Source organism: Eriocheir sinensis, unplaced genomic scaffold (assembly GCF_024679095.1).
Source record: "Eriocheir sinensis breed Jianghai 21 unplaced genomic scaffold, ASM2467909v1 Scaffold1541, whole genome shotgun sequence".
NCBI lineage: Eukaryota > Metazoa > Arthropoda > Malacostraca > Decapoda > Varunidae > Eriocheir > Eriocheir sinensis.
The window spans coordinates 1-59,463 of NW_026110897.1; the positions used below are offsets into that span (position 1 = coordinate 1).

General features: G+C 44.1%; 1 protein-coding gene and 1 long non-coding RNA gene across 2 annotated transcripts; both read right to left on the bottom strand.

Annotated features, from left to right (window-relative positions):
* Positions 1-28,749: 28,749 nt before the first annotated feature.
* On the bottom strand, positions 28,750-29,516 carry LOC126990314 (uncharacterized). The gene has a single exon (XM_050848885.1). It carries the CDS (start codon positions 29,452-29,454, stop codon positions 29,005-29,007), a length of 450 nt encoding a protein of 149 aa, XP_050704842.1. The 5' UTR covers positions 29,455-29,516; the 3' UTR covers positions 28,750-29,004.
* A 12-nt stretch (positions 29,517-29,528) lies between these two features.
* Positions 29,529-56,229, bottom strand: LOC126990315 (uncharacterized). Its single transcript, XR_007744202.1, has 3 exons — positions 55,977-56,229; positions 47,736-47,837; positions 29,529-29,884 (listed from the first exon to the last, which is right to left on the bottom strand). It is a non-coding gene; the product is annotated as an uncharacterized LOC126990315 (long non-coding RNA).
* Positions 56,230-59,463: the final 3,234 nt, after the last annotated feature.

The following is a 59,463-nucleotide window of genomic DNA, read 5'->3' on the forward strand; positions in this document are numbered from 1 at the left end:
CACTTGAGAAAAGGATAGGGTGGGAAGAGTTACAGGCTGTGTGTGTGTGTGTGTGTGTGTGTGTGTGTGTGTGTGTGTGTGTGTGTGTGTGTGTGTGTTCAGGATACTCTTTCCACACTCTAATATTCAGGTTAGCATGTGGATGTAGCAAATAACCTTACCTAACCTTACTTGAACTCACCTAACCTAATCTAACCTAACCTAATCTAGTATAACATAACCTGCCTTAACCTAATCTAACGTAACCTCACCTAACCTCACCTAACCTAGCCTAACCTAAACTAACCTATCCCAACAATAAAACAACTATAAAGAAAATTTGGGGGTGGGTCCACAAACTCAATCATCCCAGGTGTTATTACATTTCGCACCTATTTACAACTATCAACTCTGACAACGGAAAAAAAGACTGTCTAAAACAAAAACAAAAATAGTGCTCTACGAACTACGCACTTAACGACGGCCACCCCAAGGACAAACATCGCACTACGTAGAACATCGCACATCAACTCATTACCGTATCTCCCTATTCATTACCGTACGCACCTATTCACTATCGTACCCGTCACCTAAAAACAAAAAAAACAGCTGGCAAAAAAAGTCACACCTACCACAAAACTCCCACAAACGTCACCAGCTATCCGTATAACTCCTCTCGGGGCGCCCTCTGGTGGCCCTAACGTACATAAAACCGACCATAGGACACACGTTCGAATCCCCTTGAGCGAGAACCCAACCACTTTGTTCCCCTTCGATGATAACACGTCGATCAGTCCCGCTAACAACACACCATAAACTTTATAACCCTGTATCTTTTTTTTTGTCCTCTCCCTCCCTCTCCCTTCTCTACCTCCCCCCCCCTTTCACCTGGCCACTCTATACCTGCACCTCCCCACTTACCTGCCTACCTGCCTGCCCTTCTACCCCGGCATTAACGTCTTATCTATATCATTAACCTTTTAACCCGATCGTTTATGCGCAATTTTATTCTAACCATAATATTTCTCGACGCCTTTACGGTAATGAGGTTCTGCATCAATAAAAACAATTAGATACACAGCCAATAGTTTTTACCTGTGATTTTTGCCAATTATATTTATCGGCAGCTGTCTTATGCGTCTATCATGTGTATTTTCATTAGGTTAAAATCATCTTAATATATGATATGCTTAGTCTTGTGTTAAATAACGATGCACTATTTAGGGATGCTGATGAAAAGGAAGATGCTGGAGTATATGACCCGAGAATAAGAAAAAAGAAGATAGAGAAAGGAAGAAATGAAGATGGATCAAGGAAATCGTAGCAGTAGGAAGGAAAGAAGTATTTTAAGAAGCCAAGTAAAAAACAGCGGCACCAAATCACAATCGAGAAATAAAAAATATAGAAAATAAAAAGAAATTAATAATATACCAATTCTGAAGAAAATAATAATTCGAGAGGAAACGAACAAAAATCTATGTAGGAAAACAAATTCAATATCGCTACTTTAGGACGGCCAATTAAAAACAACTTCACGGAACCCTAACGTAAAAAAAGTAAATTAAAAAGAAAATCACAAATGAAAACATAATCAATTCTGCAAAAACATATTACGAAAACCGTAAATTTAGCGAACAACAACAATTATGGTCCGGAGATGAGTTTGTCTGTTCGTTCGTGCGTTCTGCCTCACCTGTGACGACTTGATTAGCCCACGCTCACCTTTGCAATGCTCCCCCACCTGTTGATTAGCTTAGCCCGCCTGGCATTTACGAGAGGCGGCTAGTAGGTAATTAATCAAGAAACCAACACCTGTAGACTGCCCAGGAGAAGCAGGTGTGTGTGTGTGTGTGTGTGTGTGTGTGTGTGTGTGTGTGTGTGTGTGTGTGTGTGTGTGTGTGTGTGTGTGTGTGTGTGTGTGTTATTATACCTCACAATTTATCTATTATTTCTATCTTGCAACTTTCCTCTTAACTTCATCTTCTGTTACTTCTTTTCCCATACTCTTCACAACCTTCTCACATTCCTTCTTTATGTCCCTTTTCTTCTTTCCTTCCATTATTCCTTCATCCCTTCTTTCCTTTTTCATATCCATTTTCTCCTTTCCTTCCTTCATATCCCTTCCTTCATTCCTTCATTCTTTCTTGACATCCCTTTTCTCCTTTCCTTCCTTCCTTCCTTCCTTCTTCATATCCTTTTCTCCTTTCCTTCCTTCATATCCCTTCCTTCATTCCTTCATTCCTTCTTCACATCCCTTTTCTCCTTTCCTCCCTTCCTTCCTTCTTCTTCATATCCCTTTTCTCCTTCCTTCCTTCATATCCCTTCCTTCATTCCTTCTTCATATCCCTTTCTCCTTCCTTCCTTCATATCCCTTCCTTCTTTCCTTCTTCATATCCCTTTTCTCCCTTCCTTCCTTCATATCCCTTCCTTCATTCCTTCTTCATATCCCTTTTCTCCTTTCCTTCCTTCATATCCCTTCCTTCATCCCTTCTTTCCTTCTTCATATCCCTTTTCTCCTTTCCTTCCTTCATATCCCTTCCTTCATCCCTTCTTTCCTTCTTCATATCCCTTTTCTCCTTTCGTTCCTTCATTCCTTCATTCCTTCTTCATATCGCTTTTCTCCTTTCCTTCCTTACCCACATTCTCTCATTCCCTCTTCATCACATCCCGCATTCCATCTCCAGGTCCATAACTCCTCAGTACGACCCATCTCCTTCTTATGATTAGCGCTCCCCTCTCCCCCCCACTAACCCCTTTCCCCCCTAGCACTCGTACCCTCTTCTTCTCCATGCCTTCATTCTACCCTCCTCTTCTTCCTCCTCCTCTCCTGCCACCCACTTTGGCTTATCTTTCTCCTTCAACTCTCCTTCCTCCTCTTCTTTTCTTCCTTTGTATGCCTTTCTTGTCCTCGCCATATGCTCTATTTTGTCTCTCCTTCCCTACATTACCCATTATCCTCTTTCCTCCATCTCTTGCCTTCTTTCACTACACCATCAGTCTATCTTATTCTCAAGTATTTTCGATTTCCTTAACATTTTTCCTACACCGGTTTCTTCTTTTCTGCACTAACTTACTCAATGAAGAATACCTTAGATGACAACCTCCTCCCTTGCTCGTGTACACCGGCATTTTTTTGCGGTAAGGAAGGCAGGGCAAGGGAAAAAACAAAACCAGGTACACAAAGACCATCCAGACGCTGCTCCAACTAGAGAAAACAGAACGAGAAGGCAGAAGAGAGGTCAGTTTCGTGTGGGGTTAAGCAAATGTGTGGTACAGAGAAAGTAAGTAAAAAATAGTATTCGTATGACTGGGTGGAAGCGTAAGTGAATGATTTGTTACACCTGAGACGTGGATTAATTAGTGTAAATGCTCTTTCTCCTCCAGTGTGATTCAGGTAAAGGTAATTTAAGAAAGCACAGAGAGAGAGAGAGAGAGAGAGAGAGAGAGAGAGAGAGAGAGAGAGAGAGAGAGAGAGAGAGAGAGAGAGAGAGAGAGAGAGAGAGAGAGAGAGAGAGAGAGAGAGAGAGAGAGAGAGAGAGAGAGAGAGAGAGAGAGATAAACAAACCAAAAAATACAAACCAATTCTCCTTAACCAAACTGAAAACCGCGCAGGAGCCGAATAATAAAGATGAGAGCGTGTAATAAGAGTCACAGATTCACCTGGTCATTTTACGCCCCCCCCCACCCCGTCCCTACTCCAGCAAGGCCCCCCCCACCCCCTTACCCCCGCCCCCCACCCCAAATTCATGCAGCAATTAGCGTCGCAGGTGTGAGGGATGCCGCAGGTACGAGCCCTTAAATAGCCACAGGTAGAAGGTGAGACTTCCCTGCGTAATCTGGAGCTGTCATATGAAAAAGCTTGAGGGAGTAGAAGGCAACGGTTTCTCTTTTTTTTTTTATGTTTTGCTTCTTTTTCCTTCTTAATATTCTTGTTCTGCTCCTTCTTTTACGTCTTTCTCTTGCTTTTTTTCTTATCTTCTTATTCCATTTTTTCTTGTTCTCCTTGTTTTTCTTGTTCGTTTCCTCCTCCTACTCCTTTATCTTCGTAGTCTTGGCCTTCTTGTTCTTCTTACATAAGAACATAAGAACATAAGAACGCAGGAGTCTACAAGAGGCCGGTAGGCCTGTACAAGGCAGCTCCTTTGACCCTAAGCTCCCGTGTATCTAACCCCACCTAATATCGCTGTCCATGAATTTATCTAGTCTATTTTTGAATGTGACAATTGTATTGGCACTCACCACATGACTGCTAAGCCTATTCCACTCATCCACCACCCTGTTAGTAAACCAATTTTTGCCTATGTCCCTGTTGAATCTGAATTTATCCAGTTTAAACCCATTACTTCGTGTCCTACCCGGTTCTCTTACCAACAAAACCTTATGAATGTCTCCCTTATTAAAGCCCTTCATCCATTTATAAACCTCGATCATGTCTCCACGCACCCTTCGCCTTTCTAGAGAATGCAAGTTTAACTGTTTGAGTCTTTCCTCGTATGGCAAGTTTCTCAACCCCTGAATCATCTTAGTCATCCTCCTCTGCACCGATTCTAACATTTTGATATCCATTCTATAGTAAGGTGACCAGAACTGAACCGCATAGTCAAGATGAGGTCTAACTAATGCTAAATATAGTTTGAGGAAGACTTCGGGGCTCCTGTTGCTTACGCTCCTTGAAATAAATCCCAGTACCCTATTAGCTCGATTTCTAGCTTGAATGCATTGTGCCCTTGGACGGAGATCAGAGCTCACTAAGACCCCTAAATCCCTCTCGCACCCAGACCTGCTTATGAGAGTGTCATTTAAGCAATAGTTATGTGAGGGGTTGTTCCTACCTACACTCAGAATACTGCACTTCCCTACATTGAACTCCATCTGCCATTTATCCGCCCAGTCATACAATCTGTTGAGTTCACCTTGGAGAATACTAGCGTCCTGATCCGACTCAATTACTCTACCGATCTTGGTATCATCTGCAAATTTACTAACATCACTACTAATTCCTGTATCTAAGTCATTGATATAAATAATAAACAAAAGTGGACCTAATACCGAGCCTTGTGGGACCCCACTCGTAACACATCCCCAGTCAGATCTTTTACCATTGATTTGCACTCTTTGCTTCCTATTGCTAAGCCACGCCTTGACCCAGTTCAAAACTTTACCCTCTACTCCGTGAGCCTGTAATTTAAGCAACAGTCGTTGGTGAGGAGCTTTGTCAAACGCTTTACTAAAATCAAGATAGATTACATCATAATTTTCATCTCTGGCAACCGCCTCAAATACTATATTGTAGAAGGACAAGAGATTGGTGAGGCATGACCTACCTTTTGTGAACCCATGCTGCAAGTCGTGAATTAAGCTATGTTTCTCTAAATGCTCCCGAATGTTCCTGGCTATTATGGACTCCAGCATCTTGCCTATAACCGATGTTAAGCTAATTGGGCGATAGTTTGAAGCAACTGACCTGTCCCCCTTTTTAAAAATCGGCGTCACATTAGCTACTTTCCATAGGCTCGGCACATAGCCAGTATTTACCGACATCTTAAAGATGTCGGTTAGTGGGTTCTTGTTCTTTCATATTTTATTTTTTCAAGGTCAGTTTCTTCTTCTTCTTCTTCTTCTTCTCCTATTTTTCTTTTTCTTCTTCGTCTATCTCGAGCACAAGGCAGACAAACAAACATAATCCAAAACTGTCATATTATAATCTAAGAAAATATGAACGCAACTCTCTCTCTCTCTCTCTCTCTTCGACCCCGTAAATCAGGTCTCGCACAACAAACCGCAATCGAGAACTGTCATTTAAGATCTCAGAGCAAATGTACACAAGCTTTTTTTTTCGCTCTTTTTTTTTTCTTTTCCTCGCGTGCATTCCATCGACACATTTGGTCTGCGTATGGCTAGTTGGCCCGTCTGTCTGTGTCTGTCTGTCTCTCTGTCTGTCTGTGTGTGTGTGTGTGTGTGTGTGTCAGTGTAGCAAGTGACCTCAGCCCCCCCCTCCCCCCAACATACACATTCCCACCTATCCTCCCCCATCCCTATCCGTTCAAACAGTCCACGCCCTTACCCACCATACCACTGACACCCTTACCTACCCATGCATTCAGTTCCCATTCTAGTAAAACACACAAACACACACACACACACTCAAAACAAAACACCATTAATAAACCAAAGAAATCAATACAAAAAAAAAACTGAGGAACTCAAACTCAAAAGCTCAAATTAGAAACACACACACACACACACACACACACACACACACACACACACACACACACACACACACACACCTGCACCCACGCCCTCCCACCTTCCTTATACGGTCTCTCTGCAGCTCGCACGGCCAAATGTTCGCCGAGGTCGGGCTGGGCGGCGGTAAGGGCGGTGGCCTCCCCACCCACCGATGCATTTCCGCCCTTGGGAACGCCCCAGCGACCCCGGGACAAACAGACGCTAAACAACCAGGTAATTTAGGGATTTTGAGTTCATTTCGCTGTCCTGATCCGCCTCCTCCTCGTTCTGTGGCAGCTGTTTCTTTCTGCGTGTGTGTGTTGTGTGTCTCGGGCGTTCCTTATGTGGTGTTCGATCCTCTTCGTTCTTTTTTTTTTGGGGGGGGGTGAGGGTGGGGAGGAAAGGGTTGAGATAATGCAAGAGTTGTGTCCCAGTTGTCCTCTTTTTTTTCGGGGGGGGGGGGAAGGGGGGGAAGGAGGGATGCATAATATGTCTGTCCTGTCCCCTATTCTTTTTTTTTTTTTTTTTTTGCTCTCTCCTCTCTCTGTTTTCACACTTTCTCTTTACCCTTTTCTTTTTTTTCATGGATGGCTCTTTCTTCATCTTATAATATTTTTTCGTGTTTGGAATAACTTGGGTATCCGTTTTTTTCTTTATAAATAAATGTTTTCTTTTTACTGTTCTTGTTGCTCTTGTTCTTCTTTTTCTTGTAGTAGTAGTAGTAGTAGTAGTAGTAGTAGTAGTAGTAGCAGCAACACCACCACCACCAGAATCAGTAGTAGTAGTAATAATAATAATAATAATAATAATAATAATAATAATAATAATAATAATAATAATAATAATAATAATAATAATAATAATAATAATAATAATAATAATATACCATTTTTATCATTACCTTTACAAACCATAATAATATTTCATGCTTGAGAGATACATCGTTAATTAACACATGCGGCGGCGACTCTCCATCACATAATTATCAACAGGACGCAAACGACTTCTTAATAAGGACGAGAAGGCCGGCGAGAGGGATGTGGAGGAGGAGGAGGAGGAGGCAGGGAGAGGGAGAGAGGGAGAGAGAGGGGAGAGCTGTCATGGAGGCTGCTGAGGGTGTGACAAAGGGGGTGCTTATGTGTAGATAAACGAGGGAGATAAGGGAGAACGAGAGCGAAGGAAGAAAAGATAAAGAAGCTGATAAAAGAGATGGGAAGAAGTGCGTTAGGGCGATAAATACATATAAATTAACGTGATAAATGAGTGAGATAGAGAACAAGAACGATGGAGAGAGGAAAGATAAAAATAATGATAAAGAAGATAAGAATAAGTTTGAAGGGAGGAAATGTAGAGAAGAATTAACGTGATAAGGAAGTGATGAAAAAAAGTAAGATATAGATAAGATAATAAAGACTAAAGAAACGCAATTATTTATAAGTTAAAGCAAAAAAAAAAATACACTAACGATAAAATATAATGTGGTCTTACGTGTTTCTTAAGATAAACGAGCCTTAGAAAAACGAGTAGAACGTGACTATAAAACAAAATTAAAACACACACACACACACACACACACACACACACACACACACACACACACACACACACACACGCACGTAGGAGGTATTAAGATAAGATTACACACTCATCATTGAACGCATGAAAGAAATTCAGACAGACAGACAGACAGGCAGAAAAACAGACAAGACAAACAGAAAAATAAACAAACGAGCAGACAGGTAGACAGACAGACAAGATGGCGGACGAAAACACACACACACACACACACACACACAGGGAGGGAGGGAGAATTTAGCCCCCCCCTCCCTTACCTCTCCCCCTTCTCCCCCCTTCTCATCAATATCGAAAATCTAAACTGGCCCAAATTCCTCTTCTCCCTCTCCCTCCCTCCCTCCCTCTCTATACACCTGCTCAGGTAACCCCTCGTCAACAGGTTAATTATGAAGCAGGTCCCATATACCTCATCCTGTTCGCTCCTACCTCCTCTTTCTCTCTTTATTTCCCTTCATTCCTCTCTCCCCCCCTATTTATTCTTTATGTCCGTTACTCTTACCAAGTTTTTTTCTTCTTTCGTTTAACTTATCTTAGTTTCTCTCTTCCCCTTCATTCTTCATCATAAACCATTCATTCTTTTTTTTTCACTTCTAAGATATTTTGTCTAATACATTAAAATCCAGCTCTTCTTAACCTTTATCTTCCAAGCCTTTCCCCTCTCCCCATGTTTTCTATCATTATCATCGCGTCCTCTTTCTTCCTTTAACATTTATATTAACTATTTTATATTTCTTCCATCATCCCTCTCTCCCTCCATTTCATCCTCGTATGTCTCGCAGTACCGCCATAAACTTGAGGAGCCAGATTATGACGGCGGGAAAACTCGTCCATTACACCTGTAGGCTCGCAACCAGGTGAGTGTGAGTCTAATGAGTGGCGGGATCCAATTAAGGCGGGTATGAAGAATCTAATTAATGAAGGTAATCGTGTTCGTTATGCGTTAGGAGGAAATTATATTAACCTGGACTAAGTGGAAGGCGTGGGTGGTAATGGTGAATGTGGTGGTGGTGGTGGCAGTGGTGGTGGTGGTGGTGGCAGTGGTGGTGGTGGTGGGTCAGGACGGGTTCACGGGGGTCTTCAGCTACACCCAAACCTCGCCCACGCCCACGCCACACCTGGACGCGCCTGCACGCCCGCACGCCCACACCTGCTTCTTTTCCCCTCCCCCACAGGTCACGTGCTCACCCCACCCCCACTGCCCTGACCCCTGACCCCCGGCGTGACCCCAAATAAGGTCACGCGTGCGGGTCAATCACTTCCGTAACCCCTGTGACCTTGATTATTGGATGACCTTTGATTGTTGTTGTTGTTTGAGTTGAGGGATGAGTGTTGTGGGGGTGGGGGGTTGTGGAAAGGAGGGAGGGGGGAGGGGCGAGTAGGGGAGGAGAAGCAGACCTAATGTTGTGTGAAGGTAAAATCAGAGAGGAAGTGAAGAATTTTTGAGGTCGTGTGAATAGGAGGAAGAGGAAGAGGAAGAAAAAGAAGAAGAGGAAAAGGAGGAAGAAGATGAACAACAGGGTATATATATCACAACCCTACTGACCACCCACCATACTATTCGACAGGGTGAAAGGAAAGAAGGGAGGAAGGAAGGGAGGACAAACTGAAGGGCACGAACGATGGAACGAAGGAAGGGAGAAAGGAAGAAGAACGAGCGCCAGGTGGTCAGAAAACGCAATTAAGGTAAGGTCCCATGATTTAATACACCTTGCACACAACTAAACCTTCAAGGAAAAAAAGGAAAAGTGAAAAAAAGTGAAAAGGTGAAGGAAAATAAGGGAACACATAGACGAAGAAGGTGGTCGCAGGATAATTGAACCAGGTAAAAGGGGAAGAGGGGAGGAGGGGGAGTGGGAGGGGTCCTACTCATTACACTATCAGAGGCCATCAGGACACCCATAGGACCCACCCGGAGAATATGGACGGCCAGGACACACGAAGGATGGGGAGGATGGAGGGTTCAAGGAGGAGTAGGGTAAGGGGGGTGTAAGGAAGGCGAGGGTTAAGGGAGGGAAGCTTGTAAATGCCTTAAGGGGAGGTATTTTGTTCCCTTCGTTTCCTTCCTTGTCCATAGTTCACGGGAGTAATTATCAGCGTTTCAGCCTCATTTGTTAAGTTTGAATGAAGTTGTTAGTCCAGTTTTTTTTTTCTACTATTTTATTTTCCTCAGGTTTTCTCTTACCTATTTGTCTATCTATCATTTTCTTTTCTATATTATCCGTACTATCCGTTTTCTTTTTCCTTTTTCTTAATTATTGGGTTTTTCTTCCATTCACTTATTTGCTTTCTTTTCCTTTTTCATTTTTTATCTCTCCTCTTCAATCATTTCCTTCCTGAGTTTGTTCTCGTTTGTATTTCTTCGTTATACTTTCTTCATTAATCTATTTAACTTTTCACTTATTTATTTCCCTTACATCTGCTTTCTTTTCTTCCTCTCCTGCTCTCTTATTCCTCCCCTTCACCTTCCCCCCTTCTCATTTACCCCAACCCCTCCACATCCCCCCATCCTCTCTCCTCTCCCACCCTACTCTCAATCCTTCCATTCCATACTGTCCCTTCCTCCCCACCCACCTTTACCTCCCCACCCTTCCAACCCTCCCCATCAACCTGACAGGGAAGGAGATGAACACTGACAGTCCCCAACGCCACGCCTCCCCATGACAACCCCATCACCACGCCCATCCCTCGCTCCCCATTCCTCCCTCCGACCTTAACACTAACACCCTGACTGACTGGCTGGCTGACTGGCTGGCTGGCAAAGGAGAATGAGATAGAAAACCTAATTAAGGGAATGAAAGAGACGGATAATAAAGTTAGATACAATAATAATGAAATACAATACGGTACATTGCAATATAGTGATACAGTGATAATAAAGAAAGGTAAAAAAAGGAATGAAAGGAGAAAGCAAAGGATAATAAGCCATGTCAGAGAAAATAATTAATGTCAGACCAAATATAGAATGAGAAGAAGAAAAAATATGTAAAAAAAAAAATATGTGCAGGGTCATTGGTTAAAAGTAAACACACACACACACACACACACACACACACACACACACACACACACACACACACACACACACAAAGACACAATATCAATATCTAGGCAACTTATTTTTTTTACTTCTCTTTCTTTTATTTAGAATCAACTTCTAATGAAGCGAACGTGAAGAGAAGAGAGAGAGAGAGAGAGAGAGATATGCAATGATGAAGCGAGAAGGGGAAAGGGGGAAGTTCCAAGTGAAGCGACGTTAACCATCCTTGTAACGGACCCCTTGAGCTTCGCATCCCCCTTAAGACACACACACACACACACACACACACGCACCAGACTTGACATTATAATTCCTTGCTGTCGTGTGTGTGTGTGTGTGTGTGTGTGTGTGTGTGTGTGTGTGTGTGTGTGTGTGTGTGTGTGTGTGTGTCCTTTCTTTTCAGATAAAACGAATGAAGTTGTAGTAAAAGAGAAAGAAGAAAAACTACCTTCACGGGAAGCTGCTGTGACGCCACCGAAGGTTGTTAAAAAGATTAGGAGAAGGAAAGTTTGTACTTGTGACTCGTTTAGGACCATTTTGGTGGTACCAGAAAAATTAATTGAAAGAATTGCTGCTGTTGTATTGAAGGAAATGACAACAGAGTAGTGATAATGTGTTGCTGTTTCTCTTATCAATTTCGTTGAAAAAAATCAAAATCAAAATAAATGTTGAAGAAGTTGGGAGACCGTGAACCATTCAAATATGTCACTTATGAACACGGTGATTGCGGCCCCGGTTTAGATTCGAGAGAGTTATGTTTCTTTTAAGAGTGTACACACACAATGCCGGTTTGTCTCCGACCTTGAGTATTACAGCATTTAGTGGCGATCTTAGTTAACATTTTACCACAGTGAGCACTGAGGCCACGCGCTACTATAGCGTAGAAGGGGTCGGCAACCTTTTGAACATAGAGTGCCAAGTCTAATTAATGCCTTTTCTTTTACTACGTTGCGTGCCAGGTGTTATTTTTTCCCACATTATAAAGCGTATGTCCTATGGAAATTGAGATCATAATCATAGACATAGAGTATGTAGTGACCACTATAACTAAAGTAAAGTGTATTTTACTGCACATGTATAACATAAATGTTACATTTTTGTAGCAATTAGCATTCCTTGTAACTAAAAATATATTATTTTTTATTTTAAATTTATACTCACAATATTAATGCGATCCTTGCCCTTGCTTCCCTTTGGCCAAAGTTGAAATTTCAGGTGAGTATCTGGACACCTTGAGCTTCACACAACCCTCAGAATGATCCGTTGTAAGCTTGCTACGATGGGGGTTGAGGATGTGCCTCATGTGAGAAAATATCTGCTCACATTGATATGTAGATCCAAATGCTGATAGCAATGCAAAAGCTACTTTCTTCATGCAATTGAATTTATCAGGCAGTGAGGTCCAGGAACTTAATATGGAGGCTGCATGATCATTCATACTAGTTTCCAATATTTCTCGAAGATCTTTAAATTTAGCTGACCACAATGATGAGGCCTGAAGGTCAATCAACTGCATTTCCAACTCAGTTTCCATCCACTCAAAGACAGACTCGTCCAACTCACTGTATTTAAAGGTGTCTGGTCTGATTAAAAACGAAAACACTGGGCCAATGTGTTGGAAATCTTGAAATCTGATTGAGAACTCAGAATTTAATTCTTGCATGTACACCTGAAGATCAGTAGTGTTGACAGGATGAATTGCAGATAAGTTCTTCAAGTTTTTGAAGTAACGGAAAGAACCAGTTTTGATATCTGATGAGTAAACTGCAAGCTTTGCAACAAATGCCTTCCAAATGTCATACAAATCCATCACTTTTTCCTGCACCTTGCAAGATAAGATTGAGGTCATTTAGATGTTTGGTGATGTCTGAGAGAAACATAAGTTTCACAGTCCAGTCTCTGTCCTCCAGCTCAGGATAGTCTTGGCCTTTTTCTGATAAGATAATCTTTATTTCATCAAAGCATTCCACAAACCTCTCCAATACCTTCCCACAGCTTAACCATCTAACACTGCTGTGCAAGGGTATATCTTTGTAAGCACTGTCCACCTCTTCAAGGAAAGCTTGAAACTGCCTGTGCGTAAGAGAAGAGTGTGCAACAAGAAAATTCACTACTTTTGTAACAGTAGCCATCACTTTGTTGAGATCCGAGCTCGAGATCTTGGCACATAAATTTTCTTGATGAATTATGCAGTGCAATTTCAGAATGGGGTGCCAAATTTCATCGTCAACCATCTTAGTAAAACCCTTGTTTTTTCCTACCATGGCAGGGGCACCATCCGTTATAACTGCAAAAATCTTTCTTATGTCAACCCCTCTGTCCTCAAAATGATCAGTGAATGTCTTGAGTATGTCCTCTCCCTTGGTAGTGCCACACACAGGTTTAAGACAGCACAGCTCCTCGTGTATCTCTGTGTCACTATACCTGGCAAAAACAGCCAAGCGGGAATGTCATTTATATCCACGCTTTCATCCAGGGCCACAATGAACACAGGTGTAGTTGTTAAAGCAACAGTTTGCTGCTCACTTACATTAGCAGCCATTTCAGAAATACGTCTCTCCACGGTCCTAGCTGAGACAGGCATGTCTTTTATCCCTGAGATGATCATGTGTTTGTTTGATATGCCATCAAATAACACCTCAGAGCACTCTAGGAAAGCTGCTTTTATAAAATCTCCATCAGTAAAAGGGTTTCCATGCTTTGCAATACACAGAGCTAGTTTGTAACTGGCCTCAGGTGCATTGTTTTTGCTAGCACTCAGGTTCTTAAACACATTACTTTGTTTCTCATAGCGCGATACTGCTTTCTTAATCGCTTCAGCCTTGTCTGTACTGTCCTTAAAAGTCTTCTCGTGTCTTGTTTCAGTGTCTTTTAACACTCGATGTGCGGCACACGACATTCTCGCAGCAGAGAGCACACACAGCACGATCATTCTGCTGAATAAATCCAAAGTCATTTGTCCATGATGACTGAAATGATCGGACATCAAGCTTGACTTTTTTCGCAGTAGCCATGGCGACAGTAACTAGAAAGAGTGTCACTCACGGCGGCTAAATAGTCACTGAAGCAGAAAAAGCAACGCTGCCGCTGCGTGACTGATGCGTCAGCAGCGGCTGGGGGCAACGTGTCTCATACTCGTTTACATCTCGTTATACTCACGTATTCCTCATCGCGGGTACGAAACATTTTCGTTTTAATTCAATATATCATAGGAAAGAATGATTTAAAATCGTTCGAAAACTTAAACTGTGATAAAAGTAAGGATGTACAATTCACATTCTCTCTCTCTCTCTCTCTCTCTCTCTCTCTCTCTCTCTCTCTCTCTCTCTCTCTCTCTCTCTCTCTCTCTCTCTCTCTCTCTCTCTCTCTCTCATTATTCTGTATTTTAACCTTTTCTTTGCTTCTTTGAATCACGCGGCGTGCCATAGGCAAGCACTCTGCGTGCCAAGTCTGGCACGCGTGCCAAAGGTTGCCAACCCTGGGCCGTAGACCCTCTTACCTATATAGTTACCGCAGCACCCAGATTCAAGGAGCCGTTATTTAAGGCAACATGTATAAAATTTCAGCCTGTCTCCATGTATTACTCACGCCGAGTTAGTGCCACATCAAGTGTCAAAGAGCCATTTTTAAGGTAAGATACATGATGCCAGTCTGTCTATTTTCATGTATGAATCCAGGCCCTGGTAACGTCGCATCAAGTGTCAAATAGCCATTTTTTAATACAATATATATACAGAATGTCAGTCTATTTTTATGTATTAATCCGGACCCAGCTAACTCCACATCCAATTTAAAAGAGCCATTTTTTTCAAAGATAATATATATGTAATTCCAGTCTGTCTCCATGTATACTAAGCCACACTCAGTTAATTTCTGCACCTGTTTTACGTTTAGGAGAGCCAGATTTTAAAGGAAGACCTGCATACATAACCTCGGTCTGCCTCAGCTCAGTAAACCACCACAAATGTAAAACAAGTAAACGGGTATCGTTTTGTTCCACGCCCAGTTAACGTCGTATCCAGTTCCAAAGAGTCACAATTTTTAGGTAATATAAATCTACACGTAAGGCAATTTTGTCTACTTGTATAAATTCACGCCCAGTCAATACCCCCGTCCAGATTCCGTTTACGTGCGCCAAGCTCTAAAGGAAGACCTATACATGCATAACCCTGGTCTACTTCAGTTCAGTAATCCACCACAAATGTAAGCCACGAGTAAGCGCGTCTCGCCACCCTGTCCCCGTTCATTAATGCGCCAAGAAGCTCTGACAGGCGTCCCCGAATACTGAACGAACCTCCTCTTCTGCTGCTGTTGCTGTATACCGAAACGCCACATTATTCATGAGGTCAGGCGGGGGAATGGGTTTAATCTTTTGTGCGGGAAAGGAGAGAGAAATAAAGAGTGGAGTAAAGAGAGAGGGAGAGAGTAAGAAATGAGGATTCCATGGGTCAAGCACTACGAAGCACTACGAAACGCTACGATATGCTACGATTATCCTCAGATTTGAATCCAATAGGTTACGGTAAGATACGATTTGACCACGATCACCGACCGGCGCGCTCACCAGCTGACCTCCCTGCCACCTTCCCCTCGCCCTCTCTGCTGCTCCCCTCCTCACGCCTCAGCACCCCAACACGACCCAGCCCCGTCGCCTCCCCGCCCCTCTCAGTGAATAGGCCAACCGGCCTCTTGCAGACTCCTTACGTTCTTATGTTCTTATGTTCTTAATGGTGATAATAATAATAATAATAATAATAATAACAATAATAATAATGGTAATAGAGAAGAAAAAAAGATCAAGAATAAGAATGAGAAGAAAGACAAAAAGAACAAAAAATAGAACAAAGGAGGAAAATAAATAAAGAACAAAAATACAGATAAAAAAGAAGAAAACAAAAGGAAGGAAATTATTATGAACAGGAAGAAGAACAAGAACAAGAAAAAGAAGGAGGAGTGGGAGGAGAAGGAGAAAAATAAGAAGCAGATAAAAAAAAGGAGAAATATTCAATCGTTGAGTATAATTATAACCATTACCATCACAAAGGACCTCATCTACTCCTTCCTCCTCCTCCTCCTCCTCCTCCTCCTCTTCATCCTTGCCTTCATCATCTTCCCCTTCCTCACCCACTTAAATATGAAGACCAACGCCCAGTCCCCTCCCTTTCCTTTCCCCTCCTTTGGCCTTGCTTAATGGGGGAGGGAGGGAAGGGGAGAAGGGGATGGGGGAAGCGTTAGGGGGGGGGGGGGTAAGATCGCTATTTCCGGTCCAAAATTCCTTCAAGTCACCCACGCTTTTTTTTTTTTTAAACAGATATTCAAGATTATTTGATTTTTACTATTTGAAAGTGTTTTAAAAATGTTTCCTTTCATAAAGTATAACAACCACTACTCCTACCTATATTACTACTACTACTATTACTACTACTACTACTACCTCTACAACTGCTACTACCTCATCTACTACTTCTACTACTAATTCTACTACTTCTCTTTCTCCACTCGTTTTCCTTCCTTCCATTCTCAATCTCCCTTCTTTTTTCTTCCCATCCTTCTTTCCTTTATTTCTTTCTCCCTCTATTTTCTTTTCTCTCTACTCCCTTTTCTTCTTCACTTTTCTAACATTTTTTTCCACTGCTTTTACCTCATAATACTGTACTACTACTACTACTACTACTACTACTACTACTACTACTACTACTACTACTACAATTCCTCCTACTACTACTGCTACAACTATTGCCTCATTAGTACACTTCAATCACCCTTCACGAGCAATTTCTAATATCAAACACAAAAACCCAACACTCACTTTTCGTTCCTGACCTCAACTGACCTTGCTACCTACGCACTCTCTCTCTCTCCCTCATCACACCTTACCTGGCTCACCTGTCCACCTGTCTACCTGTCCCCACCTACGCGCCTTCCCCTTCTTACGTGTAATTAATAATCGAGGCAGGCAGGTGGAATGACTAAGGTGAATGACCCATATCACGAAGGGGAAGAATGAGGGGAATGAGGGAAAAGAGGATGAGGGGATGGATGCCTTAGGGTGGAAACAGAATCAAAGAGTACGAAAGAGGAGGAGAAAGAGATGAAAGAGTAAAATGTTGAAGTGAAAAAAAGTGAGAGGAGAATGAGAGGAGAGAGAGAGAGAGAGAGAGAGAGAGAGAACCAACATGTGGGAGAAATAAGAGGGGAAAAGAAGAAGAAGGAAAATAGTTAAGTTTTATGAAGGAAAATATGAAAGAAGGAAAAGAGGACAAAGGAACCAGAGAAAAAATGAGGAAAGAGAAAAAGGGACCAAATAAGAAAAAAATAAAGAGATAAGGACTAAATAAGGAAAGAGGAGAAAGACCAACCTAAGAAGGAAAAGAAGGAAGAAGAAGAGAGAATAAGCAAGAATCGGACAAGAGAAAAATATAAGAGGATGAGAGTAAAGAAAAAATAAGGGAGTGGGTAGATAGTGTGATAGATAAGCCTTAACAAATTTTCCTTATCGGCTGTCAGGGTGTTATTATAAAATCAGGACTCCGGAATTTGCACGTTGTTGATATGCGGCTTAAGAGAGGAGGATAAATCTATATTGACTCAGGATTTACTTCCATATATAGATTTTCTCATTCTTCTTCCTCTCCTTCCTCTTCTTTTCTGTTTCTTCACTCGTCCTTTCCATCCTTCATTCCTTTTTTTCTTTCTTTCTTCCTTTCCCTATTCTTCCCTTCCTTTTCTTTCCTCCATCCTTTTCCCTTTTCGTCTTTCTCCATTCTATCCTTCCTTCTTCTCTCTCTCTCTCTCTCTCTCTCTCTCTCTCTCTCTCTCTCTCTCTCTCTCTCTCTCTCTCTCTCTCTCTCTCTCTCTCTCTCTCTCTCTCTCTCTCTCTCTCTCTCTCTCAATCATGGTCACAGGCGTTCATGACCATTTTAGTGTGTGTGTGTGTGTGTGTGTGTGTAAGTTGATAGATTTACCACCGGCCATATTTCACGTGTATGTGTACGTAGGAGTGACGGCGACTTGTACACACACACACACACACACACACACACACGACAGTCATCCTGCATCCTTCCTCCTCTCTCTCTTTTCCTTATTCTATTTCCCACAATCCTCTAATTCACTTTCACTTCGTGTTTCTATAATCCTCATATTCCTTCATATAGTTATTCTTTCCACTTCAAATCCATCTTACTAACTTTCAGCCTCAATGATTTTTGGAACTTTAATTAGTAGCCTTTTCGTCCAGTCTTCTTTCAATTATTTTTTTAATCATTATCATCATCACTATTACTAGACAAAGTGCCAAAGAAGAACAACAATAAGGAAACACTATCAATTCTTAACGTGTCAAATTTATCACCTTTATCCACTCGCTACAAACAACATTCCATTCGCCTTCCAAATCGTCCTTATCCGTTCGTTCCCTATCTCCTCCTCCTCCTCCTCCGCTAGCCTTGCAACAATAGTGTTTAATGGAGGAGGAAACAGCTGTGCTCCGGCAAGATTACGAAGACGAGTCACTCCGAGGAAATTCACGTGGAGATGCGTGCGTGCGTGCGTGCGTGCGTGCGTGCGTGCGTGCGTGCGTGCGTGCGTGCGTGCGTGCGTGCGTGCGTGCGTGCGTGCGTGCGTGTGTGTGTGTGTGTGTGTGTGTGTGTGTGTGTGTGTGTGTGTGTGTGTGTGTGTGTGTGTGTGTGTGTGTGTGTGTGTGTGTGTGAGAGAGAGAGAGAGAGAGAGAGAGAGAGAGAGAGAGAGAGAGAGAGAGAGAGAGAGTACTCGATGGAAAGGATAGACAGCGAAGGAGGTGAAGAGAAGGATAGGAGGAGGAGGAGCAGGAGAAGGTAAGGAGGAAGAGCAGGAGGATGAGGAGGAGGAAGGGTGCAAGACTTAGGAGTACGAAGAGAAGGAGGAGGAAGAGGAGAATAGCAGGAGGAAGAAGAGGAAGAGGAGGAGGAGAAGGGAACAATAGTACGATTAGGATATGGAGATGTGATGATGTGGAATTGGGTACTATAGTAGAGGAGGAGGAGGAGGAGGAGAAGGAGGAGGAGGAGGAGGAAGATAGAAAAATGGGTACAAGAATCAAACCTCTTTCAAGCTAACAAGTTTTTTCCCTTTACCATAATATGAGAGAAAAGAAAAAAAGGGCTTGAGATAGATTAGATACGATAAGATTATGTGAAATAACATTGGCCTTTTTTTTATAAGCAGCCCAAACCCTCTGGCAAACCTACTCTCGTCCTTCCAGCTTGATCAACCTTCCTTATGGGCTTCAATCCCCCGTCCGTCAGATCAGCCAGCCAGTCACCCCAACAAGACTCTCCTCCCCAAGCCCAAATAGACTTCTCTCTAGCCCAAACTCTTTCCATTTAAACCCCAAACTTATTTCTTCATTTCATTTCTCTTCGAACTAATCTTTTTTTTTCCAGCTCAAATTGTCTCCTGTAAACTTTCCCTTATAGTTCAAACTCTTTCATTTATAGCTCAAACTCATTTCTTCTTTTTTATATGTTTTTTTTTTAATCTACTTTTCCTTTTTTTCAGCACAAACGGCCTCAAACCCTTTTCTAGTAACCCCAAATGTTTCAGTTCTTATCCCGAACTCATTTATTTCTTTTCCTACGTTCTTTCAAGTTGATATTCATTCTATGTCCAAACTATCTTATCTAACACCTTCTCGTATACCCAAACTCATTTTTTTTTTCCTACGTTCTTTCAAGCTGATATTCATTCTCTTTCAGTCCAAACTATCTTATCTAACACCTTCTCTTTTACCCAAACTCAGTTTTTTTTTTTCCTACGTTCTGTCAAGCTGATATTCATTCTCTTTATGTCCAAACTATCTTATTTAACACCTCATATACCCAAACTCAATTTTTTTTACTTTCCTACGTTCTTTCAAGCTGATATACATTCTCTTTATGTCCAAACTATCTTATTTAACACCTTCTCATATACCCAAACTCAATTTTTTTTACTTTCCTACGTTCTTTCAAGCTGATTTTCATTCTCTTTATGTCCAAACTATCTTATCTAACACCTTCTCTTTTACCCAAACTCAATTTTTTTATTTTCCTACGTTCTTTCAAGTTGATATACATTCTCTTTCAGTCCAAACTATCTTTTTTAACACCTTCTCATATACCCAAACTCAATTTTTTTTACTTTCCTACGTTCTTTCAAGCTGATATTCATTCTCTTTCAGTCCAAACTATCTTATTTAACACCTTCTCTTTTACCCAAACTCATTTTTTTTTCCCACGTTCTTTCAAGCTGATATTCATTCTCTTTCAGTCCAAACTATCTTATTTAACACCTTCTCTTTTACCCAAACTCATTTTTTTTTATTTTCCTACGTTCTTTCAAGCTGATATTCATTCTCTTTCAGTCCAAACTCTCTTATTCAACACCTTATCTTATACCCAATCTCATTTATTTCATTTCCTACGTTCATTCAAGCTGGTATTCCTTCTCTTTTAGTCCAAACTCTCTTATTTAACACCTATTCTTATACCCAAACTCATTTTTTTCTTTTTCTACGTTCTTTCAAGCTAATATCCGCTTTCGTTCAGCACAAACTGCATTATGTAAACCGTACTAAAACAGACAAAACAGAACTATCAGCATTATCATCATTATAATCAACAAACAGCATTCCAAACACTAATTAATCTACCTTTCAGACATACCTTCGTCTCTCTCTCTCCCTCTCCTTCCCTTCCTCCCTTTCGCCCCTTCTGTCCCTCCTTCCCTCCACGCGGCGCCCTCAATAGAGAAATTAACAACATAACCACCAGCTTCGGGGATCCATTTTACTGCCTTAATTGGTAATACATCAAAAGGAAGGAAGGGAGGAGAAGGGAGAGGAAGGAGGTAGGAGGGGTAGATGACGCCGCCGCCCCCCCCCACCCCCACCCCCCGTAAAGATGATAAACAACATACGGGTGTGCTTTACTGGGTGATAACAAGCGGAGAACCATCATTAACGACAAGCCCATCAAGAGGAACGAGATGAGGCCCTGAAGATGAAGGGGATAATGAGGTATGTAGAAGGGGGACGGGAGGTAGGGGATGGGAAAGGAGGTGTAGTGAAGGGGGAAGGGCTGGAGGAGGAGGAGAAGGATAGAGAGAGGATACAAGGAATATAGACGAAGGAAAGAACGTGAGGTAAGGAGAGTGAAAGGAGGGGGAATGGGAAACCTGCAGTGGGTAAAGAGGAAGGGGTGAAGGGAGGAGAAAGGGAGTGGAAAGGGAAGCTGAGTAGGGAGGGGTGAGAGTTGGTAGTGAAAGGAGAGGGTGGAGGGAGGAGCCGAAGGGAGGGAGAGTGGAAAAGCTAGATGGATGCTGGGGTAATGATGCTCAAATGCGTAGGAGATGAGAGAGATGAGGAAGATGGGTGGAGATGCAAGCAGAGAGAGAAAGACAAAAGGAGGCTGGTACTGCAAGTTTTCCCTTCCTTTCCTACTCCTTTCTTCTCCTTTTCCCACTTCCATCCTTTCCGTTTGTTTGCGTCCATGTGAATCTTACTCCAGCACGTGTCAATTTTTTTTTCCTTTTTTTTTGTTACATTTCCAGCAAAATAAGATAACAGAGTCCTTTTATATTTTAGGACAAGACTGAAAAATACTTAACTTTATCCCATGACATCTTTGTAGTAAAAATAAAATAAATAGCACCAACCACCACATACTCAACCGTTTCACAAAATTGACTCTATACAGCACCCTTGTATTACTTTCTTTCTGCCCTGTACTTTCCGTTTATCGATCTCTTATCCAGCCTATCTTCCCGTCCCCCGCTCCTTCATCCCGTCCCATCCCCAGCACTTTGCTCTGCCGTCCCTTTCCCTTATCTTTCCGGCATCGACACTGATCGGGGGAGGAAGATAGGCAGACAGGGAGATAGGAGAGGGTGTGAGGGAGATGATGCGGTGGAGATGAATAAGAGGAGGAGGGGAAGGTAGAGGAGGAGGAGGGAAACTGATGAATATGAGAAAGATGATGATGAGGGAAACAATGGAAGAAGATATGAAAATGAAAAGTGAAAGTAACGTAGATGAAGGGGGGAAAGTAAAAGTAAAGGAAAATGAGAAAGGTAACTAAAGGAGAAGTATTGGAACAAGAGAATGATAAATAGCAATAAACAAGAGTGAAAATGAATCAAGCAACAGCAAGAACGAGGAAGATAAAGAAAGATGAAAAGGAAAAGAAAGGAAACTGACGAAGAAGGACAAGGAGGAGGGAAAGAGAAAAGGTGGCAGAAGGACGAATAATAGATTGAAGGAAAGAGGAACATAAGAACGTAAGGAGTCTGCAAGAGGCCGGTTGGCCTATACAAGGCGAGGATAAAGAAAATAAGAAGGCCGTGGATGGAGGAGGAGGAAGAAGAGGGATAAAAAAGTGAGGGGGAAGGGGAAAAGAAAGGGGAAGGGGGAAGGAAGCAAGGGAGGATAGACGAGGAAGGAGAAGACGGAGAGGAAAATTAGAAGACGAAACTAGGAGGAGGAACGAGGAAAGGAAGAAGTCATGGGGGAAGGCAAGGGGAAGGGGAAGGGAAAGGGGAAAGGGGAGGGAAGGGGAGGTAGGATAAACGTATCTCTACACATATACGGTAAGGAACTCGAGATAACAAGGAGTACAGGAATGATTGACGGAGAAGACACAGAGCAAGGAGTGATGGGGAGTAAGGAGAGGGTAGTGAGGAGGAGGAGGAGGAGGAGGAGGAGGAGGAGGAGGAGGAGGAGGAGGAGGAGGAAGAAGAAGATAAAGGAAAAGAAGATAATGATGATATAAATGAGGACGATGGTAATGAAGAAGGAAGGAACAGGAGAGAAAGAAGGGACAAGAAAGAGGAGGGAGGGAGAGAGAGAGAGGGACAGAAGTAGGTATGTGGACGAACATTGCCTAAACAAATACATTACCCTATATAAGAGATAAATGTCTTTCTATGATTAGAGTTCAGTATCTTTCAACTATAAAAAAAATACATCTGTCATTGGTTTCCTTACAATGCATACCTTAAAAAAAACAATTATCACAAAAACACAACAACAACAACAACAACAACAACAACAAAAGACAAAAAAATAGGAGAGAACGAGAGAAACCTAAACTCAAACACAGACAAACAGGCAGACAAACAAACAAGACAGCAAGCAAGAAAGCAACACCAGAGGAGGAGGAGGAGGAGGAGGAGGAGGAGGAACCCAGCATCACATCTCGAGTTCCCGCAAGTCACACAGGTAACAGCCCTCAATTAGTACGGTCGAACACACCTGCCTAAGTTACGAGTTCTGGAGGACCCGCGGCGGCACAGGTAATTGCAGTGGGTCGCCAGGTGAGTCGGAAAAAGCGAGCAGATTACAACGGGTAGCGGCGGTGGGCGAAGCACGAAGGTGGGAAGTTGTCTTGTGTCCGCGGGTAATAATAGCACTGTGGCTCTCCGTTTGTCAAGCCTCGCGCCCCAAAGATGGAAGTGGCGGTGAAAGGCGAGAGAGACAAGTGTGAAGAAAAAAGGAAAAAAAGAATGGAGTAAGGGGAAAAAAGTGACAAATGAATGCGGAATGCTTGTGTGGTTGCTCTCTTGTTTGGTGTGTCTCTTTCTCCCTCTCTCTCTCTCTCATCGCCTAACTTGGACGATATGATTGGAAGTCTTTCTCATTGCCGCACAGCTAAAAAATGACGGACAGACGCTGAATGACTGTCTTTTACTGCCTTGTGTTTGCCTTTCTCTTTTGCTTCGGTCTGTTTTAACGAAGCATTATGTCGACATGTTCAAGCCATCAGTCAGTCAGTGTGTCAGTCAGTCAGTAGGCCAGTCAGCGATTTAGCTAGCACGTCTATCGGTTACACTGTTGGTTAGCCAGTCAGTCAGTTAGTCAGTTAGTTATTAATCAGCTACTCTAATATATCGAGCAAATTAGGACAGTCAGTCAGCCAGCACGTCAGCCAACCAGTCAGTCAACCAGTCAACCAGTCAGTCAGATAGTCAGTCACTCACAGTACTTACTTATAAATTAGTTAACTACTCAGTAAATCGAGTCAATCAGTCAGTCAGTCAGTCAGCCTGTCAACTAATCAGCCAGCCAGCCAGCCAACACGTCAGTCAGTCAGTTAGATATACATAATCATTCACTCAGAGTACTTAGTTATAAATTAGCGAGGCACAGAGTTAAGTCAGTCACTCAGTCACTCAGCCAGCCAACCAGCCATCGAACCACCCAGCCAGCCAGTCATCGAACCACCCAGCCAGCCAGCCAGCCAGTCAGATAATCATTCACTCCCAGTACTTCACCCAGATCCAATCAGTCACATTCCCGTCTAATGAGATCTCGTGCTCGACTAAGGGCTCGCCAGAATAAACAGTGATTCGGCCACAATCCGCACAGGACGCCTCTGTTCGGCGAGCGGTGGGCGGGGACGGGCGGGGAAGGGGCCTCGATTAATTGGGCTCTTGAAGGGGGCGTTCCCACAGCCGGCGCCGCGTTCCCTCGGTCCTTAGGCAGTGCGGGGAACAATCTCCGCACTCAAGGCCGTGAGGAGGAGCAGCGGGCGGCGTGAGGAGAGAGGAGGGATTGACGTCTGAACGGCTTACACTTGCGAGCATTGTAAGGGTGAAGGGTAGCAACAGGAGGCGTGAAGAGAGGAATGACTGACGCCTTGCTGCACTTACGATCTTTGTGAGGGGGAAGGATAGCAACAGAAGGCATGTTTTACGGCTCTTGCGATCTTTGTGAGGGCGAAGGGTGGCAACAAGAGGCATAAAGAGTGAGGAATGATTGAAGACTTACTACTGCATTTACGATATGAGTGTGAGAGTGAGAATAAGCAACGGAAGGGGTGAATAAGACAGGAATGACATGTCTTGACGCTGCATTTACGATTTCTGTGAGGGTGAGAATAAGAACCGGAGGCGTTGAGAGATAAACCATTGACCTTTTAAACGCTCTGCACTTGTGACCTTCTGGCTGTTAAGATGAGCATCGAGAGGCGTGAAAAGAAGTGAATTGGTGAACAGATAATAACTCTCTGCCCTCTAATCTTGGACGCATCGAATGGCGCCACACAGAAGGAATAGCCTTGGAGATGTTACTACGCTGAAGTCAGAATGCGTCCTCTGCTTGATTTCGGACCTTTGTCATGCCTTGGGTCTCCTGCAACGTCTCCTCCTCCTCGTCAGCAGCGGTGGTGGTGGTGGCGGTGGTCAGGGTCTGCGGCTCAGCACCGTCAGAGCCGTCAGCCCAGGTTAATGAGGGTTCACCTGGATTTAATTACCATCACAGGGGACGATTAATCTGAGGACAAGAGGCGAGTGGCTCACGCGGCTCACTGTCCTCCGCGTACCCGAGAGGACCCACCAGCCTCCTCCTCCTTAGCCTTCATCTTGGCCTCCTTCTCCTTTTACTACTACTGCTCTTTCTCTTTCTCTACCTCTTTCTTCTTCTTCTTCTTCTTCTTCTTCTTCTTCATCTTCATCTTCATCTTCTTCTTTTTTTCTTCCTTTTCTTCTTCTTATTATTATTCTTTATCTTCATTTTCTTCTTCTTCTTCTTCTTCTTCTTCTTCTTCTTCTTCTTCATCTTCATCTTCCCCCTCCTCCTTCTCCTTCTCCTCTTCCTCCTCCTCCTCCTCCTCCTTCTCCATGATACAAGTCTTTAAGTACCTGAACAAGCTCAGCAACGCTGATCACTCCAAATTCTTCACGCTACAAACTAACCTGAGAACAAGAAACAACGGAAAAACAATTCAAGCAAAGCGATGCAATACCGACATCGGCAGGAGATATTTCTCAAATAGAGGTGTTCGCCACTGGAACAGCCTTCCTGCAGAAGTGGTTAGCGCAGAGACCATCAACTCCTTCTAGAAACGCATTGATGGCCACTTTGCTGCAACGGGTGTGAACTGAACGTTCCCAAGAGTAGGTACACAAGTGCTTTAATCCTTCCCTGCAAGCCACTCCTATGGCAAACGGATTGATTAAATCACTGAACGCAGGCAGCCTAGTAATGAGCCAACAGGCTTTCTGCTGCCTGCTAGTCCATGTTTCCATGTTTCCTCCTCCTCGTTAACTTAGTCGTCCTCATCCTTCACTTTTTCTATTATCATCTTTAGTACTGTTGCTTTTTCATTATTACCGTTAGTCTAAGAAGTTAAAAATCGATTTCCATCATAAATTAACAAGTACAGAACACGAATTCTACGCCTCACGGACATAGCTGGATGAGTCTCGGGTGAAAGTACGGTAATCAGGGAGAAAGTACGACAACCAAAGATAGATAGATAGAGAGGAGAGAGAGAACATACGATACACCGGAGGAGAGAAAGTCCGCGATAGGCCGATACTCTAATATTAGGCCTTACGACTGACGCAAGAAAATATTACTTAGCCTTGAAGCATTAACCACTGGCCTGCCATCACGACACTAATCAAATATATAGGTCGGTAGTCTCACAGGCTTTCGCCTCTCACAACAACGATTTCCAAAGGTCGAAAAGGAGATCAAACGAGTTCTCATGAGTGTTTCTTCACGTTCATGGTAAGGAAGGGTCAAACTACTACTACCAGGGTCATAAAACTACCCCTGGAAGTGCTTAAAACTCGAACGAAAGCCTAAGAAAGTGTGTGAGAGAGAGAGAGAGAGAGAGAGAGAGAGAGAGAGAGAGAGAGAGAGAGAGAGAGAGAGAGAGAGAGAGAGAGAGAGAGAGAGAGAGAGAGAGAGAGAGAGAGAGAGAGAGAGAGAGAGAGAGTGTCTTTCCAAAGTTAGGTGGAGTCAAATTCTGTTCCCTTTTTTATGTCGACGGTTTGTGATCTTGGGTTGTAGGGGTGACGGAGGGATGGGCGAAGGGCGGGAGAGATAGGGCTGCGGGGGTGGAGGGGTGGAGAAAAGGGAGGGAGGGAGGAGGGGGAGAGAAAAGGACATAGAGGGAAGGGAATGACATGGGAGGAGGAGTAGATGGAGGAGATGCTTAGAAGAGGAACATGGTAACAGTGGATTGGAGGAGGCGGAGGAGGAGCAGGAGGAGGAGAAAGCTCGTATGTTTGAAGACGCTCCCGGCTGAAACCAATGTATAGTCTCTCTCTCTCTCTCTCTCTCTCTCTCTCTCTCTCTCTCTCTCTCTCTTACACACACAAACAAACTAACAAACACAAGCACTGACAAACATAGACAAACCGATTTCAATGTCCTTCACGCACAGTACTCGAGCCCTGAGATGTGTGTGTGTGTGTGTGTGTGTGTGTGTGTGTGTGTGTGTGTGTGTGTGTGTGTGTGTGTGTGTGTGTGTGTGTGTGTGTGTGTGTGTGTGTACTGCCGTATGTAAATATTAGCGCATCAACAATATATATCACATCTCGTCCCCTCCCTTCTTCCTCCCTGCCCTAACCTTCTTCCTCTCCGCCCTTTTAGTTTTCCTCCCTTCCTCCTCCCTTCTTCCCTGTCTAACCCCTTTCACTCCCCTTCTTCCCTTCCTACCATTTTCCTCTATCCTATTTATTTTCCCTTCCTCCTCCCTTCTTCTTTCTGTCCAACCCCTAACACTCCCCTTCTTTACCTCCTTCCCTTCCCTTCTTCCTCACTTTTTCCTATTTACCCTTAATTCTTTTCTTCTCTTCCTCCTCCTTTCTTCTTCTTCTATGAGTTCCTTCACTCCCCTTCCTCTTGTAACGGGCTTGTCGGGGGGCGTTTAAAGGGTGTTGATTAAGACTTCAGCCTCCTTAAGGCGAATTATATTCGTAGCCTTTATGTACAAGAAGCGTCGGAGCGAGAGCGACTGTCGTTGTGTGTCAGTCGGACTCTCGTGAAGGAGTGACGAGTTACAGGTTGGAAAATAATTGTTACAATTTGTCACGTACGTCAAGGTGACCTCTGCGCACCATCGGAGTGCGAAGTATACAAAACTGAGACGGTAAACACTGACGGACGACATTCCTATAAGGTGGCGTGATCTATCTGTCGTGGGTTTTTTCCACTGACAATTGTATGCCTAATTCGTGGTGATATTAAATAATAATAATAATACATTGATATCCTACTATAATACTCTCTTCCTTCCCAGTCTTCTTCCTCCCTTTTTCCCATCTACACTTGTCCTTCTTCCCTTCCTCCTTTTTCCCCTTTATATAACCCCCTTCACTCCCCAACCACTAACCACTAATCACTAACACTAACAACCAGCCCTTCATCCCTTTACTAACAACCTTGTCACACCCTCTTGCCCTACTGGCATCCTTTACCGACACTCACACCTCCCACTTCCTTCCCCTTCCCAGTCCTTCTGTCACCCAGCTCGGACCACACTGACACAAGAGGATGCTGACAGACGTGCAAGGAGGATAGAGGCGTGGGAGAGAAGGTCGTGTCACTGCAATGGGAGAGGGAGAGGAGAAAGGAGGAGGGAGCGTGAGGTTGAAGGATACATGAGTAGAAAGAGGAAAGACTGAGGAGGTATGAAAGAGATTTGGTCATGTTGAGATGGGGATTGGAGGAGGAAAAAGGATATATAAGAGGAGGAAGGAAGGAGGGAGTGAGGGTGCAGTAGGAATCATTGGGATGAAGGACTGATTATTAGCAAGGAGGAAGGATATGAGGAGAGGTTGGAGGAGGCTGAGATGGAGGAAAAGGTGAAGAAGGAAGAAGGACGAGGAAGATGAGGAGGAGAGAAAGTGACACAAAAGACACAACACTTCAGAACAGCATAAAAAAAGCACAACACACCAGAACAGCATAAAAAAAGCACAACACACCAGAACAGCATAAAAAAAGCACAACACACCAGAACAGCATAAAAAAAGCACAACACACCAGAACAGCATAAAAAAAGCACAACACACCAGAACAGCATAAAAAAAGCACAACACACCAGAGCAGCATAAAAAAAGCACAACACACCAGAGCAGCATAAAAAAAGCACAACACACCAGAACAGCATAAAAAAAGCACAACACACCACGACAGCATAAAAAAAGCACAACACTCCAGAACAGCATAAGAAAAGACACAACACTCCAGGACAGCATAAAAAAGGCACAATACACCAGGACAGCATAAAAAAGGCACAATACACCAGAACAGCATAAAAAAGCACAACTCACCAGGACAGCATAAAAAAGCACAACACACCGGGAGAGCATAAAAAAGCACAACCCTCCAGGACAACACGATACAGCACAGCATAGAACGGTACAACACATCACAACAAAATAAGTACAGCACAGCACCAACACAGCACCAGCGGGTACTCACCTTGCACTGCAGTCTGGGTGTACCTCAGGAGCTGAAGGTTGAGCTTGATGGGCTGCGAGGTCACGAGGAAGGTCGCCGCGGCACTACGACCTTCCCTGACCTCGGTTTGGGTCTTGGGGCGGAGGAAGAAGATCATGATGTCCCCGACCCGCACCCGCCCGCTGCAGGTGCCCCGGGCCGACACGCCGTCCACACCCAGGGGCGGATCCGTGGGCGGGGAGGAAGGAGGGTCAGGCACCTCGACAAACGTGGCCTCCTCCTCCCACTCCGGTCTTTGCACATGTTTCCGACACGTTTCCTCGCCCTTCAGGAACGTTTTCACTTGTATTCGCACTAGATTATAAAAACTATTGAGTCCGTGACCGCGAGTTGACCCCACGTGGATGACCTTCGCCATGACCACCACGTCGGCCTGCTCCGCGCCCTGCTCCACGTAGTCCGGCCAGCACGCGAGAACGGGCCTTGCACCAGCAGGAGGCGGGAGGCGAGGGGAAGGGCAGCGCGACGCCCCGCCATGCTGAGGACAGACTCCCGGCCTCTACCAACACACAGGACACTTGATCATCACTACACCGCCGCGGCGACACCAACACACATCACCACGCCGGCCTGTCTGTCTGGACGTCCGGCCCTCGCCTCCTCCCGTCCCCGGCACCACACATGCACGAGCGACGCCGGAGTCTCGTTTTCTTTCAGCTCGACCCGCCCCCGTCAGCGAGGCGGAGTAAGGGGGCGGCGGAAAGGGTATTGCGGTGGGGGGCGGAAGGGGAGGCGGGGCGCAGCGTGGTTTTCATGTTCCTCAAGAGCCCGAGCTGACGCAGACGGTTCTGAAAGTGGAAAATAAGTTTAGTGGTGCGTGTATGTATGTATGTAAATATGTATGTCTCTCTCTCTCTCTCTCTCTCTCTCTCTCTCTCTCTCTCTCTCTCTCTCTCTCTCTCTCTCTCTCTCTCTCTCTCTCTCTCTCTCTCTCTCTCCAAAAGAGGTCATCTACTCTATGGGGAGTACTACAGGACGAGGTTTGACCACAGAGTTGTATACATAGAGGGTTCCCAGAGCCTGGATTTTGAAGCAACTGGCGGCCATCTTAGGGTGACGGATGGCGAGACAGAGAATTTTAATATCACATAGTTATGTCTGCTACTGCTATTATCAGGTTACTAGCGCCTCGGCGATCCTCTGTCAGATAGACTTGTTATTTTCTTGTCCATTTTCTACCCACTGATTATTGTTACATTGGTACATGTCATATGCCATCTGAATCGGAAAAATGTGCTGAATTTGAAACTGTAAACGAAAATTTAATGCAATAAAAAGTATATGAATGACAAGGAGTTGAATCCAAAAAGGTGAACAAAAATGTTTATGCACTACCATAATTTTTTTCTCATTATTTTATTGTAGGTACACCTAAGTGCAATAAACCTGTGATCATGATATGCAGCAATATCGCATCAACACGATGATCGGCTCAGTTTTCCAAAATATCATAATGGTGGCTAGCTAATAGTGGTTAAGTGTAAACATGTGGAATCATGGGAAGGTCGCCAATCCGTCACCCTATGGCGGCCGACCACAGAGTTAAAGGCATGAGCAGTGGCTTCACCTCTCACCGTGGCGAGAGACTGGAGTTGAACCCTCTAGTATATAACTCTGTTGGCTTGATTCACGCATCCTCCAAACCTTAACATCCTGCCGGTTTTTCCCTTCTGTATGAAGCACGCCAGGATCTATATATAGCAAGATACTGACGACATGAGTTTCCCATCTGACCTGCTTTGCCATTATGCTGATACAAGATACACAACGACAAAAAGTGAATGATCAAGTGACTGAGTGATCAAGGACAACCTCTGTCTGTCTGTCGTCTCCCTCCCTCCCTCCCTCTCCCGCCGCGACCCTGTGAGCTTGTCCATCAACCTGGCTTCATCGCTTTAATCCGACACACAGCCAACATTCCACAAGCTCTGCGGCGACCCACCTGTTGCTAGTTAATCCCTTTATCTTAAGTGGACTCCGCGAACCCTTGTAAACACGATCCCAGGCTGCTACCGATGCACGCACGAACACACTGACACACACACACGGACAGCCCTGTAGCAAAGCGAGACAAGCCGGCTTAAACGAGTGAGCAGTTAAGATCATACACATCTGTCGTGGTGGTGAAACTAGCGCGCCTCTTCCCTCGCTAAGTGATTCACCGGGCGAAGGGTCAAGCCTCCTGCCATGCTATCTGGTGTCGGGGGTCCTGCCGCCGCGCCGCCCTGCCCTGCATCCCCTCCGGGCACCCCACGCAGCGTCAGTAGCATGCTTACCCATAGCCACGCCGCGCGCCCCGGCCTCGGCACCTTGATGTGGGGTACTGACTGATGACTCGCACCGCCAGAGCTCCGAGAAGGACCACGGGAGATGGGGGCGTGCCGGAGAGCGTCAGGGGGGTGGGGAAGGGAGGGAGAGGCAGATGGAGGGGGGGGGGGCAAGTCGTGAGGCAACGTGACGTAACCTCTTCATGTGCTTTCATCCACTATTTCTTCCTTTTTTTATCAACAAGTAATAATGAGTGACGGCATGAAGAGTCCTGAACAGTGTCTCTTTATCACCCCACAACGGCCTGGCCTTGGCGGGGAGATAACGAGGTTTATGCGCGTAAAAGTTTGCCTCCGTCACCCTTGACCCGCGGCCCCGCTGATGCAGATCCATTATTGACTTGAGCAGCAGAGTGTTTGCCGTCATCAGGTTACACATCCGTTATCCAAGGCTCATTTCCATTCCTCCCTCCCTTGCTATTTCTTCTTTTCCCATTGCGAAAAAGTTATGAAGGTAATGATAAAACAAAGATAATGACTTATGACATGCAGCACACCTTGGCTACCCCGGTCACGTGAGTCATGAAGGTGCGCGGAGCCAGGCGGAAGATAGACTGATCCGCGCCGCACACCAAGACAAGAGTGATTCACCTCAATTTTCCTTCCCATTCCGACGCAAATACACCTAAGTACCCTTACACGATAAACCACATCTACTCTCCCCCTGTTATATATAGTCAAAAGTGTGCATGAAAGTGAAGGAGTGGGTGAACAGCTCGTCTGATTATTGGGTAATTGCTCACTGGTTCAAACCGCGTCTCAACTGTTTCGGTGCGTGTGTGAGCTCGTGAATCACTCGGCCCTTGGCGAGGAAGGAGATGAAGGGAAGAACAAAAAATAACACATACATAGAAGACCCGAGAGGCGATAGAAAACTAAACGCTAAAATATCAGTGAACAATACTTGGCGTCAACGACAATATTAATACGTGACGACTCGCTACGCAGACGATACTTCACTTCATAATCAGCCCACACCATCTAAATATACATATTATCTCAAGACACCATGCAGTGCTGATGTGATCTCGTGTGTGTGTGTGTGTGTGTGTGTGTGTGTGTGTGAAGCGCCGCCACGCACACACGTAACAGCCTCGCCAGAAGCTCCCCATTGTGCCCCCACCCCCCTCAACCCAACCCATCCCCCCACACGCCGCAGCAGCAGACCAGCCATTGGCAAACACCGCAAACACAAAGCTGATCATTCTTTGCGTTTCTTCATTACACACGCGGGCAGAAGGCGAGCTCTGTCTCCCTGGCCCCGACGCACAGTACCGGCGCGGCGTCAGTACTGCGTAGATGTGAGTGCCAAGCGTCGCCAGCCACCGATACAACGTGGTTTCTTTGGGGCAGCAACTTTGTGTGTGTGTGTGTGTGTGTGTGTGTTAGGCGGGGCACACGGGCGGGAGTTATGAGTGTAGTGGTCGGTAATAAGTCATCGTGGAGGTATAGTTTTGCACTCCTACACGCCTCGTCAGTCTTTTTTTTTTTTTTTTTGTACAGCGAGGGAAACAGCTCAAGGGCAATAAAAACAACGTAGTGTGAATTTTACAACCATCCCGTCAAACCCCATCTACGTATTTCCTTGTCTTCTTTAATCTGTCTTTCTCTGGTTATCGTTTAGCAGATAAAAACTAAATCATGGCCTCTGAGTTGAAAACTGAGGAACTGCACTGTCTAACCTCATTTACCTATTTCACTGTTCGTATTCCGTCTCTCTCTGGTAACGGTTTCGCAAGTAAAAACAAAATAACTGTCTGAGGTGAAAAACTGAGGAACTCGCGGCCTACACACACACACACACACACACACACCTGTTGCCCGGAGACGCTGAGTCGACAACTTTGCGTCGCTCCAAAAGGCATTTACGTCATTGTTTGATGGACACACACCGAGAAGATTCCGTCTCATCATCGGGAACTGGTAACATTTATTCACACTGATCATCGGTGAACGAAAAAGGCAAATACAGGAATGTGTGTGCAAGTGTGTATGTATGTATGTATGTATGTATGTATGTATGCATGTATGCTTGTACCGGCCCCTTGCAGACTCTACGTTCTTATGATCGATTGTATGTATAAATGTATGTATGTATGGATGGATGGATAGATAGATAGATGGGTGTAACTGATTAAGGGTAGAGAGAGTAATAGAGGTTAGTACGGATATGAGAGGCTGTAGAAGGGATGAATTGAAAGAACGGAACAGCAGAACAGGGCAGAGGACGAGGGGCAAAGGGAAGGTATGGGAGGTGAGGTGAGGTGTGGCAAGAGTCGTGAGGTGGGGTTGATCGGCGGCCGCGCCCTCCCCCCCTCTCCTCCCGCCCTCGCCCCCCTCACCTACCGGGCAACACGTGGCCGCGCCCTGCCCCCACACCTGTTTAAGGGGCGGCACAGGTCTTCTCGGCGCCGCACACCTGTTGGCCGGAATGTGTTTTAAGCGGTTTACGTTAATATGATCAAAGAAGTGACTGATTCCCCGTATTGATGAAGATGCCCGTATGTTTACCTGTAAGATGGACTCAGGTGGCATCAATTTGTTTTATAGTTTTTTTTTTTAACAACCCTAACATTCTTTTCTCATTCTGTGCAATTACAGCAACAAAAAACGGTCTAGTCTTCTCACACGCATGAAGATAATGGATTTTTTTTTTATTTTACTTCTTTTAACCAGTACGAGAGATTCTAAAGCCTTATGTTCGCTATAATACATTTCTTCTTATTAACTCTCCTCACCTAACAGATTCTTCTCCTCTCACTATCTTAACGCACTTCACCGCTATCATTAGTAAACGTCGAAAACATTTACCATGGCTTGGCACAACGTTTTGGCCTCTCTCTGCACTGGGCGGCGCGGGTTAAACGTTGGGGTTAATCTTGCATCTTGTCTTCTCAATGCGAGGAAAACACTGGGACAAGGAGTGAAGGTTCGAGTACCAATATTAAACAGTACGCAATCACTCTTCTTCCATCCCTCCTCCTCTCCTCTTCTTCCTCCTCCTTCTCCTAGCTAAGACATCTCACATCTTGTCTTCCCAATACGAGGAAAACACTAAGGACACGTACTAGAGGCTCGAGTATACTAATATTAAACAGTATGCAGTCTCTCCAGTCACTCTTCCTCCATTCCTCCAGCTCTCCTCTTCCTCCTTCTTTCTCACGCATCTTGTCTTCTCAATACGAGGAAAACACTGAGGACAAGGACTAGAGGCTCGAGTTCCAATATTAAACAGTACGCTGACTCTCCCCAATCACTCTTCCTCCATCCCTCCTCTTCTTCATTCTCTCCTCCACCTCTTGACCCTCTCCAAGGTCCCGCAAACAACCTAACGACTTCGCTGGCTAAATAATATTCCCCGAAGATGTAACCCTCGTCTTTGCGGAGGAACGGGAAGCCTCGATTTATCACAGCGTCAGGAGGCTGCTGAGGAAACACGTGGGGGGGATGAGGAGATTGGGACGGGAGCTGAGGGTCTAGGGGTGGGGGAAGGGCGTATAGACAAACAGGAGGGAAGACAGCCGCGGCGCCACGACCCAGAGGCACTCCAGCCCACCGCTGAGCACTGACCCTTGCTGGAGGACCGTCACTTCGGGGCCCAAACACAGAGCTAACACAACGTTCTCTCCGGGGACCACTCAAACATTACCAGCCGCTGCGTGTGTGTGTGTGTGTGTGTGTGTGTGTGTGTGTGTGTGTGTGTGTGTGTGTGTGTGTGTGTGTGTGTGTGTGTGTGTGTTGGTTTATATGGTGAGGCCGGGGAGGGGAGAAGTGAGGGATGGATGCTGGAGGGAGAGAGAGGGACGATGGAGGGAAGGATGCTGGAGGTAGAGAGGAGAGATGAGCTGGTAGGTATTGACGGTAAGGAAATACAGGTAGATAAGAGAGAGGAGAGAGAAAGATAGAAGAAGGGAGGTGAGGAAGAAGGGAAAGGGATGAAGAGAGGGATGAAGGAGGGAGAGAGGAGGAATGAGAGGGTAGATAAAGACGATGAAAAAGAAAAAGGAGAGAGGAAAGAGGAGAGGAACGGATATATAAAAGCAGGTGAGGTAGGAAGGCAGGTAGATGAAAAGGAATAGAAATGGAGGCAAACTAAGAGGAGGAGGTGAATACATAGGAGAAAGAGAAATAGAAGGATGGAGGTAAGAAGGTAAGATGGATAAAAAGATAAATGAGGAGGGATTGAGAAAGACGAAGGTAAGGGAGAAGGGAAAGATGAAGAAGGGTAAAAAAAGGATGATAAGGAATGAGGAAGGACAGGGACGAATGAAAAAGGGAAGGTAGGTAAGAAGATAGGGCGGAGTATATGGGATAGGGTGGTGGCTAGGAAAGGGAAGATGGGAAAGGAAGGTTAGGTGCATCGTAGAGGGGGGATAGGGGGTAAGGATAAGAAATGGGTGTGCAGAGGGAGGGAATGGAGGGAAAGTAAAGGGTGGGGGCGCCATGTGTGATGAAGGACGAGGAAGAAGGGAAGTAAAGAGGGGAGAAAATGAATGGGAGAGGAATGAGAAAAATGCGAAGTAAATTTGAAACACGCGATTGCAAGTTATGTAAAAGAGAATGCCAAAGAGAAAAGAAAGAAAATGAGAAGATAAAAGTAGCTAACAGTGAAAGGTCTCAAAAAAGGTTTAAAACAAAATAGAAAATATGGATAAAGAGCGAGGGAAAGAAAGCGAAGATGAGGAAGAGAAAGATGATGAAAAGAACATTGATGACAAGAAAAAAAAATTAAGTAGAAAAAAGAGAAAGAGAGGAGCAGAGTAAGAAGCAAAATAACAAAAAAAATATGAGTTGAGAAAAAAGAGAAAGGTGAGACAAAACAACAAACAGCCGGAGAAGGAAAAAGGAATACCAAAAAAAAAAAAGTAGGTGTTCGTGAAAATTTAAACAAACAAAACAATACAAGGAAAAATGAGACAAACAACACAAGGATAAAAAAATAAAACATAGATCAAGCAGGAACAAAAACAGGTACAGGAAGGAAGGAGAGAAAGACGAGAAGGAGGAAAGTGACCACCGATCATTGTTAAAGAAAATAAACAACAAGGAAAAAAAAAAAGGAGAGGAAGATAAAAAAAGAAAGAACAACAAGAGGAAGGAGAGAAAGAAGAAAAAAGAGGAGAAAAAGAACAGCAAATAAAACATCTCTCCCTCAAAAAAAAAAAAATAGAGAGGGAAGAATTATAAAGGGATGAAATAAGGAAAGAAAGAAAGATATGAACGAAATAAAGGAAGAAATGAAGAAACAATAAAATGAGGAAAAAACAGCAAAAAACATCACATCCCCCCCTTCAAAAAAATACAACACAAAAATAGAAAAAAAATATAAGAAAAACAAAGTAAAACAAAACATAACATGAAAACAACACACTCTTGCAACACGGTCAAACGTAACCAAAGTCGTGTAGTCGGCAAAGGGGTGACGCAACGCTGTTTTATGATAACGAATTTGCATCCTTATCGCCCTCCCCCCAATTAGCCGCGACGGGAGGAGGAGGAGGATGAGGAGGAGGTGGACGAGGAGACGAAGGAGGAGGAGGAAGATAGGTAAGGGGGAGAGAGGAAAGGAGGATGAAGACAATACCGTGAGACCCAAAAATTCAGCAGGGAAAGGATATGAAAGAAAAGAGGGAAGAAAAAAGGAAGGAAAGAAAGAAAATATGAGAGAAAGGAAATTAAGAAGGGTGGAAGGAAGGAACGGAGGAAGGAAAGAAGTAAAGGAGTCATGGAAGAAACAATGAAGGGAAGAAATGAAGGTAGAAAAGAAAGAAGGCAGGTAAGAATGAATAGAAAAGAAAGTGGGGAGAAAAAGAAAGAGTGAAAACAGAGAAAGAATTAATATAGCAAGCGGTAGACAATGATAAAGACGAAAGATAGAATGAAAGAAAAATAAATAGTAGAAAATCAATGCAGGAGGGAGAAAGGGATAGAGAGATAAGGAGGAAGAGAGAGAGAGAACGAGCTGGAAGACAGGAGAGAAAACGAGAAAGAGAAAGAGATAAATAAATGAAAACTAACAAGGCGGAATATTCAACGAAACAAACCATCTCGATTGCATTCCCTTTCCGACAAGACGAATGAAGGACACGTTTGGGACGCGTCTGAGGAGCATGTTAATGGAGCCTCAAGTTCATTTTTATCGCCAATGACTTTAAAGATGGCGCCTCTAAGCACCTTTAGAAACAATAAAAAAACTGTTCTTGTGGAATAAAAGGATAATAGAGTGGGGTTGTATTCCTGCAGGTGGCGGCGGCTATGGTCAAAGGTGTGTGTGTGTGTGTGTGTGTGTGTGTGTGTGTGTGTGTGTGTGTGTGTGTGTGTGTGTGTGTGTTGATATTATCTTATGACACGTGGAAAGGTAGAAAAGCCAAGAGGAGGAGGAGGAGGAGGAGGAGGAGGACAAATTTATCTCCGTCTAAAGTTGATGGTATGAAGTCCTACCCAATAGCATTCTCTCTCTCTCTCTCTCTCTCTCTCTCTCTCTCTCTCTCTCTCTCTCTCTCTCTCTCTCTCTCTCTCTCTCTCTCTCTCTCTCTCTCTCTCTCACTCTCTCTCTCCTCAGCATCCATTCCGAGCCACTCTACAAGACAAACACATTACAGTTCACTCCTACTCCATCACACACACACACACACACACACACACACACACACACACACGCAGAAGAAGCATCACGCAGCTCGTATAGGCGGTTCGGATGCTGTTCCTCATCTGTTAGCTGCCACGATGCCCTTGTAGGTAACTTGCTCTCCGTCACCACACACACACACACACACACACACACACACACACACACACGTAGCTAACTTTCTTATTTCTTCACTCTTTCTGTCAATTCTTTATTATATTCATCCCTAAAAAGTTTTGAACGTTCTGGCAATTATAAAAAGAAAGAAAGAAAATAAGAAAAAAAAGAAACAAAGGCGCTAAAAATACAAGAAAAAGAGAGTAATTAAGTCAACGATAAAAGGAAAAAAAAAGCTGTAAAAATGGAGATGAAAGAGAAAAGCGAAAGAGAACACAACAGATACCAAACATCACCTCCTCGAAAAGGTAAAGAACTGAGATACAGGTGACAGGCGAGCTACAGAAAGGAGCAGGTGTATCGCCCTAATAATCAACACAACAGAGAGGGACACGTGGACAGGTGGACAGGCGGGGGCGAAAGGAGAACAGGTAAAGGTGCGAGAAAAAAAAGCAGGATTGGGCGTGATAAGAAAAAACGAGCCATATTGTGGACAGCTGTGTAGAGAGGATATGTGAGTGTGAGGTTCAATGAGGCGGGCAGGTAACGAGGAGGGAGAGAGAACAGGTGTGCTTGTGAAGGTGAAACAAAGTGTGGGGTGAGCTACCTTGTTTTTTTGTATAATGTATTGGTAAAATGAGAGAAAGAGATAGAGAGAAAGACAGATAGAGAGAGAGCAAAACAAAGTCACCCACAAGAAACCCAAAACAAACAACAGCAACAACCTTTTTTTTCACCCCAAAACAACAAAAACAATAAAAAACAAAGCAGAAACAAAACACCTTCACTTTCACTACATATCTTCAGTCTATTTCTATTCAATCCAATTACCTTTTTTAATCAAGACAAACTATCTAAAAACAAAAGAAAATATGAGAAAAGTGAAAGTATATCTGTTAATTAGTGAGCGTGCAGGTGAGAAGGTGTGAACGTGAGGTGAGAGGCGATAATCAGGTACCCAGGTAGATTAACTCGAAAAAAAATTAAAGGGGGGTGACCAAAAAGATAAGGGGTGAGAGGAAAAAAATATAATTAAACGGGGTGACCAAAAAGATAGGGATGAGAGGAAAAAAATACTTAAGGGGGCGACTAAAAAAATAAGAGTAGTGAGAAAAAAATAAGGGATGACAGAAGAAAATAAGAATAAAGAAAAAAAATGGGAGAAAAAAATTAAGGGGTGACCAAGAAAATAATCAAGGGGGGTGACCAAAAAGATAAGGGTGAGAGGAAAAAAATACTTAAGAGGGGTGACTAAAAAAATAAGGGGACTGAGAAAAAAATAAAGGATGAAAGAAGAAAATAAGGAGAAAGATAAAAAAGATGGGAGAAAAAAATTAAGGGGTGACCAAAAAATTCTTCAGCAGGTGGAGGCAACAAAAGGAGAGAAGAGAGCACCAAGGACCCCATCCCCCCCCCCCCCTTAGCCCCTTGCCCTTGTGTGTGTGTCTGTAGAGGCAGCGAATAGAAGGTGGCTATGCAAATGGGCACACACACTCTCTCTCTCTCTCTCTCTCTCTCTCTCTCTCTCTCTCTCTCTCTCTCTCTCTCTCTCTCTCTCTCTCTGTCGTGAGAGAGAGAGAAGAGAGAGAGAGAGAGAGAGAGAGAAAAGTGATTAGTTACACCACGTTAGCTTACTCTTACGCCTTGATTTACGATTCAACATAGGGCGCCCTTAAGGGGAAGTAGAAACAACAGTAGTAGCAGTAGTAGTAGTAGTAGTAGTAGTAGTAGTAGTAGTAGTAGTAGTAGTAGTAGTAGTAGTAGTAGTAGTAGTAGTAACACACACACAAGAGCAGATTGTTACTTTTCTAGCCACGGTTTCTCTTCGCCCTCGTTTTCATGTGCTCCGTGTCCTCACCATCGTCAACCTCACCACCACCAGCTGTTCGCGAGCGTGTGGGAGGCGGGCGCAAAAACACAACACAACACTCGCTCGCCGCCTCCGCCGTCACTACAGCTTCTCGCGTTACCCAAACAATCACAGCTCACAAACCTCCTCCTCTTTCTCCTCCATACACTCCTTCCCTGCTCCCTTCCTTCCTTCAGTCTCCTCCTCCTCCTCCTCCTTCTCCTTCTGCAGTAATCCACGTGGGAGGGAGTTCACTCACTATTTCAGCTTACACTCACGCACACTGACAGCTTTCGCCTAGACGGGAAGCCACCGAGCTCACTGAGGCGAAGAAACAAACATAATCACCATAATTAGAGCAGATTATAAACCCTCAGTCTCCTCGATCACCCTCCTTCCCCTCCACGGATGCTGCGGCGAGGCTGGCAGCGAGTAAAGGTCCCAGGCTGGCCGCGGCGGGCACTGAGGACTGAGTGAGGCAGGTGGGCGAGGCAGGTGAGGGCTCGGAAAGGCGGTGCCCACGTGGTAGAGTAGGGCACCTGACCATCTACCGCCAGAGGGTGACTATGCTAGAAATGACTAACCTGTACGAATTATCTAGCAATGGGTGAGGCTCGTGGGAGAGGCGGTTAGATGAGACATAGAGAGGGAGGAGTTTATGAGTTAGTATGGCACTATATCATCTAACACCAGAGGGATGACTATACTGGAGCTGCTTAACCTATACGATTTATCTACTAATGGATGAAGCAGATGGATGAGGCTGGTGGATGAGGCTGGTGGATGAGGCAAAGAGAGGGAGGAGTTTATGAGTTAGTATGGCACTATATCATCTAACACCAGAGGGATAACTATACTGGAGCTGCTTAACCTATACGATTTATCTACTAATGGATGAAGCAGATGGATGAGGCTGGTGGATGAGGCTGGTGGATGAGGCAAAGAGAGGGAGGAGTTTATGAGTTAGTATGGCACTATATCATCTAACACCAGAGGGATAACTATACTGGAGCTGCTTAACCTATACGATTTATCTACTAATGGATGAAGCAGGTGGATGAGGCTCGTGGGAGAGGCGGTTAGATGAGACATAGAGAGGGAGGAGTTTATGAGTTAGTATGGCACTATATCATCTAACACCAGAGGGATAACTATACTGGAGCTGCTTAACCTATACGATTTATCTACTAATGGATGAGGCAGGTGGATGAGCTTGGTGGATGAGACAGGTAAGTTACGAGAGGAGTGGGAGTAGTCCATGTGGTAGTTTTGCATTTGACCAACCACCACCAAAGGGATGACGACCACCTTGCCCCCCACGATCTCGACCCGCCCCCCACCCCTCCACCACTAGCCACCACCAACAGAGACACCGCCGCGCTGGGTGGAGTCACAACAACACTTCGGAAACCCGTTCTTCGAGGCAGCCCGCGTCAAGCCCTTCCCTGCCCTGCCTTTCCCTTCCCGGCCCTTCCCTTTCCCTGTCTTCTCTTCCGCCTGACTTCTGTGCCTTACGTGTTGACCAAGTCTCTGGTTCCCGCGCGCGCCCACGCAGATGTTCCCAGGGCTGGACTGTCTTTTTCTCTTTTCTCTCTCTCTCTCTCTCTCTCTCTCTCTCTCTCTCTCTCTCTCTCTCTCTCTCTCTCTCTCTCTCTCTCTCTCTCTCTCTCTCTCTCTCTCTCTCAACTGTGAAAGACGAACCAATAATGTAAGAGAGAGAGAGAGAGAGAGAGAGAGAGAGAGAGAGAGAGAGAGAGAGACACACACACACACACACACACACACACACACACACACAGGCAAGAAGAAGGGTGTGCACCAGAATTAGGCGACGCAGGAATGCTCACTTCGCCTCTACATAAGGATAAACGCGATGAGGGTTGCCACATGTTAAGCCGCACGCCACGATGCTCTTTTTTTTTTTTCATGCCGCAAATCAACAAGTAAAATGAAGCGGAAAAAGAGTGTGAGTGAGCGAGCGAGAGAGAAAGATACTTTAAAATTATAAACGCACAAACTACCTTTTTTTTTGTTTGTTTATTGAGTGACGCATTACTAGGATGAAAGAGAGTAAGATAAAAAAAATAAACGTTATTCACAGAAAGCTCAACATAACACCATTATCAACAAAACGAATAATAACAAAAACAAAACACAGTCGCTTTTGTTACATATAGACGAATAAAACACCATCGGCATGATCTTGTGTTTACGATGTTCTTTTGTTTAATACGGTTTACGATCTTCTGTAATAATATGATAGAAGAATGAACCACGATATGTGTGATCTTGTGTTTGCTTCGGTGTTGCCTCTAGGAACTATCTGATGGCGCGTCTTGTATAGCGAAGAGATGATTGGGTTCAAAGGATTTACACGTTTGCTTTTTCTCTGCGCCAATCACAAACGTCGATAAGGGACTAAACGGATGACGTCTTAAAACAAAGCTAACTGACAGGTCTCGAGAATAAACATCACACACGTGTTTCGTAAATCCATGAACAAGATGATGGGAGAGCTTGGCCGAGACTTGGAATAGAGAAAAAAAAAATAGAGGAAAATACTCAGAATATAAAGAGAGTTTCAGAGCGAGGAGAATATATATTTATGTGAGAGGCTTAGCGTGTTTAGCATTAAAGAGAAAGTACAAAGAGAGTATTAAGGAGGAGTAAACTAGAGCCAGCGAGCATTATAATCAAACTTCAAGGATTAAGAAATAAAAGTAGAATGATTCAGCATTAAGAAGCAAAAGCGAAGAAAAAGAAAAAGAATAAGAGAAATTGATGAAAAAAAGACAATGAGGAGACTGATTTGCTACTGTGCTGAGTCGGTGCCGCGTTTACTGAGACCTGCTGCGCCTGATAATGTTGTTGTTGCTATCCTGATTGTGTTCCTCATTGCTGGTCACCGAGGCCATTGTCGCTGTAATCACCGCCACCCCGCCACGTGCTGACCCTCGCAGGAGTCAGCACGTTGGTTCATCTTCTATCAATCATCTCACGGAATAACACTACCAACATCAGACTTACTACTACCTACTAAGTCACCTTCGTTCTTGGTTTTTCTTTATCGTTTTGCCCTTGAGCTGCTCTCTTTACTGCAAAACATGGTAGTTGTTATCGAGTGAAATATCAGCTTATAACGGCAGCTTCTAATAGTTTTTCTTCTTTCTTGAATTCCACTTACTTCACTTTCTCTCCATAACTTTTAACTTGAACTATGTGCTATACTCAATGGTGCCAGACTCCCCTACCCAGCTTCTTGTATATATCAATTTCCAACCTAAAAACTCTCTCCTGGGCCACAAAAGCGAGATTAATTTATAGTTAGCATTACAAAAGTTAATTTCAGATGTGTTTTGGGGATAGTTAAGTGTCAGAAGCTGGTAAATAGGAGACTCAGTGGACACCAATCTGGCAACGGTGGCTATACTAAATAACTTCTCCCATTACTGCTATAGACCAGTACCTATCACAGTTGTTATTTCCTTAAACACTCTTATACCACCACCACCACCACCGCCACCACTTGAAAAATCACCACCACCACCACCAACAACAATAACAATACCTCACCGGCACCACACCTCCACCTCCGCCTGCACTATCACCACCACTAAAACAGCCTCACCATCACTATCATCATCTCCACTACTACTAACTCCCTCCACCGCCGCCACCACCTTCACCACCACCCACCACCACCACCCACCACCACCTCCGCAAAATCTTGACACCCGTATCGTATCATTTTCTTCTTATGTGGTTAATTTTCTTCGGCTTCTTCTTCCTCTTCCTCTTCTTCCTCCTCCTCGCAGAAGAAAGAAAAAAACAACAACAACAAGAAAGTCACACAAAGGAAGCCGACAAGCCACAACAGCAATCGGAGGAAGAGGAGGAGGAAGAAGAAGAGGAGGAGGAAGAAGAAGGAGGTCGAAAAATTGTTACTGCAGAATTTATTTATTTTCCCGGAACTTGTCATTATTTTTCTCTTTTATTTTAGCCGCCACATGCTTGCTTTGAGAAGGAGTATAGTAGTAGTAGTAGTAGTAGTAGTAGTAGTAGTAGTAGTAGTAGTAGCAGAAGGGAGTGAAAGAGACAGAAGACACGCATACAGCTAGATAGACAGGTAAGCACAGACAGACAAACAGACAAACAGATAACACAACAACCACAGACGAAGGGACAAAACAATCACCTTAGAGCATTAACTACTGACGGGGAGAGACGCGAAGTGGGTCAGTTGTCAGAGGAGGAAGAGGAAAAGGAAGAGGAGAAGGGAGGAAAAGAAGGAGAGGAGGTGGGTGTTCTGGTGGTCTCTTCTTCCTGCCCTCACCCCCCACCCGCACCGCCCCCGCGCCGCCCATGCCACCGTCTGACTCACTGACTGTTGCCTAATTACTGTGGTCGGGAGGTGATCACATGGAGAGCCTTACTGCCATGTTCCGCCCCTATCTCCAACCCTTTATCTCCCTCGCCTTGCATGGGCACACACACACACACACACACACACACACACACACACACACACACACACACACACACACACACAACTAGAAAACGACACCCTGCAGAACTAGGCAAGGAGAAGGAGACAAAAGAGGAGGAGGGAGAGAGGGAGATAAAAAAGAAAGGTGTCACGCCACAGATGCCGATAGCGAGAATATGATCGAGAGCTTAAGATGATCTGACAAGATGCTGTGTGTGGATGCTGCGGTCAGGAGGGATGCGAGGGGAAGGTGACGGGCTGATAATGAGGGTCAGAAGAGAAGGGACAGGGTGCGAGGGAGGCTTCTACTACTGCTGCTGATGATGGTAGTGATAGGAAGGGATATATGCGAGGGAGAATGAGGGAGACTAAGTGATGGGAAGGTCAGTGGTGGGAGAAGGGACACGATGATAGTAAGACACTCATGGGGCATTAGAGAGAGAGAGAGAGAGAGAGAGAGAGAGAGAGAGAGGGTCAGTGGCTCACGGGTCTGGACTTGTCTTTCTCGTCAACTTTTTTTTATTCCCTTCCATTGCGAAAAATCGTGATTATTAAGCTTGTTTTTATATCTCTTTAATTTTGAGTCTGTTTTTGTTTTAATTGTTTTCCTCGTGCGACATTTTTTATTTCCCTCTTCTTCTTCTTCTTCTTCGTCGAGCAAGAGTACCGTGAATCGTATTTGAGGTGTCATAAAACAAACGTTAACATTAATAATAAAACAAAAAGTACAGACGCTTGGATTTGTGGTCTTACGCGAATCTTTATGAGTGATGCTTTTCTGACGTTAAAAATATATGGATCAATTCTCCGCCGTTTCTTTTAGCAGACCTTGGTGTATTTCGTTATATCACGTCTCGAGCCATGTGTTGGGGTTACGTCATCGTTGTGGCGCGGTTTATGCAACAATTTTATCACCGCTATAACCCAAACAACGATCGCAAACACCACAACCTCCAAATCCACACTTTTACCCTCGCAACCATCACCAGCCTCTTCTTTTTTATCTCCCTTTACCATTAACAACACCAATCTCAGGTTCACCAGTACCCTTTCTCTCACTCTCACCTAAACAGTACCATCACCATTCCCCTCAATACACCATTCCTACCACCATAGACACACTAGCACACAACCACCACCATCATCACTACCACAACCAACACTATCCTCATTTTTTCAATTTCAACAGTACTCTTCCTCTCACCCTGCTCTAAAGATTACCCTCACCATCTCCTACACACACACCATCACGAGCACAAACACACACACTCCCACACAAACAGTATCCTCACCATCCCTTACACACACCACCACCACGGCAACCACACAAACACACTACCACACATCCGCAACACAACGAGACCCACACACCAGCGCAGAGGAACAGCTGCCACCGGACATCAAGTGCACGCGTCCAGAGTATCACAGCGTCAGCGAGGACAATTATGCAGCAAAGAGGCACCGGGGAAGGAGAGAGCGCACAGCGGGTACCCACACACAGGAGGCAGAGGAGGAGCGCACGCGAGGTCCCGGAGGCGGCGGCGCGTGCTCGGTTAGACCACACGCGTCCACGCTCCCAAACAGGCCGCGGGTCACAAGGGAACTGTGGGAGAGAGCCGGTAGTGGCCCTCCCCCGCACCTCCGCCTGACTCCTCCCCGCCCCGCTCTCGGCTGTGGGGCGGCCGAGGAGCTTGATTTCAAAGGTCGTCGACGTACATGTGAGAATGTGTCATTGGGCGTCACGAACTTACGAGCCGATCCTGTGATGCCATGTATATATTGGTGTGTCCTGATGTGTTTCTTCAGGCCCAGGGTGCATGAGGGTAAAGGAGAGGAAGGGGAGGGAAGTGTGAGGGTGGGGGTGAAGGAGGGTAAGGGTAAGGGTGAGGGTGGGGAGGGAAGGGTGATGGCGAGGTGAAGGAGGGAGGGAGGGAGGGAGGGAGGGTAGGTTGGAGGGAAGGAGAAAAGGATGTTGTGACGTGATGTGAGATTGCGTGACCTTGAGTTAAGCGTCGCGATTCTGAGGCCAAGGTCGAGTGTGAGTGTTGTTGTTATTTTTGTTATTGATATTGCTGCTGTCGTAGCTGCCACTGTTCTTTCTAGTGTTAAATGCTCACTTTTTCTCCTGCTTCATATATTTTAATCACACACACACACACACACACACACACACACACACACACACACACACACACACACACACACTCACACAAACACACACAGAAAATCACATATAAGTCTATCACTTCCTCGTATGACAACAACAAATAATAACCAACAATAGACTGCAACATACGCCAACTCATCACCACCACCACCACCACCATCACTACCACCACTCCCACTACCACCATGAGAGGGGTAGGCGAAAAAGAAAGATGACAACGAATGTGAAGACGAAGAAAAGGAAGACAAGGAAGAGGAAGGGGCGGAGGAAGATGTCCCTTTTATTTTTTGCATCTTTCCCTGTTTTCCTTTGTAGCCTTCGATCCGTCTCTCATAAAAAAATATCCACTCTATATCTAATTTTCACCTTCAGGCCTCCCTCATATTTCCTTTATTCTGCCTCACCTCATTCTTATAATCATGTACCTACCTCACCCCTCACATTACCCCCTCTCCCGGCCTCACTCGGCTCCTCCTCAAGGCCTCACTTCCAGCCTCCTCTCACCTCACCTCACCCAAAGTTTTAGGAGCCTGCCTCACACCGACTCCTCCCTGTTGCACCCTAATTCAGCTACTGTCCTTCCTTCCTTTCATTCAGACCCCTCTCTCCTTGCCTTCCACTCCCTCCCTCACTACCTTCCCCTTTCCCCCTCCCTGCCTCCCCTCTCCCTCCCTCCCTCCCCCTCTCAAGCCAAACACAAACACTTTCCCTCATATGTATTTGTTTTTTCCTCGCCCTCATTTGAATACCGCCGCCGAGAACGCAAAACAGTAAACACAGGATAAAGCAAAAACACACGCGGACCAATTTGCATTCACTCTTCGCACATCCGCTCAGCAATGGACGAAGAGGCGCTACTTAACATATCCCAAAGCAACCACCTCATCTCTCGCCTCCACACACACACACACACACACATACACACACACACACACGTACAGCAGCTCCCCGTCAGTCCGTCCGCCCGTCCGTACATGATTCAACATTATGTATATTGGGATAAACACGAAGGAACCCGCGGCGGACCTACAAGCACAGGGAGGAAGAATATTTGCTTAAACTCACCAGCCACGCCATGCCGACTGACCCCGCGGACGCCCACTACCGACCGACCAGCACGCCGACCGACTGATCTTTTTTCCCTCTCTTTTGCGCTTCTTCGCTCCTCTGGAAAAGAAGAGAAAATATGGTTCAGAACGACGTGCAGCGAACTTAGATATTTACACACAAACTAGACTGAAAATATATAAATAAATGATAAAATATACGATTCAGGACCACTTTCAGAAAACTTATATTTCAACATTGACTAAAACAAAAAAATATAGGAATAACTGGCAATAAAATACGATTCAGAACTATTAGAGAAAACTTAAACAACGCAACCCAAACTACAGTGAAAAAAATATACTGATAAATAAATAAATAAATAAAAACCACTAGCAGAAAACTTCAATATTTCAACACAAACTAAACGGGAAAAAATAAATAAGTGCAAAAAGACGATAATTAGGAAAGCAGCGGCAGGAAAAAAATAATGACGACCTTTTCCTTGCCACACAGAACTCGTCTCATTTTCCAGAAACAATAATGCCTTTTCAAACACTTCCTTATGAAAGACAGCTCTCCAACTGACCTCCTGCCCCTTCAACCTTCTCCTGCCCCTTCTACGACCCTTTCTCCTTCTCTCCTCCACGTCCTTTCTCCGTTCCCCCTTTCTTATCTCTCGTCTCCCCCCGCCTCCCTTGCTCGCTCTCTCTTTTTCCCTTGTTATGAAGACTAACGCGTCTGCTAAATTTGTTGTTTTAGACTTTCCAACTTCCTTCCTTCTTGGCTTCTCCACATCCTTCCTGCCTTGCATTATCCCCTAAGTCTTTCTCCTCCCTTGACCCCTTAACTTACCTCCTTTCATCCCTCATCTCCCTCCCTGCCTCCCTCCCTTGCTCAGCCTCCCTTTATGAAAACTAATACACCAGCTGTTGCTTCTCTTCTATTTCTACGCCTTCTGTATCCACTCTTTCTTGTCCTATTCTCCACCTCTTTTACCCTACATACTTAAACCTCATGATTCACTCTCTTCCACTTTCATTTTTCCTTGCTCCTATTCCTTCAGCCCTCTCATATGTCTCCCTTGCGGCTTTTCTCTTCCCTCCCCTTCTACTCCCTCCAAAACCACTCTTCCTTACTCTTTCTTCACCCCCTTCCACTTCCCTTCTCCCCTTGCTCTTATTCTTTCACTCTTCTCCTATGCCTACCTTCCAACCCCATACTCCAACCCCTTCTTCGGCCCAGCGGGATTGTGCCCTGACCGTGTTGACTCAGTACCTGCATTCGGGGAGCCTCGCCTGGCCGCCCGCCCCCGTGTTGACCTCTGGAAACGTTTATTTTACTGAGTCAACGCGAGGCTCCCCAACAAGGCTCAGGCTACGGTGTTATGGCCGCCCAGGGACCCACAGACGACGGGGGTACAGGGAGTGAGGGAGGGAGAGGGAGGGAAGAGATGGGATAGTGACAGAACGAGGAAGTGAAAGGAAAAGAACGAAGGATAAAGAAAGGAGACAACGTATAGAAAGGGAAAGAAGGAATAGAGGACTGACGATGTGAAATAAAGATGAGAAAACCGATGTCGAAAAAAATAAATGCATAGATAGAGAGAAAGAAAATGCGAAAGAGCGAGAGAGAAGAGAAAGAGAGTTGGAGGAGAGGAGGAATTCGTGCTGATAAGATGGATGAGGCGAAGGAGACAGCGAGGGACGAAGGATACGGGCGGCGGGAGATCCTTGGGACGCGGGACACTTAGGAATCCAAGGGTCAGGAGGATAAGGAACTCTCTAAAGGATTCCAGGACCAGGGACGCTTGAGAACCTAGGATTTAGTACTCTTTAGGATTCCCCTCGAAAAGATTCAGATACTTATGGAATTTTAACTCGTTACTGTCCCCCCTTAAGCACCCCCTCCTCCTCCTCCTCCTCCTCCTCCTCCTCCTCCCCCTCGTCCTCCTCCTTCATGGCCCCTAACTTCCGTTCCTCCTCTAAGCTCCCTACGCCCTTAGTCTGATCCCTAAATGGTCCTTCGGCGTCCTTTGTAGGTAGGATCACGACTCACATCCACTCATCCACCCGTGATACCCTCCCTCACACATCCTCCTCACCCATCCTCACCCACGCTCTCGTCCACACCCCAATCACCTTACGACCCATCCTAATACCCACTGGCTTATTATTCAACCCCTAATGACGTCTTTCTCAACCCCTTCAACCTCATACAACAGCACAATATCTTTTCTGAACCCTCATGTAACCCAAAAATTATGCTGTCTTTCTATATTAATCACTTAACAACCCCTTTCGCAATCACTCATACAACCTTTAATGATGATTTTCTCTTTATCATTCCCACCTCCCAGAACGGAATACCATCTTTCTCAACCTCTCCAACCTCCCACAACAAAAAAAATATGCTTTCTCTACAACGTTTTACCAAAAATCTATTTATCAGTCACCCACAACATGAAGCGGCACTCCCCCACAATCTCCCACACTAGGCAAAGCATCACAACCCTTTCGTCAGGTTCTAAGGTTCAACATAAGATAGTAGCGCTTCGAGATGCGTGTGGCCTTTCATTTAATAGATTTGATCAGACCTTGAGACTGACCAACCTTCGCCTAGCAAGATGCAAAGAAACCCTTGAACATACAAAAGAAGGAAAGTCTCTGGGATATCTTTAGCCGTTCTGAGGCCATTTTTGTTTTATTATGGGGCGAGTCTAGACCAAATGACATCTCTTTAAAGCAACATAAAACTACTTCTGCCTGACTAACCGCAATATTACCACTCTCTGCTGGAGATGTTTAAAGATACCTAATCGCGCTCCTGGCAATAAACACAACATTAAGAAGCAAATATAGACCACAGGACATATCTACAAAACGTTAAACTGGTTCTGCTTACCGGCCTAAACAACACAATAAACTCCTAGAGATATTTAAATGATCTAATTGTTCTCTCTGCTATAAACACATCATCAAATCTTTACCTTGAATGTGTTTACCTTTTGTGAGTTAATGAGGCAATCTAGCTGCTACTTGCCTTGAAATTTAGACCTGAGAGAATAACTTAAGTGTGTTTATAAAGGCATATACACCTGTGCTTAAAGTAATACACGTCACCTTTCGTCTATGGATCAGCTAGTAAGTTAGAAGGTAGCAATAGGCAGGTAGTGAGTTAGTAGTAGGTAATTAGTTAGTAAGTTAGTAATTAAGAACATAACCTGGTATTCATTAGGGGAAGTATATAATGAGGTAATGCCCCACTAATTGTAAAGTATCAACCAGTATATATCTTAATGCTCTCTCTCTCTCTCTCTCTCTCTCTCTCTCTCTCTCTCTCTCTCTCTCTCTCTCTCTCTCTCTCTCTCTCTCTCTCTCTCTCTCTCTCTCTCTCTCTCTCTCTCTCTCTCTCTCTCTCTCTCTCTCTCTCTCTCTCTCTCTCTCTCATTCCCATATATAACCAACAAACACTAGGCAAAAAAAAGACCTACAGAAAGATAAAAGAAAAACATCCTGCCCGAATAAGGCGTCAAAACGAGGTGAGAGAGAGAGAGAGAGAGTGACAATGAGACGTGACGGGATGATGTTGTCCTTGTTGATAACGCGGTCAGGCTCTCTCTCTCTCTCTCTCTCTCTCTCTCTCTCTCTCTCTCTCTCTCTCCAGGACCTTATTGGTGGCTAATCTTCGGCGCAGTAAGTGGTAGTCTTAATTTATCAGACGTTTATTGCGCGTTCGATTGGTGAGAACGTAAAGATACAAAGAACTAGGCAAGAGTGTGTCTCTCTCTCTCTCTCTCTCTCTCTCTCTCTCTCTCTCTCTCTCTCTCTCTCTCTCTCTCTCTCTCTCTCTCTCTCTCTCTCTCTCGATAACGAACCAAAATGAGAGAGAGAGAGAGAGAGAGAGAGAGAGAGAGAGAGAGAGAGAGAGAGAGAGAGAGAGAGAGAGAGAGAGAGAGAGAACACCTCTGCAAGCACCAGTGACAAACAAACACACAGGGCCCTTCATCTCTTCACCCCTGCCGCCTACTCTGTCATTACACTCTCGTTCTCTCCCCCTTCCCCTCATTCACCCTGCCAACCTCACCCTCAACCTTCCTCTTGTCCCTCCTATCCTCCTCCCTTTCATACCTCTGCTATCCTACCTGCCAGCATCTTTCTCACTCTCATCCTCTTCTCCCCTTCCCCTCCCTTCTCTCCTTCCTTTTTCCCACCTCTATCATCTTCCCTTCTACTTCTTCCTCCTTCACTCATTCCTCTTTCTCACATCGACTGTATCTTCCGCTACAGTTGCCCCCCCTCCCTCCCCCCATCACCCTTCCCATGCCAATCCTCTTTCTCGCCTTCCTCTTCCTCACCGTTGCCATCATCCCCGTTAGAGTCGTCCCCATCTACCGTTCCCTTCCCCTTCCACCTTCTCACCTCCCCCCCTCACGCCGCGCACCCAGACAGCTCCCGCCGCAGTAGTGTTCCCCAGCAGCGCCAACACCTTCAAGTTCAATTAGTGGCCTCATACACCTTTAAGGCAGGGAATTGATTGCTTAATTAGGACGCTATTTGGCTCCCCAGGTGTTAAGGCCGTGCGCGACACCTGCAGACTCCCAGGTAATGATTTAGCGGCGTGGGGACGGAGACACGAGGAGGAGGAGGAGGAGGAGGTTTAGGTGATGTTGCAGGAGGAGCAGGAGGAGGAGGAGGCGGTAAAAAGGGAGAACTCATGAAAATAGGGCGAGAACTATTTCCGGTTTTAATTTTAATTCTGCATTAGCCTCGTAACACACACACACACACACACACACACACACACGTCATCCCTCTCTCCTTGCACCGAAGTAAAACGAAACAGTATCCGTCGACTTCGTTTTCTTCCGTGCCGCATTTTTCCCGACAAAGAATGAAGGACGAAGAATTTCACCGTACACTAAAACTTCTTGGAAACGATACCTTAAGGGCAGGATTCTCCGTTGTAAGGGCGTAGGGAAGCGGTTGACGATATACAAGAACATTAATCTTTGTTGTAAGGACACTAAATGCGATGCGGTTGACGGTAACTCTATAGCGCAAAGTTTTTCGTAGTAGCGGTACTGACTACGAAGGGTCTACTGGTCTATGCGTCGCCTCTTCTTTCGCAGTAGATAACACTAGACAGCGAGAGACACAGACACAGCTACAAGTATACTACCGAGGGATCTGTATGTGGCATGGGTAATGTGGGAAAGCCTTAGAGTACGAAACTGAATTACTGAAAGAAGGATAGTAAGAGAGGAAGGAAAGTTGGAGAAGAAAATCAAAGAAGTACTGTAGAGGATACTTAGCAGGAAAGGTAGAAAATAGTTATGAAGGCTGAGAAAAAAGGATAATGGAGCGAGGAAATAAAATGATCAAAGAAAAGTGTTTAGGTAAGAAGAGGAAACAGCTTTTATGAATGGAGAGAAAAATAAGAAAACAGAATGAGGAATAAATAAAAGGAAAGGGAAGTCGCTGCAACATGAAAGAAAGAACGAATATGTGAAAAATGACAAAATTGAAAGAACAGAATGTGAGAGCAGTGTGTGTGTGTGTGTGTGTGTGTGTGTGTGTGTGTGTGTGTGTGTGTGTGTGTGTGTGTGTGTGTGTGTGTGTGTGTGTAAAAATGAAAAAGAAGAGAAAGAATAAGATTATTTTGAGCGGAAAAAAGACTAATGCGGAAATATCAGATAAATCCAATGGCCCAAAAAAACATTCAGAGAGAAAGACGAAAATAAAAAGAAACAAAAAACTATACAAAAAAGACGAGAAAGCTTATACATTATACATTGCTCGTTTGTCATCTCGCTGGACGGAATTACAAAAAAAAACACAAAAAAACTAGCGGCCAGAAGGAGCAAAAAGAAGTAAAAAAAAAAATATAGAGGAAGTGAATAACGTAGAAAGAGGCCATTAAAGAATCAACTGTGTTTCCTTATTCCTTACTTTTTATGGATACTTTTTTTCATCTTTTATTCCTCTCCTTTTCTCATCTCTATTCCTCGTTTTTTCCTCACGTTTTTTTTTTTTCTCAAATTTTGTTCATTTTTCCTTATTCCTCACTTTTTATGTTTATTTTATTCCTCCATCTTCCTTCCTTTCCTCTCCTTCCTCTTCTCATCTCTTTTCCTCGTTTTTTCTCACTGCTTTCCTTCTCCTTCATTTTCTCAATTTCCGTTCATTCTTCCTTATTCCTCACTTTTTATGTTTATTTTATTCCTCCATCTTCTTTCCTTTATTCTCCTTCCTCTTCTCACCTCTATTCCTCGTTTTTTCTCACTGCTTTCCTTCTTCTTTTCTCAATTTTCGTTCATTTTGCTTATTCCTCACTTTTTATGTTTATTTTTCTCCATCTTCTTTCATCACCTTCCTCTTCTCATCTCTTTTCCTCGTTTTTTCTCACTGCTTTCCTTCTTCTTTTTCTCAATTTTCGTTCATTTTTGCTTATTCCTCACTTTTTATGTTTATTTTTTCCTCCATCTTCTTTCCTCTCCTTCCTCTTCTCATCTCTATTCCTCGTGTTTTTCTCACTGCTTTCCTTTTCCTTCTTTTCTCAGTTTTCGTTCATTTTTGCTCATTTCTTACTTTTTATGTTTATTTTTTTCCTCCATCCTCTTTCCTTTCTTCTCCTTCCCCTTCTCATCTCTATTCAGCTTTTATTCCTCACTGCTTTCCTTCTCTTTCCTTCTTTACTCAATTTTCGTTCATTTTTCCTTATTCCTTACTTTTAATGTTCATTTTTTTCTCCATCTTCCTTCCTTTCCCCTCATTCCTTTTCTCATCCTTCTTCTTCCTTTTCTTTCCCCACTTCTTTCTTTATCCTTTCTTTTCCTTACTTTCCATTCATTTTTCTAGGTCTCATGATTCATTATATATACGTGATTTTCTGCTCGAATTATAAATATTAACTCTCTCGTCATCATCATTATCATCATCATTATCATTATTATTATTAGGATCATTAAACACACAATGGCAAACAAAGGGGCGGCTTCCGTTTCCCTTATATAATTTCTTTACCGTAAACATCATATATCACTAACCCATCCGCCCTTCACCTCCCGCACCCCTCAAGTATCCTAGCCAACAGCCCCCCTTCCCCCTAACCCCTTCGTTCCTCTCCTTGTCTTCTCATTCCTCTTCTATATACCCCATACTAGTCCTCCTCCTTTTTCCCCCCCCTCCTTCTCTTTCCTCCTTTCCATTCCCTTGTCTCCCATTCCTCTTCGCTTCCGTACACAACCCTTCTAGTCCTCCTCCTCCTCCCTCCACTCCTCCTTCCTCCTCCCTACCCTGCTCCTTCTCCTTATCTTCCTCCCTCACACCATAATAAGAAATATGATTTTCTTTTTTCTCGGAGGTAAACTCAGTCCCTCGTTAATCTGTCACGCCCCTCCATAAAAGAGAAGAAAAAACTCCTCCTCCTCCTCCTTTTCCTTTCGCTCCTCCTCCTCCTCCTCCTCATCTTCCTCCTCCTCGTCTATGTCGTCTCCCACGCTTCCGCCAAACCATCGACTAGAAAACACAACAGGAAGCGACTCACAAAGATTAATAAAAGGAGAAAAAAGGAGAAAAAAGGAGAAAAATAAATATGTATACGAGCAGAGGGGAAAAAGATAAGAAACACGGTGTCGTTGATCCCAAACTGAAGCCAGGATGGAGAAGAGAGGGAAAAAGTGTATATATAAAAACAGGAAGCAGAAAACATTGCGAGACCAAACAAGGAAGAAAAGAAAAAAAAACAAGGGTCTCTCTACGTCATGGATACTGATCACACACACACACACACACACACACACACACACACACACACACACACACACACACACACACACTCTTATTACTCTTTCATTACACTCAATTCACATGCAAATTTGAGGCGAATAAAACATGAACAATCAAACAAAATAATAAACATATATAAAAAGAATAGAAAATCAAGTGTTTACACAGGACACGAGTGAAGAAAGGAAGAAAAGGATAGAAAGAAAGAAAGAGAAAATACTAGAACGTGAAGAAAAGGAATAGACAAAGAGACGAAAATACACAAGAAAGAAAAAGGAAAAGAAAGAGGAAAGAGAAAAAAGTAGATAGCAAAAAAAATCCACAAAGAACATGAAAGTGAGGAGAGGAAGAGAAAAAAACGCAAAACATGGAAGAAGAGAAAGACAAGACAACTCCTCCTCACCTTCCATTAATGATCACCACTAAGAGCCAGGGATCGAACAACTATGGCAATGCTTGTGGTACGTACCCAGGGCGAGAGCTGTTTAGTTCCGGAGGCAGAGATGCAGCTACGTCGCAATACTTTGAAGTGCCTCCATATTTCAGTCGACTCCATGGAATAGTCTGCACCTTCTGCCATGTGGAATCTGTAAACGGTTGAATCTTCGCATCTCTGCTTCCATGACGACCACCACCACCATGCAGCACACGCTTGTTCTTGTTCAGACATTTTCAGGTGACATTAGATACTGTTGACTTCAAAACCAGACTTGTTTACACATCCTGAAAAGAAACAACAGGATAAGATTCATAGATGACACAACAACACTTAAAACAACATTGCCAACTTAAAACAACAATGCCAAAACAAACAACAATTGCCATTTACTGCACGGAAAATCGTGACTTCGGAAGGCTTTTCTTTAGATTGAGAAAAACGTCATTTATTTTCAGCCAAGAACCTCAAGTACGGGAAAAGAGAAAAAAAAGTATATATATATATATATATATATATATATATATATATATATATATATATATATATATATATATATATATATAAACTATAAACACTAGAACGGGCTGGGCCGACCATCAGGCCCCACCTGGAAGAAGCCTTGGGCCGACCATCAGGCCCCACCGGGAAGATGCCTACCGGCGCAATAGGCAAGAACGTAAAAAAAAAATTTATATATATATATATATATATATATATATATATATATATATATATATATATATATATATATATACATATATATATATATATATATATATATATATGTAGTCGCGCCTACGATGTGTTGTATGTATGAGGGTTACTAATGACGTAAAGTCATATCGTTATGGACTGCACGTAATGTCTTCATGTAATAATGGTATATGTAAGATGGTAAATGTTTGTAATAAGGTAAGATAGTAACTATAATGGTAGGTGGTAATGTAGGGGAATAGGGAATGAAGGAGGTGGAGAAGTGAGGAGGTGGAGAAGCGAAGAGAGAAGAGAGAGGTAACGTGAGAAGGGATATGGGAGGCAATTCATCGTCTGGAATGTTATGACACCTCGACCCGAGAGGTCACAAAATCCATTAGACGGCCTAGGTCCCTCGGACAGAGGCACCCTTGTTGGTCCTGGGGACAATCTGGCCTGAAGGGAGTGAGGGAATAACGGAGAAGGCAGACTGTTAGAGGAAGCAAGAAAGGGAAGACGTGGAGGACGTGTCCTCCGACTTCGCCTTTGCACGACTTGACGAGGGATAGGAGGGTGAGGCTTCCATCCGGAGGCGAGGAGACAAGGGACAAAGCGCAAGTCCGTTGCGGCGGATTACAAGGCTATTATTAGACCCCTCAATAATTGTGAGTATTATTAGTTTGATGTTGTGTCATAGGATAAGGTGACATTTGGTGTATTAGGATAAGATGACATTTGGTGTATCTGATGTAGCTGTAAGTGTTGTATTGTGTTGTCTGACAAGTGTTGATGAGATGTATTCTTTACCTCGCTCAGGTTTACACGCATATTAAAAGCGAGTAAAACAAGACGGGTCTTCTGATTTATCCTGCCCAAGCCGCCACAACGCGGCTACAATATATATATATATATATATATATATATATATATATATATATATATATATATATATATATATATATATATATATATATATATATATATATATATATATATATATATATATATATATATATATATATATATATATATATATAAAGAACATGAAAGTGAGGAGAGGAAGAGAAGAAGAAATACACGAAAGAAGGAAGAAGAGAAAGAGAGAGTGGAAGGAAAACAAAGAAATTCCCACAAGAAACGCAGAAATCGATAAGAAAAAAACAACCAAAAAAAAAACAGAAGAATGATGAAAGCGAAACAGCCAAAGCAATAAAGAAGGAGGGAGTAAAGAAAACCAATAATGAAAGCATGGAAATAATGGATGATAAAACAACGAAAAATATGGAAGTTAAGAGAAAGTGGATCGTAGAAAATGAGGAGGAGGCCATAAAATGAGAGAGAGAGAGAGAGAGAGAGAGAGAGAGAGAGAGAGAGAGAGAGAGAGAGAGAGAGAGAGAGAGAGAGAGAGAGAGAGAGAGAGAGAGAGAGAGAGAAGGGTGAAGGGTGGGAGGAAAGGGTGGAGGAAGATAAAGAGAGAGGGAGGATGGGAGGGAGGGAGAGTGGGGGAGGGTAAAAAAAAAGGAGAAGGACACGTGGAAGGGAATTTGGGAGATGAGGGAGAGGGAAGGAAGGCAGTTAGGAGGGAGGGAATGAGAGGAGAGATGGAGGAAAGTATGGGACGAAGAGTAGTAGAGGACGAATGAGGAGAGATTGGGATGGAGGAAAAAGAGAGGAAGGAGAGAGGGAGAGAACACAGGGGAGGAAAACAAAGAAGAATATCGAAATGGTGGAGAAAGAGTAGAAGAGGAAGATGGTGAGGAAAATACGTAGAGGAGAAAGAACAAAGGAAGGGAATAAGGACGAAAGGAAAGATGAGGAAAGAGAAGAAACAAAGGCCGGAGAAAAGCAAACGAGAGAACGCATAAGAGATGAGAGGAGAAAGAACAAAGATGAGGAAAAGTAAGAAAGAAAGAGAAGAGTGGGAAAGCAGGAACTAGAAGGACCACTTGCTGACAAAGAGAACATGGAAGAAAGGAATGAAAATGAGGGAGAAGGGAGTAATGGAAGGAAGGGATGAAAAAAGAGAATGAAAGTGGGAGAGATAACAGTGGAGGAGAGGAGGGAGGGGGGGGAGGGGAGCGGTGCCAAAAGTTCAGGATAAGACGCCCAATGAGAGAAAGAGGAAACAGAATGGAGATGAGAGAAAATGTGAACTGGAGGAAAATAAAGACAACAAAATAAATAAATACAACAAAAGAGACAAAGAAATAAGAATAAACAGAGAATGAGAGACAAAAAAGACGTAAATTGAAAGGAAAAAAAAGGAAAGAGAAGGAAAGAAACAGAAAAATAAAAAGAATGAAAGAAAAAGAATAAAGGAAAGAAAAAAAAACAGATAGAAATTTTAAGACAGAAAGAAATGAAGACATATAAGACGAAAAATGAAAAGAAAAAGAAACGAAAAAAAGAAAACAGAAATGAAAAAAAAGTTAAAAAAATAATGTCGACAAGGCTTGATTTTTCTATTTAAAAGACATTTGCCATTTTTCCGACCTTTCGATAATGTGATTGAGGTCTTTCTGAATGATTTCGCAGTCGGTCTTTGTGAGGCCATCTCCACCCACCTTGGTGTCATCTGCAAATTTCGATATTGTGGATTTCAGTCCTGATTCTAGGTCATTGATATATATGATAAAGAGGATGGGTCCCAGCACTGACCCTTGAGGCACTCCACTAGTGACTGGTAGCCAATCGGAAGGCTGTCCGTTGAGTAGTACTCGTTGTTTTCTGTCAGTGAGCCAATCTCTTATCCACGCGATCAGATTGGCTCCGATGCCTGCCGAGTGCAGTTTCTTAAGGAGTCGCTCGTGCGATACCTTGTCGA

Bases quoted from the DNA above. Each gene is read 5' to 3' on its own strand.
- LOC126990314 (XM_050848885.1), bottom strand. From the start codon at position 29,454: ATGGCGAAGGTCATCCACGTGGGGTCAACTCGCGGTCACGGACTCAAT.